The 70,013-nt window shown below is 37.3% G+C and overlaps 9 protein-coding genes and 2 long non-coding RNA genes across 12 annotated transcripts; 6 read left to right on the top strand and 5 right to left on the bottom strand.

The window, feature by feature from the left end:
* Positions 1-12,061: 12,061 nt before the first annotated feature.
* LOC110229265 lies at positions 12,062-14,636 on the bottom strand. The gene is made up of 4 exons (XM_021029022.1): positions 14,326-14,636; positions 14,153-14,237; positions 13,583-14,066; positions 12,062-12,096 (listed from the first exon to the last, which is right to left on the bottom strand). Exons 1-4 carry the CDS (start codon positions 14,502-14,504, stop codon positions 12,062-12,064), a joined length of 783 nt encoding a protein of 260 aa, XP_020884681.1. The 5' UTR covers positions 14,505-14,636.
* Positions 14,637-33,127: 18,491 nt separating this feature from the next.
* LOC9316995 lies at positions 33,128-33,940 on the top strand. Its single transcript, XM_002880882.2, has one exon. It carries the CDS (start codon positions 33,216-33,218, stop codon positions 33,561-33,563), a length of 348 nt encoding a protein of 115 aa, XP_002880928.1. The 5' UTR covers positions 33,128-33,215; the 3' UTR covers positions 33,564-33,940.
* A 5,788-nt stretch (positions 33,941-39,728) lies between these two features.
* On the top strand, positions 39,729-40,894 carry LOC9315164 (lactoylglutathione lyase). Its single transcript, XM_002880881.2, has one exon. The coding sequence runs from the start codon at positions 40,060-40,062 to the stop codon at positions 40,609-40,611; it is 552 nt and encodes a 183-aa protein (XP_002880927.1). The 5' UTR covers positions 39,729-40,059; the 3' UTR covers positions 40,612-40,894.
* Positions 40,895-41,654: 760 nt separating this feature from the next.
* Positions 41,655-42,585, bottom strand: LOC9315163. Its single transcript, XM_002879050.2, has 3 exons — positions 42,475-42,585; positions 42,271-42,390; positions 41,655-42,002 (listed from the first exon to the last, which is right to left on the bottom strand). The coding sequence occupies exons 1-3, from the start codon at positions 42,493-42,495 to the stop codon at positions 41,886-41,888; spliced, it is 258 nt and encodes an 85-aa protein (XP_002879096.1). The 5' UTR covers positions 42,496-42,585; the 3' UTR covers positions 41,655-41,885.
* Positions 42,586-45,542: 2,957 nt separating this feature from the next.
* On the top strand, positions 45,543-46,753 carry LOC110229225 (vegetative cell wall protein gp1). Its single transcript, XM_021028937.1, has 2 exons — positions 45,543-45,858; positions 45,891-46,753. Exon 2 carries the CDS (start codon positions 45,906-45,908, stop codon positions 46,602-46,604), a length of 699 nt encoding a protein of 232 aa, XP_020884596.1. The 5' UTR covers positions 45,543-45,858; positions 45,891-45,905; the 3' UTR covers positions 46,605-46,753.
* LOC9316994 (zinc finger CCCH domain-containing protein 24) lies at positions 46,669-50,548 on the bottom strand. The gene is made up of 13 exons (XM_021028936.1): positions 49,807-50,548; positions 49,641-49,733; positions 49,358-49,549; positions 49,191-49,263; positions 48,913-49,045; positions 48,685-48,838; positions 48,505-48,588; positions 48,293-48,415; positions 48,024-48,200; positions 47,808-47,942; positions 47,544-47,639; positions 47,110-47,456; positions 46,669-47,010 (listed from the first exon to the last, which is right to left on the bottom strand). The coding sequence occupies exons 1-13, from the start codon at positions 50,380-50,382 to the stop codon at positions 46,764-46,766; spliced, it is 2,430 nt and encodes an 809-aa protein (XP_020884595.1). The 5' UTR covers positions 50,383-50,548; the 3' UTR covers positions 46,669-46,763.
* A 1,896-nt stretch (positions 50,549-52,444) lies between these two features.
* On the top strand, positions 52,445-54,707 carry LOC9315162. Its single transcript, XM_021029253.1, has one exon. The coding sequence runs from the start codon at positions 52,474-52,476 to the stop codon at positions 54,643-54,645; it is 2,172 nt and encodes a 723-aa protein (XP_020884912.1). The 5' UTR covers positions 52,445-52,473; the 3' UTR covers positions 54,646-54,707.
* Positions 54,708-55,539: 832 nt separating this feature from the next.
* Positions 55,540-60,500, bottom strand: LOC9316993 (beta-galactosidase 8). Its single transcript, XM_021028314.1, has 19 exons — positions 59,678-60,500; positions 59,491-59,586; positions 59,307-59,419; positions 59,148-59,214; positions 58,971-59,063; positions 58,736-58,879; positions 58,524-58,612; positions 58,332-58,437; positions 58,143-58,230; positions 57,939-58,057; positions 57,680-57,844; positions 57,401-57,603; positions 57,183-57,292; positions 56,974-57,074; positions 56,746-56,859; positions 56,575-56,676; positions 56,255-56,466; positions 55,832-56,177; positions 55,540-55,754 (listed from the first exon to the last, which is right to left on the bottom strand). The coding sequence occupies exons 1-19, from the start codon at positions 59,840-59,842 to the stop codon at positions 55,647-55,649; spliced, it is 2,541 nt and encodes an 846-aa protein (XP_020883973.1). The 5' UTR covers positions 59,843-60,500; the 3' UTR covers positions 55,540-55,646.
* A 2,520-nt stretch (positions 60,501-63,020) lies between these two features.
* On the top strand, positions 63,021-64,084 carry LOC110229136. The gene is made up of 3 exons (XR_002332583.1): positions 63,021-63,481; positions 63,771-63,943; positions 64,021-64,084. It is a non-coding gene; the product is annotated as an uncharacterized LOC110229136 (long non-coding RNA).
* Positions 64,074-64,616, top strand: LOC9315161. The gene is made up of 3 exons (XR_002332584.1): positions 64,074-64,130; positions 64,238-64,291; positions 64,372-64,616. It is a non-coding gene; the product is annotated as an uncharacterized LOC9315161 (long non-coding RNA).
* Positions 64,617-65,152: 536 nt separating this feature from the next.
* LOC9316992 (uncharacterized CRM domain-containing protein At3g25440, chloroplastic) lies at positions 65,153-67,319 on the bottom strand. Of its 2 annotated transcripts, none has more exons than XM_002879047.2 (5): positions 67,080-67,319; positions 66,749-66,871; positions 66,348-66,660; positions 65,860-66,261; positions 65,153-65,611 (listed from the first exon to the last, which is right to left on the bottom strand). In XM_002879047.2, the coding sequence occupies exons 2-5, from the start codon at positions 66,826-66,828 to the stop codon at positions 65,369-65,371; spliced, it is 1,038 nt and encodes a 345-aa protein (XP_002879093.1). In that variant the 5' UTR covers positions 66,829-66,871; positions 67,080-67,319; the 3' UTR covers positions 65,153-65,368. The 2 variants fall into 2 exon arrangements, with proteins under 2 accessions (XP_002879093.1, XP_020883974.1); XM_021028315.1 differs by having other exon boundaries at positions 66,749-66,874; positions 67,080-67,314.
* Positions 67,320-70,013: the final 2,694 nt, after the last annotated feature.

Here is a 70,013-nt window from a genome sequence, read left to right as displayed (position 1 = left end):
TAAATCATCTCAAAGCATTTCATATTCAACTCAATTAGAGTTTGGGTTTTTCTGTGAACTTTTTCATTTACAAATTTGGAATTGTAATAGCTTTAAAACTAATTAAAAAATCTTTAACAAAAAAAAAAACTAATTAAAAAAATATAATAATTGATTCAATAAGTTTGAGTAACAAATTGTTTGAAGGGATTGATTCAATACAATCTCTTATCTTGACAATAAAATGACACGTAATCTTGATTTTAGTTTTACGAACACACGTCAATTATCTTTAAAGTAAAAGGGTGAAACTGTAATTTCTCATAAATAAAACCAAGAGATAGGAGTTATAGGACAATGTATTGTACGATGAGATGGGGAGGTGTGTTCATCAGGTTCACTTATCCGAAACCTGACAAACTTTCGTCCTAACGCCACAAAAAAGACAAAACAAGATAATTCTAAATCTGGTCCCAAAAAGACACGTGGCGATACCATCATCGTGATCCACGTGGAGAGAAGAGCTTTCGTGTACGACTCGTGGCGTGATGGCACGTGATTGCTTCCACCTAATTGGTGGAGAGCGACGTCGTTTTCAGGTTTTGCGAATTACAAAAAACTTTCTCATCCTTCGATAACTTGGTACATATGACAAAATAGTTCGTCGGTGAAAGCAACATTAATGATCTGGAAAACGGGACAGTGTGCGTGTCTCTACGAAAGAAACGTCAGAGCAATTAATAAGCAAACGCGTAGGCCTAATAGCCCAATGCTTTAAGCCCATTTAGGGTCGGCTCGTTTGAGTATTAGCCCGTTAACGTTTTCTTTAGCAACAATCACTCGTAAATTTATAAGGAATAGATACTACAAGTCGATTACACAGAGGTAATCAAACACTTCACCTCAAATATATTCTTCAACCATTTTGGAAAACCTGTAACGAAATAGGTTTGTCGAAGCTCTTCCCCCAAAACACTTGGAACGATTTGATAAGCTCATTTGTTCGCCTCCGCAACAACACATATCATTGACCGCGAATTATCGTATTTTGTCAATCATCACAAACGTTGTGTAGATTCAGCGAATTCTCGTACTGTGTCAATCGTGTTTTATTTGTATTGTGAATTAGTATATTCCTAGTTTAAGGATATTTCATTGATGATCAGAAAGTTAAATCTATAAGATAGTGAAAACAGTTTTCAATATAGGGCATGTTCGTTTCATCACCTAACATTTCTATCCAGATGGTCCATCTAAATGTTCCATCCAAATGCTTCATCTGAATGTTGTTCGTTTCAATTTTTGGATATTCATTTGGATGGAGCATCTAAATGAATTTTTGTTTGTTTGCTTAATTTTTATAAATCTTCATTTGCATCTAGATGACTTTAACAAAAAAGGACTAAAATACCCATACTTTGAATCTAATTATATTTTAATTTTAACCTTAGCTATATTAATTTAATTATTGCTCTAAAATATATTTACAAATAAATAATTTCAAAATATGATTTTAACATATAAAAATTAATTTTACGGTTTTGGCGGGAAAATATGATTTCACGGTTTTGTCAGGAAAATATGATTTGCCGTAAAATATGATTTTACGGTTTTGGCGGAAAAATTTGATTTAGCGAGAAAATATGATTTTATAGGAAAATTAAGTTTTGTACTTTGGCGGGAAAATATGATTTCAAGGTTTTTGTGGAAAACACAATTCTTCAATTTTTTCGGTTTTGGCGGAAAAACAGAATTCCATAATTTTTCCGCCAAAATTGTGATTTTATAGTTTTGACGGGAAAACATGATTTCATGATTTTGGTGGAAAACACAATTCTTCAGTTTTTTTCGGTTTTGGCGGGAAAACAGAATTCTGTAAATTTTCCGCCAAAATCGTGATTTTATAGTTTTGGCGGGAAATATGATTTCACGGTTTTTGTGGAAAACACAATTCTTCAGTTTTTTCGGTTTTGGCGGGAAAACCGAATTCCGTAATTTTCCTGCCAAAATTGTGATTTTCTAGTTTTGACGGGAAAACATGATTTCATGATTTTGGTGGAAAACAAAATTCTTCAGTTTTTTTCGGTTTTGGCGGGAAAACATAATTCTGTAATTTTTTCGCCAAAATCGTGATTTTATAGTTTTGGCGGGAAAATATGATTTCACGGTTTTTGTGGAAAACACAATTCTTCAGTTTTTTCGGTTTTGACGGGAAAACCGAATTCCGTAATTTTCCCGCCAAAATTGTGATTTTCTAGTTTTGACGGGAAAACATGATTTCATGATTTTGGTGGAAAACACAATTCTTCAGTTTTTTCGGTTTTGGCGGGAAAACAGAATTCCGTAATTTTCTCGCCAAAATCGTGATTTTATAGTTTTGGCGGGAAAATATGATTTTACGATTTTGGTGGGAAAATTTTTCAATTCCGTTATTCTTCAATTTTTTCGGTTTTGGCGGGAAAACTATGATTTTGCGGTTTTGGCGGAAAAACATGATTTTGCGGTTTTGGCGGGAAAATATGATTTTATGGTTTTGGCGGAAAAACATGATTTGGCGAAAAATATGATTTTGCGGTTTTGGCGAAAAAACATGATTTTGCGGTTTTGACGAATTCCACAATTTTCTATCAAAAATCATAATTTCACTTTTTGGTGGGAAAAAACACAATTCCGCGATTTATGATTTTGACGGAAAATGAAATCTTTGATTTCACAATTTTTAGAGATTTTTTTTGGTGCAAATATGTTATTGTTATAATATAAATGAGAAATCTATGGAAATAAACATTATTTGATATATGATTGTAAATGAGAGTATATTTGTCATTTGTTATTTTTGACTGAATCATCTCCATCCAAATGCTCCAATCATGTTCATCTAGATGAGTTTGAAAAATTTACCTAAAATTACAAACTCATTCAGATGATCCATCCAACTTATTCATCCAAATGCTTTGTTAAATTGTAAAAAACGAACATCATTCTTCATCTCCATCCAGATGATCCATAGAGAAAAAAAACAAAAAAACAAAAAATGGGATTCGAACTCATGTGTTTTAAGACTATTTTCCACTGCTTTTATCACTAGGACAAGTTACTTTTCTCAAAATAGAAGTCGATTAATTGACTACGTAATTTAAGGCCGCAAGCATATGCTTCATTAGCTTTCTATCCAGGGCCGATTCTTATTTCTTAGTATTAAAGTTATAACTATACGGAAACATTTACATCGAAAGTTACATACCTGAAAATTTATGGAAATGCATTTCAAAATAATGAACTATGCATCACAAAAAGAGCAGAATTGATGACGAGAAAAAGAAAATTTATGTTGTGTAAATATGGTTAAATAATTCATGTCATAATAATTCTCACTAATATGATTTTTTATTTTTTTTTGTCAAGACCACAGAACTTTATAAAGCATGAAATTTCAAAATAAATTAATTAGGGACCAGTGGGCTAGGTCTAGATATGGTATGCATTTGGCCTAAAAGAAGAGAAACTTTCTATTAGGTCTGGGCAAAATAACCAAACCGAAGGAATCGAACCGGAACCGAAGCAAAAAGAACCGAACCGGAACCGAACCAAATTTTATAATACTCAAATAGATTTTAAATTTTAGAACCAAAAGAACCGGAACCGGAACCGAAATATTTCGGGTACCCGAAAATAGGGGTGGGCATTTAAACCAAACCGAACCGAACCGACCCAACCCAACCGAACTCAAACCGACCGAAACCGAACCCAAGCTTATACTCAAACCATTCGGTTGGGTTTATTCTCAACCCAAATGGGTCGGTTCGGTTCGGTTTAAAACCGAACCGAACCGATAACCCAATGTGTTTATTTAATTAATTATTTAATTATATTAACAATATTGTAAATAACTAAATATGTGTTCATTTTTACTTTTATAATAATTTGAATAAATGTAAAATAGATTTAATTATCTCTAAAACTCTAACCCTAAAAAACTTAGGGTTCTCCTTCTAAAAAACTTACAACTTGAACTTGATATTTAATGACTTTACCAATTTCAATGTTCAAACTTCAAAAACAATGAATTTTTTTGTTTTGTTACATTAATTGATTTTTTGAACCGAATTCAAACCGAACCGAAGTAAAACCGAATCGAACCAAACCGAATCAAACTAACTTCGGTTGAGTTTGGTTAGAGTTTTACGAAACCCAAATAAACCGAACCGAACCGAACCCAAACCGAACCCGAAGTTAAACCGAAATGCCCACCCCTACCCGAAAATACCCGAAATATGAGTTTATATCTAAAAATATTAGTTATTTTTAGATCGAATAACCAAAAATACCCGAAATACCAACAAATATTTGGAAAGTATATCAAAAAATACTTAAAATATCAAAAAAACACTCGAAAATACCCAAAAATATCCAAAAGAAAATATCCGAATGGATCATAAACTTCAGAACTGAAAGAACCAGAATCGGAACCGGAACCGAACCGAAATTGTTTGGTTCATATATGGATCCTAAACTCTAGAACCGAAAGAAGCAGAACCGAACCGGAGCCGAATAAGAACCGAATGGGTACCCGAACGCCAAGCCTACTTTCTACTATGGAATTATATATCGAACAAAAATCAGATTTGACACATACATTCATAATTAAAGCATATGTGAATTGATATTTTGACAGAATGATGGTAACTAAAACTCTTTTGTTAGTCAACTAGATTATGACTAAATAGATTTCTGTAAAACGATTATATATATAATTTATTAAAAAATTTCTAAATGCAAAAACAAACCTAGCACAAGAATGCTGAATATAATCAGAATAGTGAACGAGAGTTGAATGTGTTTACTCATCCTAAATGATATAACCGAATGAATATATTTTTTTAATTGAAAAATAAGAACAAACTGTAGTTATATATAGGTTAGATGTCTCGAGCTACTATTTAAATATATCTAATTTAAGCTACCACCCACCTTAAATTCCGAATTAAAAGGATCTAGTTTGACCCAAGTTCCTGACCATTTGCTTATTTTATAGGGTAAATTGCATGTTATGGCAGTTGACCAAGTTTTAATTTCATGTTTTGGCAAAGTGAGAATGGGCTTTCAAGTTTTGACAATTTAGCCAAAATCTGACTATTTTACCCCTACCAACGGACCGATGTACTGTTCACTGTACGGTTCAGTTAAGCGGTTCAGTTACGTACACTGTTCCGGTTAAGCAATATATTTCGTTCTTAATTGATTTGTGCGGGAGTACACTGACAAGTTGGGATTAATAACATTAAAACACAATGAGACATCAGTATTTAATGCCCAAAAAGTTTAGACATGACTCATGTCACAATTAATGCAAAAGTCATCATTCCTTTTTCTAATATTAGTTTATATGTGTGAATAGTTGTAAGAGACAAACATGATCCATCAAACAAACAAATTTTTCTGAACGAATGTGATTCTGTATCGGTTTGATCTTCTTGATTTACAAAGTTTGGAGCCAAGACAAGCATTGAACGTGTAAGTAATGAAATTGGTTAAGAAGTTTTTTGTTTTAACACACTAGGGTCTTGATTGTGTGCTAAGATCAACATTGTTTTTATATAAAAACCCAGAATATTTTTATTTCCACTTTTTTTAGTTGAAATTGCTAAATGAGGATAGATTTATGTTTATAAGTGTGTAGTTGGGAATTCTTTTTGTTTTTTGTAGATATAATCATGCTTTCATTTGCATTTAATGGGGTTCTGCTGAATTTATGATGCAGGTTGGTAATGGATATTCTCGTATTTACTATGGTGGGTGAGTGGAAATGCAAAGAAGAAGAATGGAAATTTGAACCATGGGAAGGCTGGTTTGGTCGTTGTGTACGTGTTAGGCAAAACATGATGTACACGGCATTTGTACGTACATTATGCGAGGTTTTCAGTTTGAAGTGCACCGAATGCAATCCAATAATTAGTTACTGGATGCCGGGAAAGATGTCAGTGATGATAGAAAGTAAACGCCCTCCTGTATACATTGACAATCAAATGAGCCTGGATACATTCTTTTTGATTCGTGGTGGGGATCCTAGTGTCACCTTGTTTGTCTCTTTCATTACAACCGTCAAGGCACTCGGGAATACTGTCCCTAGGACCGATGGTGAGAGTTACCGTGTGTGTGGGAGTGTAACGACACCAAATCCCATCGTAGCGGCTTCAAATGTAGATGGAAATAATGAGGCTGTAGATGAGCAAGACGACGTTGAAGACGATAAAACAGATGAGGATGAAGAAGAGGAGGAGGACAACGAAGATGGTGCTGGGTATGATGATTATCAGGGTGATGATGGATCTATGGGGGGAAGTACCCTCGATCCTACTATAGACGGTAGTGAAGGCAGTGGCGAAGATTACGATTACAACAAGTGGAACGATTTAATTATTGAAGAATATGGAATAGGGAATGTTGAGGAGGACGTCATTCTCACTCAACAAACGGTTCAACATCCAGGGGAATTCAGTCGTCTATTGGCAGAGTGTACGTACACAAGTCATCGTGTACGTGGGGGAGATAACTCGGTTGACCGTACACCAACGGTGACTCCAAGACGTACGTGTCAACATGGTTTGTACCAATGTACGTACACAACAGAATGTGTACAAGATACAGGCTACGAAGGTAACACCGATACCAATATTAATGGTATAGACGATGTCTCTGGGGATGATGTTATCGACCGTGGTATTGGAGATTCCCCAAGTGGGACACTGAATAATAATCGGCTAGTTACTGCACCTGGCGGAGATAACATTTCTCATTCGGGTGACCGTACACCAACGGTGACTCCAAGACGTACGTGTCAACATGGTTTGTACCAATGTACGTACACTATAGAGTGTGTACAAGATACAGGCTGCGAAGGTAACACGGATACCAATATTAATAGTATATACGAAGTCACTATCGACCGTGGTATTGGAGCTTCCGCAAGTGGGACACTGAATGATAATCGGTTAGTTACCGCAGCTGAGGCTTACGAAGTGTATAATGACTTTTCTACATTACATGGTGGCGAGTTGGAGATTCTCGATAATGATGCTGCTCCGGTATTCGATGATTTAGCCAATTTACGAGATGATGAGACACAAGTCGAACTGAGTACGACAGGTGAGACTTTGTATGTCGGGAGTGTTTTTAAGAACAGAAAAGTCATACAACAAACAATGTCTTATCTCGCAATCAAACAATGCTTTTGCTACAAGCAACGTAGGTCATGTCCTACAAGATTGGAGATGGTCTGCGTTGATGATACTTGTCCATGGCATTTGACAGCTCAAGTTGTCAAGAATTCAGAATGTTTCAAAATCACATCGTATGATACCACCCATACGTGTGACATCGACACTCGTAAGAATTATAATAAACATGCTAGTTATAAGCTTCTCGGAGAGGTAGTGAAGAACAGATACAGTTCTACGCAAGGGGGTCCGAGAGCTGTCGATTTACCACAGTTGCTCCTAAATGATCTCAATGTTCGGATTTCATATTCTACCGCTTGGAGAGCTAAAGAGGTTGCAGTGGAAAATGTAAGGGGGGATGATATAAAAAGTTACAGGTTTTTGCCTACCTATTTGTATCTTCTTAAATTAGCTAATCCGGGTACGATAACTCACCTACACTCTACACCTGAAGCTGATGGTACGCAGCGCTTTAAGTATGTTTTTGTATCTCTCGGGGCTTCTATAAAAGGTCTGAAGTATATGAGGAAGGTAATTGTCGTAGATGGAACGCAGCTAGTAAGACGTTACAAGGGATGTCTCCTCATTGCATGTGCCCAAGACGGGAACTTCCAAATATTTCCAATAGCGTTTGGTGTTGTGGATGGTGAGACTGACGCTTCATGGGTGTGGTTCTTTGATAAATTAGCTGACATTGTTGCAGACAGTGAAGATTTAATGATTGTATCGGACATACATTCTTCAATATATAAAGGCCTCAGTGTGGTTTATCCGAAAGCTCATCATGGTGCATGTGCAGTACACCTTGAGCGAAATATCTCCACCCATTATGGTAAGTATGGTGTATCTGGATTATTCTTCAGCGCTGCTAAAGCTTACAGAGTGAGAGATTTTGAAAAATACTTCGAACAGTTAAGGGCTAAGAGTGCTGCATGCGCAAATTACTTAGAGGAAATTGGATTTGAGCATTGGACAAGAGCTCACTGTAAAGGGGAACGCTACAATATCATGTCTAGCAACAATTCGGAGTCTATGAATAATGTCTTAACAAGAGCCAAATCATATCCGATTGTGTACATGATAGAGTTCATTCGAGAGGTCCTAATGCGATGGTTCGCAGCAAGGAGGCAAAAAGTGGCTAGGTGTAAGTCTTTAGTGACGCCTGAGGTTGATGAGCGTTTTCTCCAAGATTTGCCTGCGTCAGGGAAATTCGCGGTTAAGATGTCTGGACCGTGGAGTTATCAAGTTACAAGCAAGTCAGGTGAGCATTTTCATGTCGTTCTGGACGAGTGTACGTGTACGTGTCTTAGGTACACAAAGTTGAGAATCCCATGTGAACACGGTCTAGCAGCTGCAATCGAGTTTGGAATAGATCCGAAGGTTGTTGTAGGATGGTGGTATGGACTTCAAACGTTTTCCGATTCTTTTCAAGAACCGATTCTACCTATCGCGGATCCGAAGGATGTTGTCATCCCACAACATATATCGGATTTGATACTAATTCCTCCATACTGTAGATGACCACCAGGAAGACCAACAACCAAAAGGATTCCATCTAGAGGTGTAAACCGGGTAAGTGCTATCATTCAAACGTGTACAGATTTTTCAAACATTATGTTTTGAGTATAAGATACGTAGATTATTAACTTATTATTGTTGTCATTTCAGAAAAAGAGACAGAAAAGACTTATTCCGAATCAGTGCACACGATGTAGACAAGCAGGTCATAACAAGAAGACTTGCAAAAATCCTATTTAGTTCTCCTCATAAGTTTTATGTCTCCGCGAAGACAGTGTACGTTTATGTGTGGACAGTGTACCAAAGTGTTGTGACGGTGTACGTACGTTTAATGTTTGCCATCGTATAACTATGTACGTTTTCTGAGTGTACGTTTTTTTTTAGTGTACGTGTTTGTTGTGTCTGTGTACGTATAATCTTCATGCAATAAACGGTTACAAACGGTTACACACATTTGTATCTCAACCGTTGGAACACTTTCGCACTACCCACCGCGTCCGTTACGGAATTTCCTTATTTAAGCCACATCTCTTCCTCAATTTTATCCACGTTCCTTCAAACAAAAACCCTTTCATATTCGCCAGTTACATCAATCAAACACAAAGTCTTTCGATTGTTCTTGCTAACCGTGTGATGAACGGGTATCACACCATCTCCGAATTGTGTCCTCAGATCACTGGGTGGATAATTTGTGTATTTGTCGTGAGAGTGTTTAAGAAGTTTGTTGCGCCCAACATCTTCGAACTCGGCCTTATCTTGGCAGATAATTCGGTAGTTTCCCTGTGCCGTGTTTGTGTTTTTTTATCATACGTTTTCAATTCTATATAAATCTGTTATATATCATATTCTGTAGGGATCCCGTTCCCGTATCGAGGCCACCATTGATCGTCACCTTGCTCCTTTTTACATAGACCGAATCAAAGAAAATGAATGGAAAATTGTGACCACTTTCTTGGTCCGTAACGTCGCTGACCCAGTGAGAGCAACATCTCATGACTACGGCATATGGTTTATGGATCGGACCGTCGTTACTAACGCCTTACGATTTCACTCAATTCGACTACATTTTGGAGAAAACAGTTGATAAGAAAGTTTTAGTCGGTGAGATGTTTTTTAAGTTACGTTTTATTTACACATTTTTGAAATTAGAAGTTTATTTCTATTTTTTGGCCTTTGATGTAGATGTCATTGGAGCGTTGTTGGAGGTTGGCCACTTGACCGGAGACTTCTACGGTCTCAAGCTTCCTTTCAAGATCAAAGATAGATAGTAAATGTTCTTTTCACATTTGATTCACTTACACTTTTTAATCTAAACGCTGACTTGATTCTTCTTTTAATCTAATGTAGCAACGAAGTTTTGGAATGCGAAGCACACAATGAACAGGCGTTGGAATTCCAAACCTTCTTTCGGAGTCTAGGTCAGCGCAATGTTGTTGTCGCACTCGTCTTCTGGCGTTTAACCGACAGAGCTAATCCTAAGATTGTGAGTCATGGTCCTGTGTCAAAGGTCTTTGCCGATCCGGACACACCGGAAGTGGAAGAGATCAAGCAGGTCGTTTTTTAGATAGGGGGATTTGTTTTCCCCAGTCTTCTTATTATTAAAGACCAGATTTATATTAAGTATTGTAAAACTACATAAACTTGTTGTCGTTTTCTAATTACTTGAATTTGTATAATAAACTATTGTGTAATTGTACGTACATTTTATACGTACAGTGTCTACAATTACAATTAATTTGCCAGTGTACGTTTTACTAGCTTTTTGGTTCTTCAATCAGCAAATTGTACAAAACCCGTGTTCGTACACGAAAACATACATATATCATAATTGTTGTCCTCAAACAACAAAAATTTCATTCATTCATAATTAAGTGCCCGAAGAAGGACATACATTCAAGAAAGACAAACTATATATTAGATGCGGAAGCAATAAACTAAAAAGTAGAGCCCGAAGCATACACATGAGCCGGAAAATTGTATGCCTCATCCGTCATTATCAAAGTCATATCTAATAGAAGACACACATCTCCCTCGCGTACCAGTAAAAGAAACACCCTCTGCAGCCGGAACTGTACGTGCAAAGGCCAACACATGCCGGTGTGTGCACATACCTCCATGAACGTTGCCAGAGCCGAGGACCTTCGGTGTGAAGCTGGCTTATGTGATACATCACCATCTCCCCCACTGCGTGAGCTGCCGCTAATGTGGGTGTCATCGCCCAGAACATATCGCTGACTGGAAGAAAGTCGACATGGTTGCCAGTACAAGTTAGGAATAAGCCGGTCGCGAAGCAGGCGAGAGGGTTGGATGGAGCGACGGAGTTGAGTAGTGTAATGCCGTGGGCCACCGTTAGGAAGCTGCTTGCCTGGCGGACACCTTCGAGGTATATAGCCGGGATCGCACCCCTTTCCAGCAAGAGGCTGAAGTAGGCCCTGAAGGGAGACTCCGGCTGCACGAAGTGAGGCCATGTGATGAAGTCGTCCATCACTATTGCGTTTACGTCACTTGCTTCGACCAAGTGGCGGAGGGTCTCGGTGGGAGTCTGGGATACGGGCAGGTAGTTGATAAGGACGGAAATCGGGTTTGGCAATTGTATTGCAAGGTACATCTCGGTTGGAGGGGTTGCGGGGAAAGCCATGTTGTTAACAAAGGAGGTTTAGAAATAATCTTGCAGTTGATGAAAGAAGGAAGTTTTAGAATAATGTGAGCAAATAAATTAGTGTGTGTGATATCGTTTATATAGGGCCTAAATATTGAGTTCATGTATATGGCTACATTTGGGGGGGAACGCATTAATAAAGTGTCATTATTTTAAAGTTCCTCTTGTCTGACAAATGCAAGTGTACATTAATTGCAAACCGTGTACGTAAAGTAAGGAGATTTATGCGAAAAGATAGAGGTCATTCTATGAATAGAGCTTGACAGTATGCATTAAATAACCACTCCAAAACTTGTAGATATGGGTTATTACAGGTCAAATCAACCAGCATTGCATCATCATTTACTACCATCTCGAAAGTCGCTTCTCATATTTCTAGTTTCAAACCAACTAAAATACGTGTACACAGTAACATATACCCGTGTACGTATGTCTACCCTTATTACGTTCTCTGACTAAAAGTTTGAGTTGATGCCTGTCGCCGAATTAGGGGAAAAGATTGAGTTCATGTATATGGCTAAATCTGGGGGAAACGCATTAAAAACCAAATCTCTTTCTTTTGCAATTTCGTTTTATCTGACAAAAGACAGTGTACATTAATTACAGGGATGTGTACGTATATATGTACATTAATTTGCGTTTCTTTTTTTTTTTTTTGAAAAGATAGAGGTCATTATCAATGGCTAAATCAGGTCAGTATGTATTTACTGATAATTCGTAAGCCTGTGTAGACAAGGCACCATTATCTAACATTAAGAAACTTGTTTCTCAATTTAATATAAAATATTACAATTATTTGTAACCATTCATAAGATTGAGTAGTATATGAGAAACAAGCAAGGATGTAGATAAAAAGATATTCATTACTGATAAGCCTATGTACAATTGTAAAGGCCACATATTATAACATAAAAACTTAGAAATTCAGATAATATTACGTAAGAAATCCCTAGAGAATTTGACTAATTCTTCTCGCACACCACCAGAAGTAACATACGTTGCACACATTCTTGAAGGGTCCAGATCTGATGTAACACAGCATCGCGCAAGGAGGCGTTTGAATACCACATTCCTCAGGGTACGAAAAGGTTGCGCCGTATGTGTTGTTTAACCTAATTCCATAATTTTTTATTTCTTCTAGGAGTTCCTCACACATGTCACGTGTTTCTTCTGATTCCAAAGCGTAATGGTTGTTTGCGAACAGGCGTAGGTACACACCACCCATGTGAGCATTCCCTTCGCATACGCACAGAATAGCGCAGGCCAGGGTTGCATCGGCGTGCCTTGGTACATTCCGCTGTAAAAGTACAATGGCGCCCTTAATGTCAGACTCATGGGTAACTAGACGCAGTCCTTCATGGTAAATAGCAATCGGGTTACCAGCCTCTAGACACCTTTTGAAAAAGGGTCTATATCGACCTTCAGCGTTGATGTCATTCGGATCATGGCCTGCCGCATGGAAGTCATCGGGATCACTGCACATGCTATAAATATTAGCATCTTTCAAGACATCCGGCCTGTAGACAATGTTTCTTCCACCACGCCCTGATCTTAACAGAGGTCCGAGGTACCACCAACATTTGTCAGCCATTTTTTTGGCTATCTTGGCTAGCAAATCTTCAGGTAGATTTGGTGTAGACATTTCTTGGAATTTGGTGTTTCAAAACAATGCAATTCCTACTCTTAAATAAAGAACAATGAAGTTAGTTGGTTAAGTTATGGTTGTAGTTAATGCAATCTTACGTAAGTGATGATGCAGTGAGGGAGGGTTGTCAAATCAATGTAAGTAAAGAAATAGATATCTTATTATGAGAAAAATCGACTTTGTGTAAAAGACGTACGTTATATAAGATGTACGTACACATGTTGGTTTTTGAATAAGTGTACGATGTGCAGATTATTTAGAGAAGATAGTTATAACGATTACATAAATATTTTGAGGATCTCCATAATTAATTACGTTGTTCTAATTAGGTTGTTGAAATAAGGAAATAAGTACTAGGAAATAAAAATAATTCAACATCCAGGGATGATTACAATAAACGCCGATTACCACACTCGCGCTTGCCGTGCTCGTAGATTTCTGTTGCGTACACCTGACGGTAGGTGGCCATATCTGCTTCTTGAATATTCACCAAGTCTGACATTGGGTTACCAAACGCCAGCAACTCCAAGAACTTCATTGCGTAAGGCCCGTAATCTCCTGTACTTGGGTTTTGAGCGACCATAACATTTCTCTCATAGGCAAAAGGTTCAACTGAGTACTTCGCAGGCAATACATCCGCGCACATCGCTCTCACTAGGTACGGCATCATCTCGCAGACAGGCTGCATCTTTGACCATGCAACAGACTCCCGCGTGTGTTCTATGAGAGCGTCATAGACAACTATATTCCGGGCTCTGAGGTGGATTGCCAACCCAACCCAATGATCACCTTTCCAGTTCATCGGAGCATATACCACGTTGACATCCTTGAACCACCTAAGACTAGGTTCACGGTGTATGTGTATTCCATTGGCCATGTCGTATAGCCGGTCGCCCCATTTGAACCCAAGCTTATTTATACAATTCCTGAAGCTGACAGCACGCTTAGTAAGCTCATAAAGCAGGAAGGAGTCCAAAACAACGCATCGGTTTGCTATCATTTGTTGACCGTTCTTGTGCCACATCAAGATTGCGAGCATTTCCAAGACCTGAATGATAATAGCATAGGCAGTCAGTGTACGTACAATTCAGGCATATTTAAAAAAATGTACACAAATGTACTATTTCAACTTACCATATTATCCACCCACTGTCCTTGTGCTATAAGCATGGAGAAAAACTCGTTGTCCACTTTGCGATACCCGAAAAGAGTGTGCTTCCTGTATATCCAATATTATAGTATGACTGGTTGTTATAGAAAATCAATGTATCAATTAAGAGATAATTTTGATAATGCACGATACTTACACATTCGGACCGCGGAGGACATTGGTTAAGAGCTCTAATTTGGAAGCATCAACCTTCTCCAAGGGGTTGTAAGGGACATTTCCAGCCGCTATAACCACCTCTGAATCTTCAGCTCGTCCAGGAACATCCTCCACGAGGACTGTTGTTTCCTTAAAACCTTCCGGAAGGGCTTCATCCATCTCAACAATTATTTGCTTCTTCACTTTTTTGGGTACAACCGGCGTAGGAATTTTAACTGCTATTGCTTCGACTGCAGCATCGTTGTTTGGTTCATCCTGTAAAGAAGTATTATTGTAAACAACATGATTAAACAATTTCAAAATGTAATGATAATATTTACTGGGAAGATACTCACAATATTTTCTAGTGTACCAACTGTCGTGTCTGCTTCATCTAACCCTGGGTTTGAATCCTCTTGTTCTTCCACCCCGTCGACAATCCCCTGCTGCTCCAACACTCCCTTTTCAAATTAACGTGCAGAATTATTTAAATGTACGCATACAATCCTATGTACGTATGTTAATAACTGTGTATAATTTTAAACCAAACACGAGATTTTTACTTCTTTTACATTAGCTGCATCCACATCCATGGAGGCTATCGTTGCCAACTCCTGTAACACCTGCATAATAGAAGATTATAAATTTAAACAAGCCTACACTATTTTATTTAAAAATATAGTTAGCTTACATTCTTAACTACTGCAAATGGTGAAGGGGGATCCCCTAGGGTGCCCTCAAGTACTGAGTCATCCACTTTACTCTCTGCAACTACATTGGGTACATCTCCCGCATCAACCTGTGGCAGTAGTTATCAACTTCATCAGCTATATGCTCTATTTTGTGATGTCTGAAACAATCATTACTTATACGTACACGGGAAATAAGAAAGACAAATGTACGTACACTTACACTGGGTTCCTCGGTGTGTTCAGCCTGATAAGATGTATCTCTATCATTATCCTCAGAAATTTTTGGTTGCTTCCCAACATTTGCTTCACTCTCAAGACCGGCACCATGTTCTTCTCCCTGAAACAAATATACCATACACGTCTTAAGCTTTATGTGAGTACACATATGGAAAACTACATTTGACTATTAGCAGACCATATACCTGTCCAGATGTTGCAGGTAAACCTGATGGATTTTCTACCATCTCTGTGTCAACAGTTGGTTTTTCATCTGTCCCTCGCTGTGTACCAACTACGACAGGCTCACCACCATCAATTGGTTCTTTATCCTAAAACATAGTATACCATACACTTCTTAAGCTATATGTACGTGGAGAACTGAAAATAATTGATACGCGTACACTTATAGAAAACAGTATGTGACTATTAGCACAAGACATACCTGTACAGAGGTTGAAGGTACAGGAGATGGAATTTCTTCCATCTCTGTGTCAGCACTACCTTTTTCCTCGGTCCCTGACTGTGTACCAACAAGGACAGACTCACCACCATCACGTGCTCCTTCATCCTGAAACATAGTATACCATACACTTCTGAAGCCTATGTGTACGTACACAACTGGAAATAATTGAAAAAAAATTTGTACACGACATACCTGATGGGAAGGTGTAGGTCCACCAACTGAAATGTTAGCTACTCCAGTGTCAACCATACCTTCGTCTCTGTTCGAAAAATCTCCTCCATCATTTACAGAAAAACCACCTTCATTGTTGGCTTCATCCTGTACCATAGCAGACAAGTTACAGTTATTAATCTTCATGTACGTACATTTAAAATACTATATATAAATGTACGTACATGCCATACCTGGTCATCTTCCTCAGAGGAAGAGTTACCATCAGAAAGCTGAGTAATCTCCGCAACTAACGTCATTATATTCTTCAGCCTTGAAGACTTTCTTGTTCCAGACTTGAAGACTTTCTTTGTAGACATCTTTTTAGATGCCTTCGTCACACTCATCGGTGCCTTAACCACCGATTTATTTGGGCCCTGTGAAGCATGGGAAGTTTTGGTTGGTTCTGTCTTTTTGACCTTTGGATCTAAGGCAGCACGAATCTCCTTACGGACAAATTTCTTCAAGTCTTCTTGCATTTGTTTATTTTGTGCTTCCTGCCTCTTGAAACACCTCCTAAGTTGAACTACAAACTTCTCAAACTGGGGATCTTCAGAACAATCCTCAGCAGTGTCCTCATTTTCTTCTTCCACAACAGATTTTTGTTTTTTCAAAGAAGGTGCATTCGGGGCTGGTACATTTCTTTTCCTCTTCTTCACACCTACGATAGACCAGTTTAATCATTGATTGGTCTTCAAGGGACAATAATCAGAAAGTATAAAAACAACATTTACACTCACGTATCTCTCCAAGTTGTGGTGGGCGCTCCTGCTTTGTGTTGGTGTCGGATCCCGCACCAGAGGTCCAGGACCAACCAAAGATTGCCACGTAGTCAGGGTAGCGGCCCATAAAGGATAAAGCCCATCAGACCCACGAAGTCAAAAGAACGATCGAAATGGTAACCACCAAAAGGAGAATTCGAAGTGACTGCACCTCGACACGAGTCCGGAGACGAGGTCATAGTTAAGTCGGTCCAAGGACATTTGGGCCGAAAGGCGAGGCCCATAAAGATCAGAGTCAACTCAAATTCAAACGTTGAGCATTAAAGTCAAGGAATCAAAACGGACACATTTAAGAGAGAATAATTGTACTTAATTAGCCATTTTAAATGTCATTTTTCGATGTATAAGTATGGAGGCCAATGGCCATGTAAAGGACCTTCCTCTAAGAAACAAAGAAATAATATATAGCAATTTTTGTAGCAATTTAGAAGTTTTTACATATTCATTTTTGTCCCTCAAGAATAATCTTTCCAACTTAATAAAATACTTGAGTGTGTGAATCCGACATCCACATTTTGGCGCCGTTTCCGGGGAGATAGGATTCTTGAGTGGTCAGATTTTCTTTACTACATTTCCGAGATAAGCAACAATGTCCAGAGGAGACACCGTTGAGACATCATTGGCCGAAACCCTCAAAGCTATGCAGCAAACCATGTCGGACATATTACAAAAGTTCTCCGATGTGGAAAAGGCCGTCGATACGTTGCAAACATCCCAGGTATCTCTTAGTCAAAAGGTCAATACTATACAAACTCGTGTTCGCTCTTTAAGTGCAAGAAACCTTGTGGGAATCCGAAGAGGGATATTCAACTCGCCAAGTTCCGCTGCACGAAATGAAACCAGCGGACAAACAACTCCCGGTGCTACTAATAATGTAGTTCAGACGTTGGAGGAAGAGACACAGCTCGGGGATGAAGAACAACTTGCAGCTCAGTACGAGCAGGAGAACCTCGACCAGTTCGAGACCATGAGGAAGGTTAGCCAGGAATTAAAAGAAATGAAATCAAAATTTCATCAAGCTACAAGTTCGGAGCCAGACATCAATCGAGTCATTGAAAAAGCTAGGCGAACACCTTTCATCTCGCGAATTGCAAGTTTGAGGATCAAAGATTCCCGGAAACTCAAGTTGGACCTTTACAGCGGATTGGAGGATCCAAAAAGCTATCTCGCAGCTTTTCTGATCGCTGCTGGAAGAGTCGAATTGGATGAAGCTGATGAGGACGCAGGCTACTGCAAGCTTTTTTCGGAGAATCTATGTGGCCAAGCTCTAATGTGGTTCACCCAATTAGAGCCGGGTTCGATCAGCAATTTCGACGAACTATCAGCCGTATTTTTAAAGCAATACTCCATCCTTATGGATAAAAGCGTTTCGGATGCCGATCTTTGGAACTTATCACAAGGATCTAATGAGTCGCTTCGAGTTTTCATCACCAAATTCAAAGGAGTGCTGTCAAAGCTCCCAAGAATCTCGCAGCAATCAGCTTTATCTGCCCTACGAAAAGGCTTGCGACATGATTCAAGGTTTAAAGAAGACTTAATACTTCATAAACCAGACACAATTCAGGATGCACTCTTCCGCGCGAACAACTGGATGAAGGTAGAGGACGAAAAAGAAAGTTTCGCTAAAAGGAATAAACAAGAAAAGCCGGCAATCACCGTCCCTACCAAGAAGTTCGAGCCTAGGGAGAGCAAAGGACCAAGGAAATTTGGGTCGCAACCCTTCAACAGTACCGTCGGAAAGCAATTCCAAGGGAAAGGAAGATCAAACACTTGGGTCCGTGATGAAAGTCTATATTGCGATATTCATAAAGTAACCGGACATTTAACCAAGGATTGCAGCGTTCTTAAAAGGCACCTCGCAGAACTTTGGGCCACTGGAGATCTTTCCAAATTCGATATAAAAGATTTTGTGAAGGAATACCACGAAGCAAAGGAAAACTCCAAAGATCAAGATTCCAAAAGACCAAGGTTATCCAACGAAGAAGAACCAAGGAGTTCGAAGGGTAAGATCAATGTGATTCTAGGAGGTTCCAAATTTTGCGGAGATTCGATAAGTTCCATCAAGAAACACAGACGAAATATCCTACTCAAAGCAAGCTTAAGCGAAGAAGTCGATTTTCAAGGTGCATCAATATCATGTAATGAAGAAGAAACGCGGTACCTCGAAAGACCGCATGATGATGCTCTAGTCATTACCCTTGACGTTGCCAACTTCGAAGTATCAAGGATCCTTATAGATACAGGCAGTTCGGTCGATTTGATCTTTTTAAGTACTCTAGAAAGAATGGGAATCAGCCGAGGAGACATAGTAGGACCCCCATCTCCGTTAGTTGCGTTCACAAGCGAGTCAGCTATGTCTCTCTGAACAATCAAGCTACCGGTCCTTGCCAAGAAGGTATCGAAGATCGTGGACTTTGTTGTCTTCGATAAGCCCACAGCTTACAACATCATCCTCGGGACTCCATGGATTTATCGAATGAAAGCAGTCCCCTCTACATACCATCAATGTATCAAATTTCCAACATCAAATGGGGTGGAAACAATTCGGGGAGATCAAGAAGCTTCACGGACGTGTTACCTAGCTAGCCACCGTATGAAGATTCAATAGCAATTAACGAAGCCCGCAAAAGAGGGACTAAGAACAAAATTTCCTAACGGGCAGAAGAAAGATGATGTAGTAATCGAAGTGGTATTGGAAGAAGACAAGCCGGACCGGAAAATTCGAATTGGAGCAACTCTGACTGGCCAAATAAAGGAAGCTTTGGTCGAACTTTTAAAGAGAAACAAAACATCGTTTGCATGGTCAGCAGCAGACATGCCTGGTATAGATCCAAGTATAATTTGTCACGAGCTAAACGTAGATCCGAACTTCAAGCCGGTGAAACAGAAAAGAAGAAAGCTCGGAGTGGAGCGAGCCAAAATAGTAAATGACGAAGTAGATAAACTTTTGAAGATAGGGTCCATAAGAGAAGTGCAATACCCGGAATGGATAGCAAACACTGTCGTTGTCAAAAAGAAGAATGGGAAAGATAGGGTTTGCATCGATTTTACAGACCTAAATAAAGCATGCCCCAAAGATAGTTTCCCGCTCCCACATATAGATCGACTTGTAGAGTCCACCGCTGGGAACGAGTTGTTAACATTCATGGACGCCTTCTTGGGTTATAATCAAATAATGATGAACCCCGAAGATCAAGAAAAGACGTCATTTATCACATATAGAGGTATCTATTGTTATAAGGTGATGCCTTTTGGTTTGAAAAATGCAGGAGCAACTTATCAACGGTTGGTTAACAAGATGTTCCATAATCATCTCGGGAAAACAATGGAAGTCTACATAGATGATATGTTGGTTAAGTCGTTAAGGAAAGAGGATCACGTTAAGCATTAAGAGGAATGTTTTGATATTCTCAATAAATATCAAATGAAGCTGAACCCGGCGAAGTGCACATTTGGAGTCCCATCCAGAGAATTTCTCGGTTATATCGTGACAGAAAGAGGGATTGAAGCCAATCCAAATCAAATTGACGCCTTTCTAAACATGCCCTCTCCAAGAAACTTCAAAGAAGTACAACGGTTGACTGGGCGGATTGCGGCTTTGAATCGTTTTATCTCAAGATCAACAGATAAGTCGTTGCCCTTCTACCAAATTCTAAAAGGGAACAAAGGATTCTTTTGGGATGAGAAGTGTGAAGAAGCTTTTGGGCAGCTTAAGGCATACTTAACCACTCCGCCTATATTGTCCAAACCGGAAGTGGATGAAAAACTTTATTTATACGTGTCGGTTTCAAACCTCGCGGTTAGTGGAGTCTTGGTTCGGGAAGACCGTGGGGAGCAGAAACCAATTTACTACGTGAGCACGTCAATGACGGATCCGGAAACCAGATATACAATGATGGAAAAACTCGCACTCGCGGTGGTGATATCGGCTCGGAAGCTGCGCCCATACTTTCAATCCCATCCGATTGAGGTATTAACCAACCAGCCACTCCGAACAGTACTTCATAGTCCAAGCCAGTCCGGACGATTGGCGAAATGGGCGGTGGAATTAAGCGAGTACGACATAGAGTTCAAAAGCCGGATCAGTATGAAGGCTCAGGTCTTAGCAGATTTCCTGACCGAACTACCAATACCTGGAACGATAGAACAACCGGAGAACCAAACTTGGAAATTACACGTAGATGGGTCTTCAACAAAACAAGGATCCGGAGTGGGAATCAAGTTGGAGTCTCCGACATCAGAAATTCTAGAGCAGTCATTCTGGTTGTTATTCAGTGCCTCCAACAACGAGGCAGAATACGAAGCCCTGATTGCCGGACTTCGATTAGCACAAGGAGTTGGAGCTAAGGAAATATTGGCTTATTGCGATTCGCAATTAGTAGTTAACCAATTTAATGGAGACTATGAAGCCAAAGATTCAAGAATGGAAGCGTACCTCGAAGTGGTGAAGGATTTATCTAAAAATTTCTCGAAATTCGAATTAATCCGCATACCTCGGGGAGAGAATACAACTGCGGACGCACTTGCCGCATTGGTTTCAACATCAGATCCTGAGTTAAAAAGAGTTATTCCAGTGGAATGCATTTCGGAGCGAAGCATTCAAGACAGCAAAGAAACCCTCGTCGTTACAAGATCTCGAGCAGCGGTACGCGACCGTGGCGAACCAGATATCGAACCACCACCCAACAAACGAAAGAAGTCAAAGGGATCGAATACATCTAACAAGGAACCCGTTGTCTTAGCTGAAGAAGTAATTACAGAAACGATGTTAGAAACCGAGCCATTAATCGAGGAGGATATTCTTGAACCAAACGAGCATCCCGAGCCAGAGCCACGAGTATTTCACAAGGTTGACCAAATTCCGGCTAAAGACTGGGGGGCTGACTGGAGGGAGCCAATAAAGCACTACATCATGACAGGTGAGCTCCCAAAGAATAAATGGCAGGCCAGGAAAATGAAAATCGTTAGCGCGAAATTTTGTTTGTCAAAGGATGCGTTATATAAACGAGGTGTCAGTGACCCTTACCTATTATGCATTTTTGGGCCCGAAGTCGAAATCGTCATGAGCGAAGTGCATGAAGGATTATGTGGGAGTCATGCATCAGGAAGAGCTATGGCTTTTAAAGTTAAAAGAATGGGGTATTATTGGCCCACTATGATCTCAGATTGTGTTAAGTTCGCCCAAAGATGCAAGCGCTGCCAACTCCATGCACCATTGATCCATCAACCGTCGGAATTATTCTCTTCCATTTCTGCCCCATACCCGTTTATGAGGTGGTCAATGGACATCATTGGACCATTGCACAAATCAACTCGAGGTGTACAGTACCTTTTAGTCCTTACGGACTACTTTTCAAAGTGGATCGAAGCTGAGGCGTATGTTGGTATCAAGGATTCGGCGGTGAAGACCTTTATTTGGAAAAACATTATATGTCGACATGGAGTTCCATACGAAATAGTTACTTATAATGGACCGCAATTCATTTCACATGAGTTTGATGCCTTTTGTGCGGACTGGGGAATCAAAGTTAGTTATTCTACTCCACGATATCCGCAAGGAAACGGTCAAGCTGAAGCCGCGAACAAGACAATATTAAGCAACCTCAAGAAACGCTTAAGTCATCTAAAGGGAGGATGGTATGAAGAACTCCAACCCGTCCTGTGGGCCTATCGTACAACCCCTAGGCGACCTACAGGAGAAACTCCATTCTCTTTGGTTTACGGCATGGAGGCGGTAGTACCAGCTGAACTCAATGTGCCCGGACTTCGCCGAACAGAAGCACCGTTAAATGAGGAAGAAAATTCAGCAATGCTTAATGATTCACTAGATACCATAAATGAAAGGCATGATCAAGCTCTAATTCGGATCCAGAATTACCAGCAGGCAGCAGCCCGGTATTACAATTCTAAGGTTAAAAGTAGGCCTTTCTTCTTGGGAGATTATATATTAAGGCGCGTCTTTGACAACAAAAAAGAAGAAGGTGCCGGTAAACTCGGTATTAATTGGGAAGGACCTTACATTATTACCGAAGTGGTTCGGAACGGTGTTTATAGGTTGAAAGACTTAGAAGGCAATCCGGTCAAGCGACCTTGGAATTTGATCAACCTAAAGAAGTTTTATGTTTAAAGCTACATGCATTGTTTATGTACATGAACTACAATGTGGCTTGATCCCGAAATGGGTACGTAGGCAGCTCGGAAACGAGTTCAGCTATTAATAAAAATTTGTTTTATTTCTTTATTAAAGGAAAAAGGTTCGACTGTGCGAACAAGTGAAGCAAATAGAAGGTTCGGCTAAACGAACATACAAGAAATTGGGAATAGAACGTTTATTCAAAAGACGGAATGTCCCTCATCGTACACTTCGGACTATGAAAGTCTTGTTGACGAACAGAACACTTTAACTCCTTGACCAGCAAGATCGAGGATTGGCATCATGCAGTCCGGAATTCGAGCAAAGTCAGAGATTCCAAGCTCAATCCACTCTCCGGGGTGAGATTCAAGGATGTGAAGATCTCTTGACACCGTAGTAAGCCTGCGTTGCATCCGGTTAATCCTCTTCTGGAGTCTCCTCTTTTCCAACATAAGCTTCCGATGTTGAAGCTCGAGTGCCTCTATGAACGCCGTCGCTGTTCCTCGGTCTCTGATTGGGAGATCCCTAATCAAAGCACATGGGGATCGGATCTGAGATCTCAAAAAGCCGCGAAGTGGAGGAGGCTGCCTGCTTGGCTCATTTGGAACATTTTCGTTTATCATTCCGATTCTGGAGAAGTCGGGCATAGATTCTGAACAGCGAAGATTGAACTCCATACCTACTGAAATAAAAAAATGGTGAGGAGTAAAGGGAAATTGAGACTATAATTTATAGGAACGTCACATCCCTAGCAAGCTACGGATTCTATCCTAAGAATGGAGTGATTCGCGGAGAGATTTATGCCCTCGAATAGATCCTGCATTAAAAGACGCATCTCCAAGAATATTTGAAAAGAAAGGAAAGTTGCAAATGTTTCCATAAATAAAAAAGGGGCTGAAGCCCATTACGAGTTTAAAGTAAGTGAAGAAGTTAGAGAACATTTATGGAAGAGGCTCAGGAACAGGCTCCTTCATTGCCGGTATAGTCTTCGAAGTGGACGCCTTGTTCTTGGCATCCACTTCGGGATGATCCCGAACGCGTTTCCGACAGGTGCTGGCCTCCTCTTCGTCTTCTTCTTCGCTGTCAGATGGAACGGCGCAGACGGGGGCGTTCACGGGACCTGGGACTCCTTTAGCGCGGAGATACATCCGAAGCATCTTTGGGATCTCAGCGACGGAGTCGAAGTTCCGCCACTCCCATTGAAAGGGATCACTTTCCAAGGCCCGTATCTTCCTCTCCACCCGAGCAATGCGAGCCTCGAGTGTTTGCCTTTTGAGGCCCAGCCGCTGCCTCTCTTCACACAAGCGACGGTGCTTGTCGGCGACCTAGCATAAAGATGAGTGAATAAGATGAAACAAAAAGTGTTTGAATCAGAAAACTTTAAATATTTACCTTGTCAATAAAATCGCAAGCCTCTTTCTTCTCCTTTGAAGGAAAGTGAAAGACGGCGTGAGGGAAGAGAACGCCGGCCGGTTCAAAGCCGTCGCCTTTCCACTCTCGCAAAATTACTCAAGTAAGACTCTAAAAAAAAAAACGTAGTTAAATAAAGCTTGGAGGTAGGTAAGCCTTTATTTATAATGATTTAGGGTTTGTCTTGGAACCATAAATCCATTAATGGTAGAGTGTCCGAGTGGTTTAAACCATTTTTGGAAAATCGAGAAAAGGCAGTTATTGCATTAAAAGACGAGCCGTTTTCCTTACTTATAAGAAGGGAAAGAGCAACCGTCGCATTAACTACAAAAGTTTCTAAGGCCCAAGCCCAATAAATTTATCGAGTTGACTAAACCCGAAGTGGGGAACTCGCTTTAAGCCGAGCTCAGCTCTCGCATTCTAAAGAGAAAGGTCTGATCAGCCTAAAAATCTCGAAAGCATAACCACAAGGCCACAAAAGGTTAAAAGCGGACTTTGCAAACCCGCATATAATTTTAACCAAACCCCCTTGGGTCGTAACCTAGAAAGGTTTAAAAGCCTCCTCAGGCAAATATCTTGTTCAAAAGAAATGATAAAGCCTCCTTAGGCCAAAAACAAGTTCGAAATTAAGTTTAAACTACGTGGGACAATCCCCAGTTTAAAGTGGACACAGCCACTACGGATCGACCTCCATTTCGGACTCCGGCTCGGCTGCCAAAGTTTCACTCGCTTCTTTAATTGGCGCTTGATCAGATGAAGCTCCCTGACCACCCTCCGCGGTGCAACCATCCTCCGGAGTGACCTCCGGTACCATAGGAGCTATGGGTGGGACAACGTCTTCCGTCTCACTTGAGCCTAGGAGCCAAGCGTTACCTGCCCAGTCTAAACCCGATTCACTTATAGGAGGTGATTCAGTAAAGAATTCCTCGAAGTCAAGCGGGTTGAAGGTCGAAGTGGGAAGAGCTGCCAAGCGACTCCGTTTTTCAGAAAGATTAGTTGACAGTTCGGTCCTTTCTTGCTCCTCGGAGAAATCTGCTTCATGGATTTGATCCAACAGAATCAGGTTGCTCTCATGCTCCTTGATGTCTGACTCCAAGTCTGACCTAGCCTTCTCGGTTTGCATGAAGCGGATGGCCCCCTGGATCAACTCCATCCCGCGTCCCTTAACCTCCTTTCTGGCCTTCGATGCCGACCTTGCTAACTCGGAATCACGCAACTTGGCCAGCGCCTTGTACTTCGCGTCAAGCTCGATAAATTGGTTGTTCAGGGTATCGGCGGTTGATTCAGATTCATGAAGTCTACCCTGAACACCAGAAAGTTCATCCTGGAGTTTGTAATTCCGGTCATACTGGTCTTGCAGCTCCCCCTTTATCTGCGCAAGCTCGGACGTTAAATTGTCGACCTTGTCCTCCAGATCGTGCTTGGAGCCGACAGAAGAACTGAGTTCAGCCTCAAGAGCTGAGAATTTCTTCTTCCACATGTCAGTCTCCTTCTCCCGTCCAATGACCAACCCTTCGTAATGTTCGATCATATCGTTAAGTTCGCTGTGAGCCTGGCATTATAAACCCGGGGTGGCGAGTCAGTTTGAAGAATGGCAGTAAAAAAAAAAACAAAACGGAACTAACCCGAGATGAATGATGCGCGTGAAGCAAATAGCGTTCACGGATCGCAGGGCGCCACTTGTTAAAGTCTGGCAAGATCGAACCCGATCGGGTCTTGAAGCATCGGAAGACGCTGCCTTCTTTCTCCATAGCTGCGAAGAAGGAAGAGTTGTAAAAATTGAAATTTTAGTAGAGAAAAAAACGTTTAAGTATGTGTAAGTCACCAAACCTGAAAGCGATTTGACTTGAGGGACAAGAGCAGGCTTTGACCTCGAGGAAGCACCTCGAGATTCAAAATCTCCCTTTTTAGGGGATGCACTCCGAGCAGTCTTTTCGCTGACGGGCTGGGAAGAAGAAGACATGTCAATAGGTCGGGGAGGACCCATTGGTTCAGTAGGAGGGGATGATCGAGGTGAACGGTCAGTCCGGGCCCTTGATTTCTCCCTTCGCAGAGACGAGTCATCACGGGACGACTTGTCCCTCTTCTTACGAACCAAATTCTTAAGTGGTTCGTTGCTGAAATCGTCTCGGGGAGGACGAGGAGAATCACGACGAGGAGACCGCTCTCTCCGAGGAGAACGCTCGTCATGACGTTCGCGACGAGGCGTTAGCCTATAAGCAGCAACGGATCTGGCTCCCTCGGAGATGTTATCATCTACCAGCAGGGTCCTGCTGTAATCTTTTTTGTCAATGGCGGCCGCAAGGAACGCCTTGTTTTCATCACAAGCCTCTGCTATCGGCTTGGAGAGTTTCTTACGTTGGGCAGTAAGGGCCCGAGCTGACATGCTTTGAGTTGAGGGAGGAGGCGGAAGACGGTGAAGTAGATTGGGAGGACTCATCCTGAGTTTTCGGTTGGCTTCAATAAACCGATCGAGGGTGAAAGAATTCCAAAGGGTTTCCCCTTCAAGGATTGTTTTGAAGAACTTGATAAATTCTTCAGTCGGGAGAGTTGAAGCGATGGGAGCTGCGAAATGAAACAACGAGTTTGGTCAGTAAAAAATAATAATGAACAATAAAGGAATATACGACCTAGTCTCTACCAGGTTTCGCAGACCACTTTGATGGGAGTACATCGGAAAGATTCCCAATCGAAGCAGGAGTTTTCTTAATCAGAAACCAAGGATGGTGCCAGTTCTCATCCTTGTTCGGGAGGTGTGAGATGACGTTTCTATTGGCATTTGGATACGCCGAGAAGTACCCAGTTTTCTTTGACGAACTCCTTACGCTTAGGAGTTCATTCAGCTCGAGGACTCCAATGACGTAGCCAGCCTCCGCCGCAACGGTTATAATCCCGAGGATGGTTCGGAGGAGATTGGGGGTTAATTGAGGTAAGGCAATCTCGAGAGCCGCCAAGAATCGAACTAGGGCTTCGGGAAGGGGGAAGGTCAATCCGCAGCCCTTGAAGTAAATTTCGTAAACACAAAAGTAGCCGACACGGTGGTTCTCCGGGGATTCTGTAGGGTCGGCTATTTGCGCCTCCGCTATGATTCCAGGAGGAATTTGACAGAGCCCTTTTAGTCGCTCAAGGGACTGAAGAGTGCAGGTGGATTTGTAATGAGGACCGACAATATCGTTAGGACGAGTGCATTCATCATTACTAGAGCGCATCTCATCGTAAGAAGGAGATTCAGGTCTCTCGGAATCGGAAGTCATCGGAGAAAAATGAAAAATTCAAGATCCGGCGAAGAGAGGTTTTGTGAAGAAAGGTAGAGAGAGGTTTTGATTAAGCACAAAAGTAAAAGAAGAGAGTAATGGTGAAAAGAAGTTACCTCAAGCTAATGATGAAACCGCCTCGGAAGTTGTGTGGGAAGTGGGAAGGTTTTTTCCCGTTTTAATAGTAATTAATCAATATACGGTCATAATGGTGACAGATGTCACTCAGTTAAAAATGGCTAGTGCCGAAATTAAAGGAGTGATGAGATTTTCGGCGGGAAATCAGAAAGATTCTCGGGCGCAATCTTTGGTCATTTAAGCATTTAAAGTCCTCCAAATTGGAATTGCACTTCGAAGAACTTGGGGGGCTAATTGTTGGTGTCGGATCCTGCACCAGAGGTCCAGGACCAACCAAAGATTGCCACGTAGTCAGGGTAGCGGCCCATAAAGGATAAAGCCCATCAGACCCACGAAGTCAAAAGAACGATCGAAGTGGTAACCACCAAAAGGAGAATTCGAAGTGACTGCACCTCGACACGAGTCCGGAGACGAGGTCATGGTTAAGTCGGTCCAAGGACATTTGGGCCGAAAGGCGAGGCCCATAAAGATCAGAGTCAACTCAAATTCAAACGTTGAGCATTAAAGTCAAGGAATCAAAACGGACACATTTAAGAGAGAATAATTGTACTTGATTAGCCATTTTAAATGTCATTTTTCGATGTATAAGTATGGAGGCCAATGGCCATGTAAAGGACCTTCCTCTAAGAAACAAAGAAATAATATATAGCAATTTTCGTAGCAATTTAGAAGTTTTTACATATTCATTTTTGTCCCTCAAGAATAATCTTTCCAACTTAATAAAATACTTGAGTGTGTGAATCCGACATCCACACTTTGGAAATGCAGCATTACCTCCAACCCATTCTTCCTCCTTCCACTCATGACCAGCTAACAACAGTCGCTCAATGTAAGCAACTCTTGGATCCTCAACTTCATCATCCCATGACAGGGATGAAGGACAAATATTGTCCTCTGGTTTCACAAGATAGGTTACCTCAACCTACACCAATAAGTTTGTTGACCACTTAGAGAATGTACACTTACTTTTTAAATAATGTACGTACATAAACAATTGTACATACCTCTTCAGCAGCCTCACACTCCAAGATGCTGGATGTCCTGATTGCCCGCAATGAGGCAAGATGATGGATAGACCTCTGAGTAAATGTCCTGTTAGCTTCATCATCAGGTACTAGCTTAGCAAGGGATGGGATTGTTTCGAACGCAAACAGCTGGAGTGCTAATGGGAATCCATGTAGTGCATAAGACCCATCCTTTACACACCTTATCAGTTTTTGAGCATCTGAAGGGGTTTGGAATTTTGCTATCCTCTCCAAAGTACGGGTAAAAGACACCCTTCCCCAAGGGTATTTGCAGAAGAATTGCACGTCCTTCGTCATCTCAACAGTGAACTCAGAAGGCCTTATGGGGTTATTATGGCACCCTATCACACCATCTACCAAGATTATAAGAGATAAGGCCAGCTGCTTCCACCCATCCATGGTTTCCTCCTCCTTCAGCCAGACCACCAAATCATGCACTGTTGGATTCGGCTTCTCCCCAAACTTCTCCTCAAACAGAGTTTTCCAGACACTTTGACTACCAGCTTTAACCTTTAGCACATCCGTCACGTCTTTCTTGTTGGGATATGTCCCACATTCTAGACCAGTTACCAGACTAAATTCTCTTAATCCGAATTTTATTGGATGACCGCCGAAGACCATCCACATCTCATTCACTTTACTCGTCACTAACTGACGACATATTAGTCCAAGAACAAGTTTACCTGAGAAGGAAGACTTGTTAGCAGGTATCCTAAAAAGGTCCCCAAATGGAGACTCGAGAAGAAACTTCATCTCCCCTTTTCCCTTAAGAACTTGTGCTATGTCAGAAAGGTACTCCGGTTTGGAGTACGCGTTCATCTTTGTCTTGACAGGGTACCGGTCTAGGGAAAAGAGTCTAGGTGGTAACTCTTCAACTATAAGATCTTCAGTCGGAGCCACGGTTGTACTGCCTGCAATTACAAGTGATATACAATTAAGTACGGATGTATGAATTCGTGTACGTACACAGTAATTATCATCATTATATACTCAACATCTGAATTTTGGCGGAAACAGAGATTTCCAATTCAACTTCTCAAATTTTCAAACTACAGATATAGCAAAATCCGGCAACTTCTATCCCTTTAATCAAACAAGCTTTAAGATTCCGATACACCCAAAGAAACTACAAACGGAATAATATCGGAACTTACCCAATTCCTCCGGCGGATTTCTCGGAGGGAGTTTCCTCCTCGGGGATACTCTGAGTTCCACCTTGTCCTTCTCGGGGCCTTCCTGCGTATGCTTCTTCCTAGAGACTACGTCGTTTGGTTTATTCCCAGCCATCTCGAAGGTTGGTATCTCGCCGGATGTTTCTCAGGTCGCCTTCGCCGGAAAAACTGGAACTTTCTCTTCGCCGGTTTTTTGAGTTCAATGCAATGCCTCAAATCAAGTAGCAGACAATTCGAACGGAGATGTCGAAAACGAAGATGGGTGAATGAATTCCGAACTGATTTCTACTTCTCTCTCGAATCTCTCGGAGATGTCGAACGAAGATGATGAATGTTCTTCTTCGTTTTCTTGAATTTTTTTTTTTTTTTTTTTTCAAAACAAAAAGTAACTAAACCGCTAATAGAAACTAAACCGTAACGTAACTGTGCCGTTTGGTTTTTCGTCAAGGGCATTTTCGTCATAAAACGGAATAATTGCCAAAACATGAGAAATGAATCTCACTTTGCCAAAAGGTGAGATCAAATCTTTTTTTCATGTCAAACGTGAAAATTTCTTTATTTTATATGTAAATAGCTTTAGACTCGGTCATTTTTTCTCTCTTTACAATCTATGCATTGATAAATACATTTTATTTTAGTCACCAAACATCGATCACAAAAAAAAAAAACTAATTAAACCGAATATCAATAATAACTATGATTTAAGAAGATCAATTAAAGTTTGAAAACAAATTAGATGGAATTAACTTGATCAGAATGACCTAGCTACAAATTTAGACCTCGAGCATGGCTAAATTCAGTATGCACTGCACAATCGAGATAAACATTAACCAAATTGCAAGAAGAAACAATCCTAAGAGAAAAAAATAGCTTGATAAATAAAGCTTCCAAATGTGATTTAAGCTAATTAATTTCAAACTTAGAAAATATGGGTACTATCATATGTCATGTACATCTCCAAGCAGTAAATATCGATACAATCTTTTCCGCTTAACTACATTTCATGAAAAGATCATGTAAAGTATTGAGGTTTCGAATGAAATTTTGTATTTATCTATACATGGAAAAATACCATGGGCATCACATATTCACATATATCATATGTATTATATGTGACTGATTCCTTACCTTTCACTGTTCATACTTCACATGATTTCCTCTCCCCTCCGTTAAAAGACATATAAGATCGGATTTTAAAGTTTCTCATTTCTCACGTGGGATCCAAATTCCGTTTCAGTCCAAAACAATTTTTATAAGTAAGCATCGTTTCAATTAATGGATAATTGGAGGGTTTATTCTCTAGTTCTTGAGGGATACGGTTCATACTTATATGTGATAGTCAACAATATATTGATTAAAGTTTTTACGAAGGATGCAACATAAGGGAAAATCGAGTACTACCATTTTTGTCATGCAATTAAATTCAATTTTTATGGTTTGTTGATAATATAATGGCGTTCATGGATGATACTACACAATTCTCTTTTGGTAGCTTGAGGTTTTCACAAATTTGCAAGTATGTCTCTGTGTTAAATATTAGTGTGGCTAAGTATGCTTTATTTGCTGCTCGTAAAGGGAAAAAGAAACTTGGAAACAATGGATGCATCAGTTGCTCTTTACCAATCCGTTATCTAGACTTTGAGTCGACGACAAAATCAATAATTAGACTTAATTACGAGCCAATGTTACACAAGATTCACATTATATTTTTAAGTTGGACCAAGAAACACCTCTATAGCCTGATCAGAACATTTCTGGATTAAACCAACCCAAATTCACGGTATTGTTTCATTCTTTTTATCAGATTCGGTTCAAAATTCCATCTCAGATGACTTTTAACAGAGGGAAGAGCAAATCCTGTGAAGTAAAAGCTAAAGAAAGAGTCACGTTATAATACATGTGAAACCATTTAAAATCCTTACCAACCGTCAAATCTCTCTTTTCACACATGAAACAATTAATCAAGATTACAAGAGGTTATCAATAGTATAAAAACTATTGTAATTAATGAATTTAAAAACAACTTTTATAAGAAACAAATAATTGTTAACGTTTTTTTAGGAGCAAAAAAATATATATGAAATTGAAAGGCTAATGAAAAGGGAACCGAATTGTATTTTTGTTACAAATTAGTAAATTACTAAATGAAAAATTCTACTTCTTCTGGTAATGTATATTTGCCAAATGTCGTCGATATAGAAGGTGTTTGGGATAAATATTTTTAATTCTTTCTAGTTCTACATCGTTTGAATTCAAAAGCTTGTTATTTTGTTCGTTCAACAACGATTAAATTAGCGTTTTCGATTTTTTTTTACTATTATAAACGTTCTCTTAGTTTTTTTTTTTTTTTTTAACATTATTTACTAGAATTTTTCTAAACTCTTTGCTGATTTGGTTTCCAGATTTTTAGTTTGATTAATGAAGTTGACAGGAGGGAACAAAGAAGAATTTGATACCTTCTTTAGGTGATTATTTCATAAAAACGCAGTACTATATAAGACCAATATTCTTGAATTTGATACCTTCTTTAGGTGATTATTTCATAAAATCGCAGTACTAAAACCAATATTCTTATAACATAACATTAACATACCAAATGAAATAAAGAAAAAAAAAACGTAAGATACAAGATTAATTCAATCTCGGGCATCTTGTAGAAGGCGTGAAGGTAAGAGATGCATGCTTGACCCCTCTTGCCATTATAGATAAGAGATCGATGTTGTGTTTGTTCCAAGGCAGGTGTGTTATTATTACACTCACTCACATAACTTTGTTTATACGAATATTCAAGAAAACATATATTGTTGCTGATCCTTCAAGGGAAGAAGAACTTGAATTTAATAATAGGATGCTAAAGTTTAATGATGGTTCCTACTTCTGATTCTACTACTTCCTAATTATGCCTTAATTAAAAAAACCCTGGATACTAACAACTAAAGGTAGTGATAGGCACAAATTATCTTATGGGACAAAAACTCATATCTATCTCAAATACATTACAATATCGAATTGATGAATTTGGTTCGATTCAGTTTGGTATTTTTTGTCCACCCCTAGATTTTAGGGTCAAAAACCAAGATTGGTTTAGCAAAATCTGAAGACTATTTGGGTTTTCAGTGAACCAAAAGATTCCAGGACCATGGAAACAGAGAAAAAGTAAAATATGTTGGGAAAAGGTAAAGAAATCATGAGAAATCATATTGTTCCCATCTGTAAATGTCTTATCTTTTTCACCCACTCGATTATTATCAATCCCAAGCAACAACAACCACTTTATTTCACATCACCTTATAAATACAACCTTTCTTCATAGTCTCAACAAATACACTACACTTACTCAACTTATAGCCTTTCTACAATTTCAAGAAACCAAACACAAGCTGAGTGAGAGAAATGACTTCGAAAACATGCCTCATCTTCTTCTTCTCTTCTCTAATCTTTACGAACTTCGCCTTAGCGCAAGACCGAGCTCCTCACGGATTGGCTTATGAGACCCCAGTGGCATTTTCACCTTCTGCATTTGACTTCTTTCATGCAAAACCAGAAAACCCGGATCCTACTTTAAACCCTTGCGTAGAATCCGGCTGCTCGCCTCTCCCTGTGGCTGCAAAGGTCCAAGGAGCTTCGGCAAAAGCACAAGAAAGCGATATAGCATCAATGTCAACTGGTACTAGAAGCGGAATAGAAGCTAGTCGTGTGGTTGGGATCATCTTTGGACTTGCGTTTGCGGTGCTGATGTGAACCATTATAGAGCATTGAGCTTGACTTTGAGTTGGAATGTGTGCTTTTTCTTCACTTTTTCTTGAAGCAGAGTATTAGAGTCTTTACCGCCAAGGCTGTGTTTGAAGGGTTAAGTTTGAGGCTTTAGCCTTATAGTCCCAAACAATATAAAACTTTAGGAGATCCAATTTAGTTAAAGTCTATAGTTTTAGAGTCTATGTAGTAGATTGAATCTATAGAAAGAAAGTTTGGTTAGAAATCTCGAGAATAAGAGTTTGGTTGACAGTTTCTTGAAAACAAAAGGTATATATGTATGTCTTTAGACTTTCTAGTTACCATTTTCAATATTTTGTATCCTTTGAAATCAAGATAAACTTTTATTATTATAAGTTATAACCTTTAAATTGAAAAGGCCCTTTTTCTGTTAAATTCGTTTTAAGTCCATATGATCATAGCCAAAAACCATGTTTACTGCATTACCATATCAAATCTAAAACTCGTATGTGAGAGAGATCTATTGGTAACCATAAAAAGAAAAACAATAGAAATGAAAAAGAAAATGAATAAAATTGAGTAATCTATATATACATTTTTGGAGTAAACTTAGCAAACAAATCCTAGAGTTGCTAAGTATTTACAAAGAATGCCATTATCATAAATGTTTATCTATTAATTAAGATTACAAAATATTTTAGAAAAAATATTTTAGAAACTATGGCTTCCAAATATGGTAACAAATTGATTTTGTTTCTAAATTTTCCTAAAACATTTCTACCTAATTTAAACATTAATGTATGATTCTTCTTTCACTTTTATATGATCTTATAGTAATTTATTTTAAATTTATATAAAATACATATAATTAATAAAATAATAATTTTTTTCGCATATAATGTGATTAAATTTTTTAAAAACCAACATATATTACTCAATCGATGAAGAAAAAATATGTGTACAATGTCCCACATTGCTTAAAAAATTGGACAATGGTTTAGAGTCATACTATAAAAATGACCAAAATAATTCTGAATACAAAACGGGGCATACCACTGGTGAAACCTAGAATTAAAAATAAAAATATAATTATATAATCTTAAATACTAAACAAACCAAACAAATCTATATATACATTTTTGGAGTATCTTTAGCAAATAAATCCTGAAGTTCCACCTTATTTACGAGTCCATGCCATTGGCATTTATTATTTAGTTTATAATTCTGAATACAAAACGGGGTATACCACGGGTGAAACCTAGAATTAAAAATAAAGATATAATTATATAATCTTAAATACTAAACAAACCAAACAAATCTATATATACATTTTTGGAGTATCTTTAGCAAATAAATCCTGAAGTTTCACCTTATTTACGAGTCTATGCCATTGGCATTTATTATTTAGTTTTAGAAAATTTAAATAAAAGATATTAACCAAACGATATCTTGCCTAATTTATTTCTAAAAATCTCTACACAATCTTTCCATAATTTTCAAAAAAGAATTCCGTGAATTTTTCTCCACAAAATATGCATAAAACCGATTTATAGCAACTATTTATATTAATATTTTGCATAACAATAAAACTACTAATTTATTATAATCAAAATATTCACATAGAAAAATCATATAATTTATATGATAAATTTAAAATATATATTAGTAGTATAAATTTAAAATCATTCAAAGAACTGTATACCACAAGTGAGATCCTAAAATTATTGGATTTTATAACAATAATAATTTATTTTCTTGGATTTTATAACTCTAATAACTTAGCTAACGGGATAATATAGACGGGTTTATATGGGATGATGAGTTTGGGTCGATATTAATAAAGAATGATATATCACGGATGAAATCTTAAAATTAAAAATCAAAATACAATTATAGAACCTTAAACACAAAAAAAAACATAAAATATTAATAAAACAAATACAACTTAAAATTTTAAAAATTTAGCTATAAAAATATCGATCCACGGTATACCGTAGAGTAAAATATTCAAAATTTTTAAATTGACCATATATCGTTACTTAAAAAAATGTATGTTTTCGTATCTATACTTCAAAAATTGAAACCTAAACAATAGTAATCATACACTAAATAATACATAGATAGATATCTATATTTTAAAATATAAACTAATATGATATATTTTCAGTTATTCTTTTAAAAAATAACATTATTTTTTAAAAAAATATAGCCCCGCGGTGTACCGCGGTTTAAATTCTAGTAGCAATAACATATGTAAATGAGATTTGAACAAACAATTATAGTAAACTAGATAAAGCCCGCCTAAATAGGTGGATCTAAGAAATATATATAATTTTGTATCAATACTATTTGAATTTTAAATAGTAATCTATATTTTTATAGTATTTAATTTAGTAATTTTGTTTCAAACCAATTTCAACCTTACACATTCTATTTTGATATGTACTTGAACTATTTATTACATAATAATAAACTGCATTTTAATTCTACACACTCGATCTTATCGATGATATTTGAATTCAAAATAGTTAGTAGCACACTTTTTATATATTTAATTTAGTTTTTTTTTAATTATTTAAAACAAAATTCAAATCTTACGCATTCCATTTGCAATACAATTTAACTATGTATTTAACTATAATAAACTGGATTTTGATTCTACATACTTCATATTAATGAATAAATGCTAAAAAAGTTATATCAAAATAATATGTATATCATATCAAAATTTTGACGGCATTTTTTGGTGGGAAAATATTAGTGATGAATTTGTGATTTTTTTTGGTATTTATTCATGATTATTTATTAATTAAAAATAAAAAAGGTGTTATTTTTGTCCAATAAACTTTTGAGTGTTATTTTTGTCCCAAAAACTTGATTTGGGGCTATAGCCTATAAGAGACCATTCTCTAGAATTGAAAGCTTCAAATAAGAATTAGTAAATGATTTTTAAATTTCTATTTTTATTTAATAAGATACATATAGTTTTCTTATAATAATCTTATTTACAGTTTTTTAAAATTGTTTAGTTTCCTTATAATAATTTTTTCACATTTAAAAAAAAATTACATTATAATTTCTTACAATTTTATTTTTATAGTTTTAAAATTATTAAAAAGAACTTTATTTTTACAGGTGCCAAAATCTAAGATCGATAAAGTTGTCACGTGGCACAATCCTATAAGTTACTAACTTCGAAAATCATACTTTATATAATAAGATAGTAATAAAAAATTAGATAAATATTTTAAAATTATAGTTAACATAAATATTAATTAAAAAATCATTTAGCGAATTTAGTTAGTAAAATTTAATTCAGAAAACCATTTAGTGAATATAATATATAGTATAAATTTGTATACTTTATTAAAAAAACTCATATAAATTTCACTTGAAATTATATTTTATTTTTAGTTAAGTAATTAATTTAAAATAAAGTTAGAAAATTCATTTAAATTGAAAATTTTAAAAAATTTTCTTTATAGAAATATATAATAAATATGCAAAAAGTAATTATGTATAGAAATATAAATATAATCATAAAAGATATTATAGAATTATTTAATAATAAAAAACAAATTTTAAATTTGTCTCTCATTATTCTTTTATAATTTTAGAAAGAAACATTTTTGTTCCATCATTCTTTCTTTCATGAGAAATAAAGAGAAAAAGTGTAGAATGCACATGTCTAAAATTGGGAAAACAATTCTTGTAAATAGTAAAAAAGTTGATAAACAAAATGGAACAAGACAGTTGTGCTCATTCTTTTTCTCATAAGTAGTTGTTAACTAAAACCTATATAAAATATCTAATATTTAAAAGATATGTAAAATATGATATTTGAACAAAATAAAAACAATTTTTTGATATTCAGAATTTTCGAATATATATTTTGAAATTTTTGATAGGTAACACTTCGTGAAAATTTCAATGCATTTTCATACTTTTGATATCTATTTGCCCGGATAACATTTTTTAATTCAAAATTATTGCTTAAACATCTATCTTGTTGTGTATACGTAAATTATGCAAATTGGTAATGTACTAATGTAGTACGTAGAAATATAAGGCTATGTATGTATATTATAAAATTTAGGTGATATATAGACGTGTATATACAATATGTGATACGTATATTCTTTATGAATAAGAGATGACAACCTGAATAAATGGTTTTTGTTTGCTCTAACTATTATTTTCTTTTCAATAAATGGTTTTTGAACTCGAGCCAGATCCTACAGTTCTAACCTGAATCTCCGTTGTTATTGTTTTGCTCTAACTATTATTTTTATTTTTCACGTTGACAGATACTGGAAGTGTTTCCTACGCTCTTTTTGCTTCCAGTGCAGCTTCGTGATCATCTTCAACAGATGATTCATTGGTTGGATCAAGCTATTATTGGAGAAATGCTGCCTCGATATGAACTTCGTGATGACATGCGTCAGGTTTTGATATTCTTGAGAGTTCAAGCTTTAAAAATGGTATTCGAAGATGATGATAAACTTGAATCATTTTTTTGGATTTTTCTATTTTCACCTGCACCTTTGTCATGCTGTCATTGAGATGAAATTTCTTGTTGAACTACAACATTAGCTTAAACTTGTATACTACTTTCATCCTCAAGTAGAACAATCTTTCAGGCAATGCCGTTTCGTCAGCTGCGTAAAACTTGGAAGTTTTTGTGAGATTGTAGTTATAACAATTTCATGTGTTGGTACCATAGCTATGAGATAATAGATTAGTTTCTTAAAATTTATGTATTTTTTCTTTTTCCAAAATTTTTATGAGACTGCCTAATGTTGAACCGATTTTGCTCAGTGAAAATATTAAATCATAATATTCAATGGAAGAAAAAAAAACTTAACTGAAAAAATACATTATAAATAGAAAAAGTTTTTTTTGAACAAATAAGTAAAACAAAGAGATTTATAATCACCAATTATTCTCCAAAAGTGTTTTTATTCACAATATTCTATATGTTTTTCTTATCATAATTAGTATAATAAAATCAAAGTTTTAAAATCTCAAAACTACCGCTCTCTTAACCCACTAACAAAATTTAGCGAACGCCTTCCGAATTAAACTAACATACATCGTCATTATTAAGTGAAAGAAAAGTTGCAAATCTTACCATCATGCGCAAATACATATAGTAATTAGATGAGTCATTAGCTATTTCCGAAGCAGTACAAAAATTTTCATTACGTCAGCTAATAAATTACCTTTGTTTTGAGAATGTGGTAGCTTATCACTACAGAGGATCTGTCTCTAGTATATTCTGGCTGCCCCAGATTGACAGATGTGGTGATGCATCGTCTATGGTAAAGTTCATGTTATCTACAAACAAATAAGAAAATATAACTTTGTTTTGGACAGGATGGCAGAAGTGAAATTTGAGCTAGATGAACATAATCAGTTCTTATTAGGTCACCTTGATAATTAATGATAGAGAAGATGATGATAATGTTGTTCTAATGGGTCGTGGCGATCGTAGGAGATTGAGATTGATACAATAAGGGAAGAAGGTGATGAGTTGATTTCTCTATTACTCTTGTGCAAAAGTTGTTGAGTTGACTAATGACCGTAGAAGAGCTATTTATATATTTAGTTTTTTCTATTTTTTTACTATTAAAACCAACAAAAGGTATTTCAAAATGACTAAATATCAATACTAGACTTTTTCTTAGTAATGACTATATATGGTTATCGCTTGTGAGTCGACTTGTATGACTATATCGGATTGATTCCCTACATTGCATTCTATCTCTAACAATTAGGGTAAAGACAATATCTACGGAGAAATCCTTTAGTCATTTTGCATAAGGCGAGAACATACAATTTAGAGATTAGTAGACTATATATATCGTCATTAACTGATATTTAAGATTTATTGAAAGGGAATATCTATTATTTTCGAAAATACATATATTGAATCAAAAGTTGAGACTAGTAAAACATTATATGTAGAATTTGGTTACGGTCAGGTTTACTCGCTCACTAATTAAAGTTGTAGAATCTTTGTAGTAATAAAGTAATTGTGAGTAAGTGTAGTAATAAAGTAATTGTGAGTTAAGTCGTGTGCTGTGGTGAAAACTTGAATATGCATATGATGGACTCATGTGTTACTATATGAAGTTTCTTTTTTGAATTTCTCATTTTATTTGAATTTCTTAATTAATACTTTAACAATTTAAGTTATACTTGCTACTACTGAAAAAACTCGTCAATAGTTTTTCCAATTAAATGCTTTTAAGCACTATACTAGTCTTAATTAACTTCAACAAATAATGGATCCCAAATTCTACATATAAATTTTTACTTTTTCAACAAGGTAATACGGGCCCAATAGAAAATGATGCGGAGGTGTGTGAAGAATGACACGTGAACGATGTGTGCTCACACATGCAAGCTCCCTATTCAGCCGTCCGTCACGTGTCCTTCATTTAGTCCCCACCGCTCACGCTTTTTAAGGTTAACTCTTTGTTTCTTCTAGACGAAGTAAGCTTTGTCTCGTCGGAATCTGATGGAGGAGAAGAAGAAGAAAGGCGATGATGAATCGAACTCGAAAGCACCGTTAATGGCGTTGAACCATGTGTCAAGGCTTTGCAAAGACGTCAAAAAGTCTCTGGAGTTTTACACAAAGGTATTAGGATTCGTGGAGATAGAGCGTCCAGCGTCGTTTGACTTCAACGGCGCGTGGCTTTTTAACTACGGTGTTGGGATCCATTTGGTGCAAGCCAAGGACCAAGACAAGTTACCTTCCGACACGAACCATTTGGACCCAATGGATAACCACATCTCTTTCCAGTGTGAAGATATGGAAGCTTTGGAAAAGAGGATCAAGGAGGTGAAGGTTAAGTACATCAAGAGGACGGTGGGTGATGAGAAAGATGCAGCCATCGACCAGCTCTTCTTCAATGACCCTGACGGCTTTATGGTCGAGATCTGTAACTGCGAGAATCTCGAGCTTGTTCCGCGCCATTCAGCCGATGCCATACACCTCCCAGAAGACCGACACGCACCTCCTGTTACCCTCCCTGACTCCGACGATAGGATGCCCCAACCCAATTCTTAATACTATTAGACTCGTCTCGTCTCGTCTCTACTTAGTACTGTGTTGTGTGCTCAGCTACCACTCTATTAATTAATGTTTGTTTGGGACACCAATTCCTTCCAACCATGAGTCATTTTGGTTTTAGTTTAGATTCAGTTTGGTTCGGTTTTAATAAACCTCTGGCTGAACTCTTAACCAAAGTTATTTTGCTTTGGTTTGGTTTTACTTTGGTTCGGATTCTATTTGGTTAAGCTTGTTTGTGTTTGTTCCAAAAAAACGTGAACCAATTCTACCGTTTTTTTCACACCATTGCTTAAAGAGTCTTTACCATTTCAGGTTAGAGGACTTGGTAACGTAGAAAGAAAAAAAGTGAGGAGAAGTGATCACCTGACAAACTAAATGTAGTCAGAGGAAGTGACATTCAGTAAATGCTTATGCCAATTCTTCAAATTCAGTAGCCACTTTTGGCTTCATCAAAACCAGAAGAACAAACCTGTGTAGTTTCAGGAAAGAAAGAGAAATAAAACAAGAACTAGGCTGGAAAAGACAGACATTAACTACCATTCCAGTTAATTAACCAAGACAAACTTGAACAATAAGCATAACCTCTACAATTCTTGCATTACTATCCACATGAAACCATGAAAACAACAAGTTTTCAGAGAAGAAAGTAGAATTACCTAAAATTTCCACGCATTTGACTTCTTTTCACACACAACCAGAAAAGACGGATGCTACGCTAGTCGCTAGACCCTTGCGCCGAATCTCGCTGCAGCCTCTCCTTGTGTGGCAGCAAAGGTTCACGGAACTTGTGAACAAGCACATCAAAGCGAGCTAGCATCAACGTCAAGTGGTTCTAGAAGCGGAATAGAAGCTGGTGGTGCCGTTAGGATAACTTGTGTTTGCCATGCTGATGCGAATCATTCCAATTCCATTCAGCCTGGTGTTTTAGCTGATGCCATGAAAGAGCATATAGAAGAGTATTCAACTATTTACAGTATAATCAAATATTGACCACCTGCCAAATAACAAATAAAATCTAGCATAACATAACAAGTGGTACGTTACGTCACAGCATCTCAATCATTAAGCCAAACAATAATAAGCTTTTGTTCACATTTTCAGTAAACCACAACAATTCTCTTCTCAAGAAAATAGACAAAACCAGAATAGAGCTGTATTCAGATAACGTCTTCATACAACTGAGTGTCTACATCTCAAACTCGTAGTATCAAGAACACGAAAAACAATCGAATTCACGAGTCTCACATATTCAGCAAAGAACTTATCCATCTCTACCATTTACGAGAACTAAGATACTCAATTGCAGGTTCAAAAGTCTGATCCACAGCTTTGTTCCACAGAGACGCAAATTCCATACGATATTTCTTCCCGAAAATGCGATCTCTCACCTGGAAACAAAGAATCCCATACTTCAACTCAAAGCTACTACACCAATTATCTCAAGAACCCTAAAAATCCAATGAGTCTAATATCAAAGGCAAAACCTGATGCTTATTGCTCTATATCAATGTAGTGAATCAAAATCTCAAGAACATTCAGTCTTATGCATTTCAAAATCGAATAGCTAAAACGTAGGAAATAGATTCTCATCAATCCAGAAATTTCACAGAATTTTGGGGAAATTGAATGATATTTACTTATTTAGGGATTTGTAACCTGAGATTGATCAACAAATTGAGATTTAGGATCGGAAACAGATTCATGGATGAGTTTTCGCTGCTCAAAAACGACGAACCCAGTCAAAGCGGTACCAAGAGTGAAACCAAGAAGACGTTCCTGTAGAAGAATCGTTAATCAACGATTTAACAAATCAATTCTTAGAAGAAAACGAATCTGGAGAATGAAGATGAAGAGAAAAACCTGAGCGAGAATGCTGATCATGGTGGAAACTCTCTTATTGAAGTTTTGATTTTCCTGGGATTGGGAAAGGGTTCTTCTGTTTTTCTCGAGAAACAAAAAAAAATTGAGGAAGACGACGATGCGTGAGATTGAGACGGATAGGTATAATAGTGGGCCGATTCTGGGCCTTAGCCCATAACTATAACAAATTGTTGGAAAAATTAGAGACAAATAGATGTTTAAGCGGATGAAATTTTTTCTTATTTTTCTCTTCTTTGTTCATTTCATTAACGTTGAAAGAGATGAATAATAAGTCTTACACTTATAATCTAAATGGTTAAATTTGAGATGAATCTATTTTTCATCTAATTTTTTTCTCTAACAGTACAACTATTGGCACCAAATGTTTTGCTATAATATTTTCTTAATTATTGATTTTTACGTAAAGATTCACTAGTCACTACTACATAACCGCACCTGTTTTATTTGGGTTATGTAATAGTATAAATCTTTTAAATAAATAAGTGGATGATGAGGCGTTTTACATCGCCTCTTTTGTCATCGATATATTATATCTTATATATCAAATAATAAAATAAATGTTTTATTTTTATTTTTTGCATGTAAATATGAATTTTAACCATATAGAAGGAAATTTTTAAATACATTGATACAAATTTAAGAGCATATGGTAATTCCAAAATAGATAGTCAAACAAGTTTAATTGCTCATAATTGCATAGCATAGAAAAGCATGTTCCAAACTATTCTCCCTCCTACTCATCTAGTTACGGAGACCAAACTAATTATTCCTAACTCCGCTATTTCATCTGTAAGACTCTCCAAACAATAGCAAAACAATTAGAAAAATAGTCAGAGAAAACAAACCAAGAAAAATTAATTTGTACCTTGGCTCGCTTGAGAAAATGTGCTAACTCGCCCAACTCGCCCAAAAATTCCTCGAAGTTTTCATATGTTTTGATAGATTTTCTTAGCATTTTGAGGTATTCATGTTCATCTTTTATTTTATTTTTGTATCGTGCATCCAAAGAAGAAATCTCATGATTTGAATTTTTTTATTATCTATTGAAAATGACTTTTTAAATATAAACAATTACTTCAACTTTTAAGACAATCATAAAAAAAATATAGTGTGAGATACTTTCTTCATATATTAAACAGTTGTGAAAAATGTTCTAATTCTTCTGTTGTTGTGCAGCGATGTAGTGAAGGATGAGGTTGATCCTTGAAGTTCTGATGCTTCAAAGATGCGAAGGCCTACTAGAGGTACAAATATGCTATTTTTGGCTTTGTCTAATGACTGTTAAATTTCTCTTAACTAACTACTATAAATGTTAATGCAGGATCACCTTAGAACCTTTTTCCTGCAACTTCATGGAATAGCCTTATTCTGCAAGTTGAAGAAGATGATAACCAATTTCTTTTGATTGTTTTTTATTTGTTTTCGAATAAGCAATTCTTTGTGAATCTAAATTGTATGTTTTGTCTGTTTTCCTTGTTTTTCTTTTGGTTTTTCTAGATTGTAACAGGAGTTGAAGCTTACTCCAAGGTTTTGAAAGAAGGATCGCTCTTCAAGGTCTGGTGGATGCAAGACCTGCTATGGAGACCGACATAAGATTCGAAATATAATTATCTTTCCTTCATTCGTATATTTTTTCAAAGTACATTTGGAGAAAAACCCTTGGCCTTTGAACATATTTACAATGAAATGTCATTGGCTTTAATTCTTAAGATTTTAAAATTTTAATAAAAAAATATTAACAAAACGATTTTTATCCTAATTTGTCTCTTAAAACTTATCTTTCCATACTATATTCGCCCATTTGCTAATTACCATTTTAAAGATATGTGGTTTGCATTAATTATCTATATTACTATAAATATACATTTTTAAGTACACTTTAGAAGAAAAAAAAACCTTTGTTTTCTACACTATTTACAAAGAATGCCATTACTTATATCATGTATCCAAACAATTTTATCATTAATTCTCTTTTACCATATAACCAAACACTATTAAAAGATTTTAACATTAATCATAAAATAAAAAATGTATATATAGATAATAAATACAAACCAATTATCATTAATTCTCTTTGTTCATCTCATTGACGCTAAACATTTCATAAAACACAATTTATTTTTAACTAGGGCTACATTTTTGTCTATCGCTATTGCGTCTTATTGGTTTTGAAAGACTAGTGGGGTATATACTTATCTAATAATTCACAAGTCATTTCACTATTAACTGCAGCTCTCTCCATGTGACACTTGTCTTAAGTCCCAAATTCTTTACTTTTATTTTTTTAACTTCTTCTATTGGTTCCTTTTTGCCTAGTTAAAACTTTCATCTATTAAAAAATTAAAACTTACTATTAAACAAAAAATCCCTAGGATTTAGAAGACAGTTTCCTCAATTCCACTAATCACGATCTCTACATTTCTTCCACGATTTCTAAGATCCAACAAAGAGTCACTTATAAAAACCAGAAATTCTCACTTGATCAAAAACCAGAAATTCTCTATTTGCTTCATCCTACAATCAAAACCATGAAATTCAAAAGTCTAGAATTATGGAGAACAAATCAAATGAAAAGGATGAGATTGAAACCGAAGAATTCAAAAGAACATAAACTATTGGCAAAAAGGTATGATTTTTCACAATCAAAGAATTGAAATCCATGATTTTAATCATCTTAATCTTCAATTGAATAATAAATAGTGAATAAACAACAATTTTTTTATTATTAAAAAGTTGGTAACCAAGTCAATAACACTAGTTCAGAATAAATAAGTGATCCATTTTCTCCAATCTATTAAATTTTTAGTAATTACTAATTTGAGTTGAGATAAATGAGAACTTATTCCCCAAGTTCCATAGCTTTGAGTCCGCTATCGCTGTCGGCTGTCCAGAGTATTTTAACAACTAATTTTAAGAACAAAATCAATATACATTATAACTCCAAAAAAAAATTCTTACCAAAGTTACTTTTTTTTTTTTCTTACCAATGCATACGTTTAACAAAAACTATAGGAAAACCATTTGTTCGGATTGTATATCATGGCTTCTTGATACAAAAAAATGTATTAAGAAAAGTTGTATACCATGACTTTCTTGATTTAAACTACAAGTGTTATAAATAGAAAAGAAAAAAATGAGAGAGAGAGAGAGAGACATGCATCCAAGTTTGAAATGTGAAGCTGCTTAATGCGTTAGACATGGGTGGATCAAACACAATAAAATAACATTCTATATTTGTTAACTATAGAAACATGTATTGATTCTGCTTCTTCCATTTGCATTCTCTCCCTCCTTTGTTCTTCGTAACGAGAGAAGATATTTCCCAATTGGTGTCTTGATTTGATCCACATTGAGTCAAAGCTACATTATCGAATCGCAATGGCGAAAAAGCTCGGCATTATCGAATCGCAATGGCGAAAAAGCTCGGTTTCATTGTTATGTTATCAATTTGTCTCCTGATTTTTGTCTCGCCAGGACGTGAATCTTTAGCAGATTCTCCTTTGCCACCGTCTTCATCACCGGAAGAAGATTCCCCTTTGCCACCGTCTTCATCACCGGAAGAAGATTCCCCTCTGCCACCGTCTTCATCACCGGAAGAAGATTCTCCTCTGCCACCGTCTTCATCACCAGAAGTAGGTTCCCCTCAGCCACCGTCTTCTTCACCAGAAGCAGATTCCCCTAACCCACCGGCTTCATCACCGAAACCTGAATCCTTAGCAGATTCTCCTTCACCACCCCCACCTCCTCCTCAGCCGGAAGCTCCTTCGTATCCATCATCTCCTGAACCAGCACCTGTTCCTGCTCCATCTGACGATGATTCTGATGATGATTCCGAGCCAGAGACCGAGTATTTCCCTCCTCCGGCGCCAACTCCTGCGCCGGAATTGGGAATGGCACAAGACATCAAAGCAAGCGATGCTTCTGGCGAAGAACTCGATGACGAAAGAGGTGAAGATAATGGAATGAGTGGATTGAAGAAAGCCGGAATAGCCATTGGAGCGATATTGGGACTAGGAGCTATTGTAATCGGAGCTCTTGTTTACAAGAAACGAAGAGATAACATGACCAGAGCTCGTTACACTTACTTTACCGAAGGAGAGTTCCTTTAAAGAGCCTTTTTTTTTTTTGGATATAAAAAAACTTGTTTCTCTTCTCAAAAATGGAAAACATATATTTAATCCTTAATTTGTGTTTATGCTAAACAAAAATAGTTGTTACTTGTTTTTTTTGGTGCTACATCATTCTCTTAAAGAGTTTATTGCTTATTCTTACCTCTCAAGGAGCATTACCATTTCGCAGTGGTCAGTGTGGGGAAAAAGGTCAACGGCCATGGCTTTGACAGGTCTAAAAGCCTCAGAAGTTGGCATTGACTTGGCTCTATGTCGAGCCAAAGCGGCAATGCCTATTTTCTTGCGCCCTCTGTAATTTTTGTTTCCTCTATCCGCTTCATCAAAAGATGGCGTGCATAGCTCTATCGCGTTTGCCACTAGCGTTTCAGGGTTGCACGAAATGTACCTGCATCAAAGCAAAGATGGGCAACTCTGGTGTTAAACAGAGGAAACAGAGATGAAGTAACTAAGTTTGTGGTAGTGAGTGTTCAGAGAAGGGACTAACACAAGTCTCTTTAACCGGGGATGGGTTCTTAGAGCTTTGATTACAGCTGGATGAAGTCCAGAACGAGGTGGATCGACTATAGCAACCACATTTTTGAACTGTGGTTTTGTAGATTTTTCCGGCTCTACGGACGAGGAAATATCCTTCTGCTCATTGTTTTGAAGTTCTTCTACTCGAGAGTTTGTAGTAGGTAGGTTTTGATCAGCTACATGCTCTGAGTTTGACATTTCTTCTGTTGAGGAAATTTGTTTATCGAGATCATCGTTAGCATTACTTAGAGGCTTAGCTTCTTCCATTTCAGTCACATCTAGGTACTGTTTAAGTAGAGAGCTCATAACATTCTCTGCCTGTACAATAAAGCCAACAGAACTAGCATGAAGAAAGATTAAGATAATGGAACCGACTACGAGATATGTTATTGTCAAAATGCATGCCTTTGAGCAGATGAACTTGCAGTTGCTTATGCCATTGATCGTTGCATTCCGTTCAGCATCTGCTACAGCCGAAGCATTCATTTCTATGCCAATTACCTGTAAGAGCCTAAGAAGTTAGCACCAAAACCATCAAGACAGTACCAGTTCTACCCACTTCTATTTTGGTCACCAGATGTAGTAAAACGTAGTATAATTCCTTCCATCAAATCAACAGGTAATGATTGGTGCTATTCGGTTTTGCAAGTTCAAGTAGTAGAGTATTACCATGCCAACACGATGTGCCAGTGTAAGCCCGATTGTTCCAGTTCCACAGCATACATCGAAGAGTAAAGTGTCGGGACCAAGGTCAGCCCAGTCTCCAGCAATTGTGTATAACTTCTCTGCGGTGACGGTATTAACCTGGATCAATAATTTTCAAATCAATTAAACAATTTTCTAAGGAATTTTGAAATATATTGATTGTGAAGATTCAGTTTTTACCTGAAAAAATGCTGTTGGGGATATGCTGAACCGAAGGTTGTTAATATGATCATGAATCCGAGCTTCGGTCAATGCATTGGTGGTTTGCTCTTGATTTGTCCCATTATCTAACATTGGAATAGGCAGCACTTGTAGTGGAGAATCGGGTGGTGCAACATTTGATATTCCTGAGTGATTCTGCGCAAGAAGCGATTGAGACGGTTAATAATAAAATTGGACTATAGAGCTAGGAAATTTGATTACAAGAAAAAGTGAGGAAAAGTAATCACCTGGACAACTAATACAGTCAGGGGAAGAGTTGGAGAGCTTGCTCTAGCTCCTTCAGCAAACGCTTTCGCCATTTCTTCAAACTCAGTGGCCACTTCTGTCTCATCAGAATCAGTTAAACAAACCTGAATAGTTTGACACGAGATAGAGAAATTAAAACAAGAAATAATAGTAGGCTGGATGAAAAACATTGACTACCATTCAAGACACAAACCTGAACAATAAGCATAACCTCCGCAATTCTTGTAATAGCATCTTCATCATTTGAAAACACGCCGGGTTTTCTCCCTTCTCGAACCTAATATAATTATTTTGAGCAAGGGGAAAGAAAAATATAATTAGGTAGAGTCATTATTGAGCTATAACATAACAGCATGTCCTGCAATACACATACCGTCAACTGTCGCCAGAACCCACTATGTTGAAACCTATTCCAAACTTGGAGCTTGGACTTTTCTATAAACTTCTGAAAGATTGAAGCATATTGAACAGCAATTTTGGAGACGTTGGGGCAATCCACAGGCTCCTCGACTGCTGTCACACCCGCGCTGGAAAGATCTTGCATTAGTTTTTCCCGTAACAATGTGAAAAACGCAAGTTTCAGGGAAGAAAGTAGATATACCAAAAACTTCCTAGACTGAATCCAACAGTTGGCTTCCCCTGAAGGGACAACCCAACCGAGAACTCACACTTGTTCCTGTATCCATTTGTAATCGGTGATTCTATAATGCCCTCGAGGTTGCATGCAAGACCACCTAGGGATTAAACATATGAATTAAAACTCCCACCAAATCAAAATGGATTCACTTTGCAAGGATGTATTTAAAGCTTCAAAGATGATATACCAACCAACAGCTAAGAAGTGTAATCCTATCATTCAACAATGTAGAGTTTTCTTACCTCTGTCTCTAGATGTAAGGACCCATTGTGGAAGTGAATTCCCATTTGGACAAGCTTTACGCGCATTCCTCGCCTGCCAAAAATTAATATTTCCAAGAAAAATCAGTCTGTTGAAGCCGAAATAAATAAATAAACACAAATTCAAACAAGCAAAAAAGGTTCCTCACAAGTTTTTTCAACATTTGCCCAATAGAAGTCTTTTTTTGTTCAAGCTGGTCAGCATAAGACAGGTCAGCCAAAGGAGTCACAGCGCCACGAGCACTTTTAACCGATTTTCTTGCATCATTCTTGTCAAACGTACGGGGAAGAACATCAGCAATCTTCAAATTACTGCTATTAACAGTTTTCCCATCCAAAATCTGCAATACATTCAACAGATTACGAAACAACATTCTCCGATATATCTCGAAATAAATAACCTCAACACAAACAAACAGACAAGAAAATCACCTCTACGCCACTCTGCATTTGTTCTGCATTCTCAAATGTAACAAACCCAACTATCATCCCTCTTCTTTTCTTTGCAGACTTATATTGAACTCCCTGCAAAATTGACTGAATCAGGAACTAAATTCACAAGCTTTATCTACACTAACCTAAAAGATCAAAACTTTACCTGCTCTCCAAAAAATTTCTTCAGTTCATCAGATTGCCATTTATTAGGTAAATGCACTAAACATTTACTTAGTGACAAATCAACAACACTAACACTACCACCACCTCCTTCATCACCATCAATTGATTCCATCATCTGCTCAGTGAACAAAACCTCGTCGTCTTCTTTCTCTTCTTGCTCAGACAACTTCATAGCCTTCACCTTCTTTCCACGCTCAGAAGTCGGATCCCAAGTATTATCCGGTTTCATCCGGAGCTCCGCCTCACCGTGAGCGTATTTACACTCGCTTCCATGACTACACGAAGCCTCGCGCCTAAAGTAAGAGCAGAGACTCGTTTTCCACCACGGTGAAGGAGTAATCTTCGTCTCCAACGATTCGAGATTGGGTTTCTCGTCTTCATCGGTGCGTTTACGTTTCTCACCAACGGCTTCATTGTTATCCGTTAGATTTGAATCGGACGATGGAAGCTCGTCGATTGATGATGTATCCATTGGAATTGGCTCGGCGGAAGCAGGAGGTGTTAGGGTTTTGGTGGGTAATGGAAGCTCGTTGATTTCAACTGATGATGTTTCCATTGGAAGTGGCTGGGAATTTAGGGTTTCGACGGCGGCGGAGGGAAGCTCGTCGCTATCGGAAGTGGCGGTAGATGGTCGAGAAGCGTTATTGGAAGTGAAGGAGATTCAAATCAAACTGTATCAGATTCATACCTTAAACCCTACCCGGTTAGATGATTTTATTTCGGTCCAATGTAGTCTGCTTACTTTATTAGTTTCGGTTTAGTTTTAAATATCTACACCAATTTTAATTCCCGGTTTATTTATAAAGTGGTTATGAGTTTTCGGTTTAGTCTCCAATCCTAAGTCCTCCTACACTTTAGTAGAAAGTTACCGACAAGTAGATTTAAAACAACAGTTTAATACCAGCCAAATTTATTTGGTGCAAGAATCAACAAGTATTGGATTCATAGACCATAAAAGATAAAAACTATATTATTATCATTTTCATTTGATTTATTTTCAACAATTACATATTTGATACCGTATCAGATATGAGGAGATAATGGAACCAAGGTACTATGTACTCATGGACAAGAAGCTTCAACAGCTAATTAAGCTCTTGACGACGCCACGACAAGGTTCTCCAAAGACTCTAGTCAAGACTTCAACATTGCAACTCCTCGATCCAATACATGCCTGGCAAAAAAAAAAAAGATCAGTCTAAATTCCTACAACCGAATTAGGACAACCATGGCTATGGTTGCATTTTGCATATTACTCCCTCAATTTTAAATTAACTGTCGTTTTATATTTTTAATACATATTTTTTTACAGATTTTTCTATTTTATTCCTGTTATTTTAACTTATTAATTTATGATATCAAATAAATAATACATTAATTAGAGGTAAAACAAAAAAATTAAATATTTTTTAATTTGTGTGAAAAAGCCTTAAACGACAATTAATTCAAAACAGAGAAATATGACTTAGAGCTTCATAAGATGAATAATATGGATATTTTTGGTTTGAAGTTGTTTTGGGACAATAATCCTTTATTTATATCGGGACTAAATGTCTAGATTAATTCCTAGTTCAGCTCTCATCAAATTAGAAATTATTAAATATATCTGCAGATAATGTTTTTATAACATTTATGTTTTATATTATATAGTTTATACCAAAATGACTACAGAGATTTTTACTAAGAATTTTGACCAACCACAAAAAAATACAAATGGACTAATTAAATAATAATCTTGATTAATACATACATGTGTGACCTCGAATAATTCTTACATTTATTCCATGCAAAACATTTGTACAAGAGTTTATTACTTGAGAATACTGTATAAGATTTATTTTTGTTTTTTGATAAAGTCCAAACTAAAGAAAAACACTGGAAATGCTATTTGCGAGAAAGTGCTTCTTTGAGAAAAATCAATGGAGAGCGAAATAGAGTAATGTACCGCACAATCTGACTATGAGTTTAGGCTACGAGTTCCGGCTATGAGAACTAAGAAGAACAAAATCTTGATTTCTCTTTTCTTTTCTTTGTTTTTTTTTTGTTTTATTTTTTCTTTAATTTTTAGAATAAGGAAGATTCCTAAAATTTAGAATAAGGAAGATTCCTAATATGATCTCGTTGACTTTAAATTTCGACAGCCAGTAAGCTTGAGATTGTCTAACGATTGTTTGTATTAATTGTATTTTTTTTTTTTTTTTACATCTTTGGATCGACAAGGCCCGATCCATAGTCAATCTCTACTACGCGGGGTAACACGATTTGTGGAGTCGAATTCCGGTGGGTAGGCGGAGTCAAATGGACTTAACCACTTGACTAAAGGCACATCTCATTTGTATTAATTGTATACTATTAGTATATTAGAGACATTAATTAGTGGTGTTTTAAATAATGAGAGCACTAAGTTTACGTTAATTAGTGCTTTTTTAAACAATGAGAGCACTAAGTCTTACATTAATTAGTGCATTAAATTTGGACAGTCTGTAAGCTTGTCTAACGATTGTCTGTATTAATTCTATATATTAGCGATATCGATATACATTACACGCTTTCTTAATACTATAGGAAGCACTAAGTTTACATTCATATTCAAAAAGTCAAAATCTCTCATCTACTCGTTACTCCGATCATCTTTCTCGGCAACTCTATGGATTCGAAGACAGAGTCGAAGCTCATATCACTCGCATCTCAAATAATGTCTCCCGCGAAATCTATGAGATTTGATCTTGATTGGGTTGATGAAAAGAGGATGAATTCTTTCATTACTAAAGTAATGTCTCTCGTCAGCTTAATGGATTTGGATTTGCAGCCGAAGCCGGAGTCGGAGTTCATGTCACTCACTACTCAAGTAATTTCTCTACTCCACTCTATCGATTTAGATTCCATGCCGAAGCCGCTGTCAAATCTCATCTCACTTCTTTCTCAAGGAAACTTTGACCATAATACCGACTTCAGGTTATTCTTTCGTCAAACAATAGCACTCGAGCCGGAGCCAATCTTTGTGTCACTCATCTATCAAATATTCTCCCTCGTAATATCTATGAATTTTAAGAGGGAGAAGCTTATTTCCTTATGTCCTCAAGCATGCGTAGTATTGGGTAATAATGGAATATTTGATGTGATCGTACGTAAACAAGAAGAAGGGCAGTTTCATCGGGGTAAAGCAATCCCGTGGAGTAGAGATAGCAAGTGGGAATGTCTCCCATTTAACTGGAAGACATACTGGTCTACTGGAGAAGATGTTACTCATTTTCGATGTAGAAATTGCGATGGCGACAACCATAAAGAATATAACAAGGCTCCGGTTGAGATCAAACACTCTCTTCATCGGAAACATTCTCTTCAGCTTGTCTTGTTGGATGAGAGTAGTTATACGAGGGTATGCTATTGTTGTGATGAAGATCTCAAAAAGATGTTCTATTATTGCCACGCTTGCGATTTTGGTCTTAATTTCGTTTGTGCGAAGAAAGAAGCAATCTTATATATAGACCAACCGAAGTGGCATGAGCATACACTTGCTCTGTTTCTAAGAAAGACTTCCTTAACTTGCAACGCATGTGGCTTATCACATTCAAGTTGTCCTCTCTACATGTGTCCTCCTTGTGACTTTGTGATCCATAAGAGTTGTATCAGCTTACCACGTCTCATAAGGATATCACGTCATTTCCATCGTATCGCTTTTACCACTTCTTTTGATCAAGGAGATTGGTCTTGTGGTGTTTGTCGCAAGAAGATCGACAATGATTACGGAGGCTATGCTTGCGTCAAAGGTTGTTCGTATGCGGCTCATTCGAAATGTGCCACTCAGAGCAATGTGTGGGATGGTCAAGAACTTGAGGGAGAGCCAGAAGATATTGAAGAAGAAGTGCTTCCTCCGTTTTTGAAGATAAGTGATGGAATCATACATCATTTTAGTCATCAGCAGCATCATATGAAACTTGATGAGAACACGAGCAGAGATTACGACGAGAATAAGCATTGTGAAGCATGCATCAGGCCAATCTACTTCGGTAATTTCTACTCTTGTTTGCAATGTGATTTTATTCTTCACGAAGAGTGTGCAAACCTTTCTCGCAAAATACATCACCCGATACATCCACATCTGCTCAATCTAATTGGAGGATATGATGGTATTATAAACTATTATAACGATAAATGCTCAGCTTGTATTGGATTGTGCAAAGGTGGTTTCTTCTATGAGTGTGGTAAAGAAGGATGTAAGTTTATGCTACATGTGCAGTGCGCCACAACTTCTGAGCCATTAGTCCATGAGAGTCATATCCATCCTCTATTTCTAACATCCAAACCAGGAGAGAAGATACGTTGTTCAGTTTGCAAGGATTCATCAGAAACATTCAATTGCATTGAGTGCGACTTTGCTTTGTGTTTCTATTGTGCTATTTTACCTCAAAAGGTAAGGTATAAGCATGATAAGCACACGCTCACTCTTTCTTATGGGAAGGAGACAAGTACCATGACGTCTTGGTGTGAAGATTGTGAGGCTAAAATAAATCTGAAAGGACGGTTTTATACATGTAATGAGTATTGTTGTGTCACCCTACACATTAAATGTACGCTAGGGGACTTACACATGAGGCCCGGTTCAACGTGGATCACCTTTGGTAACAAGGTAGATGTTCTACCCAACAATAATCGTATGTCTCGATCTATTTGCTCCTTTTGTGCGAAGCACTGTCCACATAAAATAGTTTACATGTGTTCTGGATTGATATTATGTTCCCAAAGTTGTGTAGTGCGTAGCATATTGCATAAACGCTGGCGTTACAGAGAGTTAGCTTTTTTGAGTAGGTATAATTAGTGTCTAATATTGTTATGATGTATTCCTATGGAAATATTACGCAAAGGAGTATCTTGCTTTTGTATCAGCGGTGATTCTTCAATGAACTTATTCTTTTCTTTTCCAAAACCATCTCTTCTGAATTCCATATTTTAGATATGAAACCTTTTTCTGATTGTAAGTTCCTCAAATGCTCCAAATGTTCACCATAATTAACTCAATACGGTTAATCTGGTTTAATCGGTTTAGCTTAGTACAAAAAATGTTGAGTCAACTATAGTTGGTGGCAACTGGCAAGTTAACGTTGTCCAGAACAACTGCGTATAGTGAGAAAGAGTGAAGTGAAGTATATAACACAAAAAATTGGTGTATAGATTGGGAGCAAGAAAAGACTTGTTGTAAGACCATGGGCAGTGGTAAAAGTGGGGATGTGTGTGTTAGTGTTGTTTTATTAATAAAATAATGAGAGTTGAAGTAATAAAATAATGTAAAATTTTTTGTCTCACAATTAAATTCTACACCCGGTTGTAAACATACACGCGGGTTTCGTTACTGACACAACTTTTGCAATAAAATCGGTTATTTTAATACTAAAACCCATGGTGCGATTGCACCGTTGCTGGTGCTCTAAGAGTGATTCAGTACATTTATCTTTAAGTACCACACTGTCTCAGAAGTAACAAAAGTTTATTTTCTTCTTCCTTGTGGAATTTTCAAAATCAAACTGTATCAGATTCAGACCTTCAACCCTACCCGGTTAGATGAACTTACTTCGGTCCAATAGTCTGATTACTTTATTAGTTTCGGTTTAGTGTTTTACTTTATACACCAATTTTAATTCCCGGTTTATTAAAAGAGTGGTTACCGAGATTTATTTGGTTTGGTGTAAAAGAATCTACAAATATTGGATTCATAGACCATAAAATAAAATAAAACTATTTTATTAGTTATTCCATTTGCTTTACTTTCAACAATTACATTAAATATCATATCAAATTTGTAGTGGTAAAAGAACCGGTCACTCATGAACAAGAAGCTTCAACAGCTAAGCTCTTGATGACACCACGACAAGGTTCCCCGAAGACTCTAGTCGAGACTTCAACGTTGCAACTCCTCGATCCAATACATGCCTGGCAAGAGTCACACTCCAAGTGTAAACAAATTTGAGGAAATGAATGTTAGAAGGAAGAAAAAAATGAGTCAAGACCTTTTGGACGACCGAGAGAGATCGAGAGCTGTTGCAATGGCCGTGTGTGAAACTACCGCAAGTACCTTGGGGTGTACCAAAGCTTGCAAATTTTATAGAAGATATCACTTGAGTGGAGACAGGACATTTTAAGGAAAGAACCGGTCTGGTTCTGTTTCTGTTAGAGATTTTTGAGTCGGAAGTCCATGTGTCCACGGGCGGTGGATGAGACTGTGACACCATTAGACAAAGATTGCTTCCTGTTTGTTTTGTACCGAATGATATTTGTGTTGGATCTCCTCCCATCTCCTCAAACAGAACAAGTGTGTTCCCACTCGGTTTTAGCCACGAGCGAGGCACGTGATACCTACAAAAGACAACTTAGGCTTAAGGAAGCGTTTAACCATCATTCTACTGAATGATGTAAGCTGGTTTAGTACTTACAATGTTTGTGAAGGTTTTCCGCAGTTCTTGAGGCATTTGTTTGCGCGGTAAGATCCTCTATAGTCGCATGAATCTGTGCAACCGCCGTTTCCAGCAATACTGGTTGGCCAGTACCTACCTATGCTCTGTCCATTTACCCATGCAATGCCCTTTCCTGTGCCCGTGAAGTCTATCGCTACTGGCTCGCTCCCAGAAGGAGCATCAAATGTTGTCTAAGAAACATAAGCGATTGTTAGAGGGTGACAAAAAAAGAAAGAGTTTTCTCAAAATATATGTTTTGGAAAACCTATCTAATGTTTTTGTTGGTGTATAATCATCACCTTGTACCAAATCAGTGGCTGTTTAGTGGGCAGAGGAGACTTTGAAACCCATTCAGAAGAATCTACAGTTGCCAAACCTGTGTCTTCCCCTTTGAGTCCAACCTATAAAAATCACAACCGTTAAGACTTGAAAGCCAGAGGTAGGAGCAGTAATATGGCAAAGTAACGCACCTGATAAGTCCATTGCTGTGAAGCCAAATCAATTGAGCTACCACCTTTAGCGCTTTTAAGTGTCACAGGACCGGTTATTCCTGCTCCCACTAAGTCAAAGAAAGCTCCATAATTCTGTGGAATAAGTTAAGATAAATTGGTTAAGTTAATCCTGCCTAGTAACATTTTGTGCCATTATTCTTAGCCAAACAAACAATGCTTTGCAGATGAGAAATGAATAGAACATACCGCAAGCCCTACGGTCACACTAAGGAGATCAACTGTGTTCTTCCCGGCAGCAAGATTAATCGGGATATCCAAAGAAATCTTCTGTTTGCCATGTCCGCTTCCTGTAACCGCAAAATTGTGTAATGCAATAAAAATCATTGATACAGTTAGAAAACTTTGCGCCAAACTAAATTTCAACTGCTTGTGAGAACTCAGAGTAAAATTTATACCTGCAAGTTTTCCATTTATAAAAGCATAGACCACTTGACCAAGAGATTCAATGTGAAGGACGGCTTTAGATCCTTCGTCAAGGAAAGTCTCATCGCCTTTAATATCCATCCTGTTTTAGATTTAAACACATTAAAAAAGCTCTGTAGGTATAAGAACAAAACATAGCATCTTTTGCATGAAGAGAAGTTACTAAGAAAATGGGTCAGGTCTACTCTACCTTAGCGAGTACCACAAGTAATCACTTTTATCAGCTGTTGTGTTTATCTGCTCTAGCAATCCAGGTTTCAAGAATGCATCAGCCTTGGAAATTCCAATAGGTTCTTTAATGTAACTCCATTCTGAACCTAACTCCGCAGATGAACCACCATCAGGCTTCAATGATTGACGAGCAAATGCGGTAGGCTCAGTTGCAGAGTTTATCTACATATGCAGATTACATATCCAAATTAGTCAGTTGTTAATGAGCTTGACAGTTTTAAGAGGCTATTGAACATACCTTTGCGGTGTTGAAGGCTACATTTTTGCAATCCGGCAAGATGCTTACGGACCATGCAGGCAAGTGATATGATTCTCCATTGAAACTCACAGTTGCATCAGATTTCGTGCCAACATTTGCAAGAAAAGCAGCACATGATCCAGATGCTGTCTTATATACAGCAGCCTGTGAAGACAAATGAGTACATATATAGAATTCCCACTTTCTGGTTAAAATCAAAGCATTTTCAAGCAGAGGACTGACATGAAGTTATAGTTACCTCCAAATTTGAACCCAAAGAAGAAATTGTTGGATCTGTGGCAATCAATGCATCTTCACAAAGCTTGATAGCCTTGTGTAGATCTCGCAAGTGTCCCCATTTTGGTTGTCTAAGAAGTCCTGCAACAAAAAGAATCACATCTCTTCAGTAATCCACACACCTTTTAAAGAGTAAAACAAAGACATCCAGTGGTAGAATCCGTACCATACTCATCAATTGGAGCATCATAATCATAACTAGTAGAGATTAAAGGTCCTCCACTTGTTCTATCAAAGTTTGTTCCACCGTGATACTAAACAAGACAAGGCCAATAAAAACTTATCTAACCAGCCTTGAAGGGAATTCTAGCAGAGTAATCAACAGCGAAAACAATTCGCTTATTCTGTTTATTACCATGTAATAGTTCTGGAAAGTTCCACCTCGTTGGTAAAACCGTGCGACTGCAAATGCAAGATCTTCAACTGGCCTGTAAGGAGAAGGATCTCCAAAACCAAGGAACCTGTTCATCCAGATATACAAGAAAGTAAGTCAAATGCCATCTTTGGAAACAAACAAATTAGTATGGTAATAAAGCAATAGACTCACCATCCACTCCAGTTCTCTGTCCACATCTTTGGTTTACTGTTTGAGTTAGGAGTAAACTGGTCACAGTAGAAACCATTGCATGTGTTGATCTACCAAGAGCAAGAATGTCTCAATCAGAAAACCTAACCACCACAAATTTGACACACTACCTATCCAAGAATTTGCAACTACATTCATTTAATACTGAAGCAGTTAAAATCTTAGAAACTCACCATGGGATCAGGAGCATCTGCTTGTTGACACATATTCCATGGTACTCCAGTATCTAACGAAAGAGCCATAGAAGCAGACCACTTGATATAAATTTTAGCCGCGGCGCCATAAGCTGAATCAATATTTCCATATTCATTCTCAATCTGACATCCAAAAACATAATAACTTGTTACAACAACAGTACATAAACAAGTTTTGCAACACTGTTCTCAGAAAAATATTCGACCGGACAACCTGTGAGAGAATAATTGGACCTCCTTGTGATGCATAAAGCTTTTCTTGCTTCATCAAATCAACAATCTTTGTGGTAAATCTCTGCATTTCCTCCTGCAACACACAACAAACCAAACACATCTTAAATTATAAATTTACAACACAAACAAAAATAAATGACACATCACCAAACCATACCTTAAACGGTTCATTATCAGTTCGAAACTTAATTCCTGGAACAAAATGCAACCACACTGGGAAACCACTGTTCCACACAAAAAAAAAAACAATCACTCAAGATTTTAATTAAAAACCGCTAAATTAATCACACGAAAACCGGATTCAACCCGATTTTACCCGTAATTCCATTCAGCACAAACATAAGGACCAATTCTTAGATGAACATAAAGACCAGCCTCCTCCACAAGCTTCACAAATTTCACTAAATCATATCTTCCTTCAAAATTATACTGCAAAAATTCCCAAAAATTCAGAAAAACTCCAAGAATTCCAAAAAAAAAACACAAAAAACCGAACCGACCTTATTCTTCTCCGGTTCGTGACCACTCCAAAACACATACGTCTCTATAACATCTAAACCACCGTCTTTAGATTTCTTTATAAGCTCTGGCCACATCTACCCAAAAAAAAAAAAAAATTTGTTATCCAACTTTAATAATACGTGTTACCAGTCGGAGCCATAGACATGCGGAAACAGTGTAGTTTACCTCAGGAGTACTCCGAGGATAATGAATAGAGCCTGAAATCAGAACTTTCCGTTTCCCGTCGATTACTAAAGCACGGTGGTCGTACGTCACATTCACCGCCGTCGCCGCCATCATTATCTGAAGTATAAGTAACAATATCATCTCCATCTTCCTTCCTTTAACCATTTTTTGCTTCGAGATTCGATCGATGTGATTGATTTTATTGTTGATGTTCTTGAAATCTATATATAATAATAAACACGAATTTTCTTGAAGACAGAGTTAAGCCTTGTTGCTTCACGGCTTTGTGTTACTGCATTTTCTTACACATACACAGATTTCGCAAATGGATTGCTTTCGCTTTTGCTTTTGCTATGATTTTGCGATTGCTTCAGTGGTTGGATTTGATTACCACATTTTTTTGGTTATGCGTATACGCATTGCAATTGCATCATCGTCGTCGTCGTCGTCTTGTTCTTGGATTTACGAATAATGGCGGGGAAGAAGAAGATTAAGAAGAAGGATTAGTGTTAATGGTTTGATTAAGATTTCGTAGAGTGACGAAGACGCGGGTATAGTAGTAGCCGAGAGAAGAAGCAAGTTAATAAAGGAGAGTAGAAGAAGGTGGGTGGAGTTATCAAGTGTTTCTCAGAGCTATTTGTTATGGTGGACCTAATGATTTTATTGGTAGGACAGAAGGAGACACGTGGTGGTTTAATGGTGTAGAAAGCTATGGGTATTGATGAGATGGAGACAATGGTAACTACGACTTAAGTTTTGACTTTTGACAGTAATTTTGGAGTTACACTATTGTTTCGAAACAAAAATAGGCTAATGTGACTCGACTATATCGACCACAGGACCACTCAACTTCGTTGAAATTTAAAAGAGAAAACTAGGATCGGACCCGCGATCCACCGCGGGAGAATATTGATTTACATACGTTGATTTTAATATTGTGCGTGTTTTTAGTATAACGAATCGTTTAGTGTACTTATAAATATTCCTAATAACAAATTGTAAAGAAAATATTAAATTGTTTATAATTAAACCAATCATATTAATTATGATTTACAAAATGGAATTTTGTGTTTTATAATTCAAAAATTAGACGAATCATGGGAATTAAAGCAGTCAAAATAGGTCAAAAACCGCGGGTCGAGTCCAAATCATCTCACTATTGGGCAGATTTGGGAAAATATATTAAACCCGCAAATAAGCGGGCCACATGGATTGATTCGCAGTGGGTCATCGGTTTTCATCTGCGGGTTGGCGGATCAACCCGCATGATAGTATTTATTGATAAAAATATAATTTATTCAACATGTGGTAGTTTAAAAAACTTTTAATAAATGAAATTATAATATTTATAAATATAATGATATAAAAGATTATTATCTCTAAATTTTTTCTAATTTATTTATTTTAGTAGAATTTAAAATTTTGGTTACTCTAAAATTATTTAAACAAAATCCACGGATAACCCCGCAAATCAGCATACATTCGCTCGATGGGTTTGTGTTTCATATATGCTACCCGCGGGTCGTGCGGACAGACTAACTACATACCAAAATATATTTTGCCTATTGCAAAACAGGCTTAACGGGATGAATCAACTCGTTTTGACAGCTCTAATGGAAATATTATTTAGTCATACAATACAATGGAGTTTGGACATAGGAATAATAGAATATGTATCTTATTTGTTAGATGAGAGATTGAAAGGTGAAATATAATGATTAAAAATTAATTAATATTTTTTATGATTCACAAAATTTAATAAATATTTATCATCTTGTTGAATAATTCTAAAAATCATATTCAAGACATCTTTATAATTTGAAAATTAAAATTCTTTGGTAAGCTATAAGTATGAAAATACCATAATTTTGACAAAAATTATAAAGTAGACGGGATGATATTGTGACAAGGAAGCCAGTCCCATGAAATTAAAGACTTATAACGCATATCTATGTGAATGGATAAACACCTGCCTTCACATAAATTTGTCTATTCTTCAATGTTGGTTATAAACTTATAATTAGATCAAATACAAAAAAAACTAACAAAAATTATGCGCTTATATAGTGGTTAGTGCGTGTGTGTGTGGGCGTTACGGGTGACGATGTCACATTACCATCACATAAATGTTTGTTCCAACGACTTAAAATAGAATTTGGTACACTGCGTCATAGCTTCGACATAAGACATTACCCACTGTGACCTGCTTTCTCCTTAAACAAGTAAATTATTTAATCAACAATAGAAAAAAATATATTTATTAAGCAATTAAATAGAGGATGTGTCTTTGGTCAAGTGGTTGAGTCTATTTGACTCCACCTTCTCTACCGGAGTTCGCCTTTACTAAGTCGCGTTACCCCGCCTAGTAGGGATTGACAATGAATCGGGTCTTATCGATCCCAAGATGTAAGAAAAAAAAAACAATTAAATATTTCTCAGATGTTTTTTTTAAGATAATAAGCATTATAGACTTCGTTGCTTTGTGGTGAAAAAAAAAAAAAAAGACTTCGTTGCTTTGTCTTTCCAATAATTTTCGGACAACAAAATCCGATAATTCTAAGGTCGATCATTTCTTCTAATCAATTTTTTTTGATGATCGGATTTTGGGTTGCGCTTGACCCGTTTTCTCAAATTTTAACTGACTGGCGAAACTATCCATCTTTACTTTGATACAGGCTAAAGCTAAAGAAAAACTGGTTTGGGATAAATCTGAAATGCTTTAAAATACTTGTTTTGTTTTGGAGACGGATACAAAGTAAGTAACGGATTACGGGTTGCATAGCAAATATTTTTGCCTAGCTCTAATAGAAGTCTTATTTAATAAACAAAATAATTAGGATTACAAAAATAAAGGAATTGTTATTGTAAGAGAATGATATAAAGGAGGTTATAATTATAAATGGAGAGTGTTGGGGATAGTTGTCGTTGTCCCAACTAATAAACCAACAACATGTGACGCGAGTTTCCATGAATCGTCCGTGTTTGGTACTATTATGCTTAGCGACCTCTTTTCTCTCATCATTTTACACTAGTCGCTCACCTATTTTTCATTATTTTACTCTTTTTTAGTTTCCTATTTATTATTTTTCTTACACCATGTCAATCGTATGCAAATTATTTACCTAACCAGGATCACATAAATTCTGTGAGGTTTTAATTCATATAGCAAAAAATTGATTTCAAAAAGATTAATTTCTTTCTATTCTTTTACATTTCAGATTTTTTACTAAGAAAAATTTCGACTCATGTCTTTTTATTAGTATAAGGGATAAATACTGAGAAATGTTATACCTTTTGCATGTATTTTTTAGTCTCTTGGAGCAATTTACACAACATAAGAGCAACAGCAATGGTGATCCTTAGAGGGCTCTAAGCCTAAGTTTTTTAAAATTAAAAGCCCAAATTTAAATCAAAACTGATCTAAAACGCAAGAAACGATTCTTGTTTTAGAGTTTTTTGGGCTGATAAGAGGCGCTGACGTGGCACCGAGATTGGTTCGTAAATGTGAGAAAACAAAAAAAAAATTCCTTTTCCGATTCATTTTATTCTCGAGACTCTCTCTCTTCTCCTTGTTTTCTAATTTCTCCGATGGCGAAATTGAGAGCAAATCGTGTTGTTCTTCATAATCCGGCGTCTAGGTCATCAAATTGGAAGAGAAAAGTGAAACAAAGTCTTAACCAATCATCCGTGATGATCAGCTCTACTGTCGGTGGTCACCAACATAAGTTCGGTGGACCAAATCAGTGCGTTCGGCAAATCAAATCGGATAGTTAGGCGATTCCATGCTCCAATCGCTTAATCACGGTATGAATCTAACTGTTTTATTTGTTACGGTATGATTAGATTAGTGTTATTAGATGTTATCGAAATTATGGTTTTTGAATTGAGATTTGATTCTGGGTTTATCGAAACTAGATGTTCTATGAGTTCTGTGACTACGGTTAAAACATTTGTTGGGTTTTCCAGAAAACTGAATACCTTATTCAACTTTGTTCAGTGTTAGTGATTGTTTATCTTAGAGTTATTGTCTTTCCATGATTTGGTTGCTTTGTTCTTGTATGTTGCTTTGCTTAATTAGCTATCACTTTTGTAGGTTTTCAGAGAAAATTTGCTATCCAAGGATTTTGTTAATATCCACACACCGAAACTCTTGGCCGGTAGTAGTGAAGGAGGTTCTGCTGTATTTAGGTTGGAATACCAAGGACACCCTGCTTGTCTAGCTCAGTCTCCTCAGCTTCACAAGCAAATGACAATATGTGACTTGCTGTTAATAATCTAAATTCTACTCAAGTGTTTTCTAGTCTGTGACAGTACTAGTGCTAATATTTCTCTTGTTTCTGCAGATAATGGACCTTGTGGACGAGTTATTTGTGTTTATATTCACTAGTTTAAATAATAAATGCAAAAAGGAACTTGAAGCTATTGGAAACAATACCCATTTAAACCTTTGAAGGTAAACCATATATATATCTGCAGTATCATGATGAGCAGCAAGGAGTAACAGAAACATAGTTTTCGTATCTTTTTGGATTCTGATAATTGGCGCTAATATGCATGCAGTTTCTTGAAAAGACATTGAGGTTAACGTTTGAAGAAGGGGTTCAAATTCTTAAGGTATGACTTGTATTTTCTTTGTATTCTATCGTTTTTCGAATGGACTATCAATAATAATTGTAATCTTGATGTGTTGACAGGAAGCTGGTGTGGAGATTGATCCTCTTGGCGATCTAAACACTGAATCTCAGAGAAAACTTGACCAACTTGTACTGGAAAAGTAATCCATCACTTATTTTAGTTTTCAAAATGATTTAGTTATTTATCTCAGAGTTACAAAGTTGTTAATTTAATTTTTTTTTTTTTTTTTAAGAAACCCACTTAAGGATTCTACCATTGGACAAAGAAAATTTTAAGGATTCATAAGAAACTCTTAATTTTAAAATTGTCATAATTTATGATTAAAAAATGTTTAAGAGTTCTTTTAAGGATTCATCCATTGGGCTTGCTCTAAGTAGTTTTGGGCTTATACATATTTATATTTTGAGGGGTAGTATCACATCACATGTCATGTTCAGTTGTTCACAAAGTCGTTATTGTTTACTTTTCTACATGAAAGCCTGATTTTTCTCCACATTATTTCTCAAATTGCTAAATTTTGGGTCAAACCATAGACTATCGAAGGATAATAATTTTGGAAAATATGAAGATTTCTATCATTCTATGCTATAAGAAGATAGTTTGTAATCTAGTTATTTGTGTTAGTGTTCTCGCTATATTACCACTCGAATTTAAATTTGCACATTGCATGTTGTTTGACAAAAGAAAAATAGTTAGTAGTCATGTGTAAATGCATTCTCTCTAATACAATGAGTTGAGTTACTAAATTCGCAATTGTGTTGTTGACAAAATAAAAACATATCACAATATGTAAATGCATTCTCTCTTACACAATGGGGTTTACTGTTTAGTATACACTTAAACTTAAAAAAAACTCTATTCTTTTTAAAGTTTTTGAGAAGTTTGTACATATATAGATTGGATTTAATTTTGCACCTACTACACAAGAAATCATTTAATTTCTGCGTTTAATTATTACCAAACCTACAAACCAAAGTTTCTAAACATCCAATTCGCTATCAGTTTTCACTTTTAGACAACTCTTCCTTTGCAGAAGAAGAAGAACCATTATCTAATTCAGAGCTCTTCACCTTCATCTTCGGAATTAGCGTCGGTATCCAAACAACTCAGATAAAGCTCATTGTCATGGTGTTGACGTGATTCCGATGGAGAATCATCCAATATCGAAAGAGGGTTTCTGTTATTCGGGTCATCGTAAAGAGCAACATGCCTGTAATATAGTTCAAGTTCCTTCTCTGCAATTGCTATAGAATGTCTCACAGATTCAAGAGATTGTTCGTACTTCGATTTTTCATATGCCTGCAATAGAAACAAGACTGTTAGGAACTAGCAAACAAGACATATATAGCCCCAACCAAATGAGTAGACTGCAGAATGATAAACTAATCTCTAATAGCCAAAACCAAATTGAAACAAAAGATAAGCCTCTAACAATAGTAAGGTTTCTAGTTTCGGAATTCAAAATGCAAACCGTAAGCAGGTAAGGTTATACCTCCCATTCATCTACAGTAAGATGATTCAAAACGAATAACACGTTGAGGACTTACCCTTTTCTTCGATAATGTATCGATTGGAGACATAACTTGTGGCTGCACATAACCCTTCCCTCTATAAAATATGATTGTATCATCGCCGATTATGTTAACAGGCACACCACCACTCAGTTTAGCAAGCTCCTCCGCGTATTGTTGCACTTGGCCTGGTTTACTATTATTGCAAATAACCTTAACAGTTTCATGCTTTTTCCAATGCAGATGCATGTTTAGAATAACACCGCCAAACACTCCTCTTCTCCCAATCGGTACGTAATTAGATCTTTTCTGACCCATTTTCTTCAGATAGAAACGTTCTTCCCCGGTAATCTCATGAGGTCGAACCTCAGGTCCCTGCACTTTCGCAACTTCATACCGTTTTAGTTTCTCAATCAGCAACGCTTCTTTGATCTTCGCCTGATACACAGAGCAACACCAAACACACACTTCAATACATTAAATTCATAGACTTTGCTATTGAATTAGACTAGACTCTCACAGACCTTTTCAAGCTTGTACTTGATTCTTTCCTCTGCATTAACAAACTTTTTCTTCTTTCCTTTAACAGTAAGTCGCCGCGGGTCTTTCCTATTAGCTGCATTCCTTTCCTCTCTTTCTTTCTTTCTTTTCAACTTCAACCGCTTTTTCGTCAACCACTTATACTTCTTGGGAGGATCAAGTTCCCGAGTTTCAAACTTCGGTTTCCCTTCTGATATCACAAGATTCACCGTACCATGACTGAAATTCCTAAATATCGGTCTTGAGATTGATAACATCGATGTTGAATCATAAAACTCGTGGCATTGAGGAAGCAACCTAGTGGGGGAAATTTGACAAGAATATAATCACATTTAGGGCATTCCCATACTAAACTAATGTGTTGTATAGTCTTGGATAAACGAACCTGGAAGAAATGAGAACTGGATATGAAGATCTAAGAAAAGATGAAGCTTTTCGAAATCCACGAGCAAAAGCAATTGCCATAATTTGGGCTAAATCATCTGAAGACTCAAGCTTTTCATATAGTCTGCTACAAAATCCAACATTTAGCCACAAGTATCCAATTTAAGAATGACATTTTAGCCAAAGTTCTCTAAGAGGCATTTCGTCGAACAAGTGGTGAGCAAAAATACGAAATAACAAAATACTTTGAGAATTGCATACTCGAAGACCTTTAAATACATTGTAGTCCATATCGGAGATAAAGGATGCGTAATTGAATATCAAACCTTTACCTGAGAAAGCTCAATGGAGCTGGGTTGAGAAAGTGTTTGCTTTGAAGGATTCGATGTTGGCTTCCTCAACTCGGAATGATAGAAGATTGGAGAGAGATGAAGTACACTGATTTCTTCACGGCGCCGTGTTTTAGAGAATCAGCAGCCTGCTTCGCCGGAGGTGGTGACGAAGCTCGGCGAGAGAGAGAGAACCAAAAAAGAGAGAGATGAGTTTTTGTTATTGGGCCTGGGAAACTAACAAGCCCATTATATGGATCAGATTCTTGATTACTAAAATAAATTATGGGCTTTAGAGAAGGTAGGCCTGGGCATACGGATAACCCGTTCGGGTTCGAGTAAAACCCGTTCGGATTCGGGTTAAATAGGTAATGAATTTACGATCCATTCGGGTATTTCTAAACATGCGGTTCCGGTCCGGTTCGGGTATCGTCGGGTGCGGGTCGGTTTGGGTAAAACATTTTAGACCCTATAAATACCCGAAAAATATGGGTACCCGTTCGGTTCGGATATTTTATATGTAAAATGTCGGGTTTTATACGTAAAATATCGGGTACCCGAAAAAAATCTTAAAAATTTGTTAAATTTTAATAAATTTAGTTATATTTGAATACATTTTGCTAAATTTTGACAAACATAACAAATAATTTTTGGATAATTTGGTTGTTTTGGGTATTTAAGTCTAAAGTTAATTGACATATTTAGATTTATAATTGTAATTCTAGATAATTTAATTATATTAAAATTATATATAATTAATATTTTTGATATTTAATCATATGTTCGGGTATCCGGGTACCCTGTTTGGGTAACGGGTATTACCCGGATCGATCCGATACCCATGGGTTTTCAAAAACTGTACCCAATGAGGTAATTTCCTCTTATCCGTACCCGCCCCGAACCGGTTTTTTCAGTCCGGGTGATACTAGGATTTTACTATCAATTACCCTAATATACTTTCATGTCATTGCAGTATAAGAGGTTATCAATCCAATCAGGTGCTCTTACTATCAATCAAGATGCGATCAGAGAATACTAAGTCAAGCCAAGCAGAATAGAGGTTTGTTTATCTAACAATCCTAAGCGATCATGCATAAACGATAAACCTACAGAACAGGAGTGATCATGCATAAAGAGAAAGAACTATCAATACTAAGCAGCGATAAGTAACAGGTAAGCAGCAGGTAAAGAGATAAGCAATCAAATGAGATAAAAGGTCCTGAGGATAGGGTAATCGATTATAGCAGTCTCTTTAATCTACTTAGGTGGTTAACAATCCAAACAGGCTATCCCTAGACAATAGATTCAACTACAGACCAATTCACTCTCATGACAGAGATCCTCAAGCAATACCAGTTCCAGACCTAATCATCATTAGCGAAATCTAGCAAAGCAGGCAATAAGATTCAATCTAATATAGTCAATAAACATTCTAAACATCCAATCTCTTGGGCTAGAGTATGTAAATCTCTGGAGTAGTTGGTTCAGACATTTCATCGAACACCTGGTGGGTGTGGAAATGTCTGGGTTCAAATCCCAGTTGATCAGAAAGGAATAAGCACTAAGTACTACTAATCCAGAAGGGATTCAAGCAATTCTACACTTAACCACCTAAATATACTAAGGATTCCACACCTAATCTAACCCATCCTCAAGAACCCTAATCCACTACTCAAGAACACTGAAGAACATCATGCATAAAAACCCAGAAAACGTTTCAAACCCAGAAATCATTGAAAAGCAAGTATGTTATAGATAAGAGACAGATCTACAACTTTGATGAAGAAAAGAAATGCAAAAACTCAAAGGATCAACAGGAAAAACGATTACAAAAACTAGGGTTTATGAGAGAACAAAGGAATATCTGCTGGGTAAAAGGAATATCCGCTGGACAATAGCATGTACCCCTATTTATAGGAAATACTAGGTTGCCCTAATTGGCTACAGGACAAAATAGAGAGTCGGTGGAGGCCAACTCGACGTGTCGTCCAGCCTGCCACGTCGAGACCATGTGATTCTCAAAGGTGGCGCCTTGATGTCCATCTCGACGTGACGTCGAGCCTGCGTGGTCGAGTCTGCTCCCAGGCGGCTTCCTGGCGTCCTACTCGACGTGTCATCGAATCCATATGGTCGAGTCTGCTCCCAGGCGGCTTCCTGGCGTCCTACTCGACGTGTCGTCGAGTCCATGTGGTCGAGGGGGAGTGATTCTTCAAAGGGTGCTCCTTGATGGTGTCCTACTCGACCTCACGTCGAGTTGGTGTGGTCGAGTCCAACCCTTGGTGGTTTCTGAGCGTCTGCTCGACCTCCTGTCGAGTCCAACCAGTTTTCTGCATATGTCTCCATTAAAACCACCATAACTCTTGCATCAAAGCTCTGATTCGCTTGAAATCACCTCCGTTGGAAAGGTAACTCAATTTCCTATAACTTGTATGAAGAGCTCTGAAGCTAAATCGCAATGCAAGACTTCCATCTGAGTCGATCTTTGAGGGACTTCAGACTGGTTCTGAATCATCAATTCTCTTCTTTGCATCCATTAAGTCCCAAATAAGCTCCAAATACCTGAAACACATCCAATTTGCGATATGCTATGCCATGCAATGCAAATCGTACTAAGTGATGAAAATGATAAGAAAAGGACTATGGATGCAATGAAAAAGAGATGAAACTTAGCTAAATGTACGAGAAAAGTGTGCTTAAAAGCGGTAAAATACAGAGATATCAACTCCCCCAAACTTAGCTCTTGCTTGCCCTCAAGCAAACAGATAGAACCAAGCTGGAGAAGAGGTTTGAAGGTGGAGACTCAGAACCAAAACATGCATATAGAGTAAGTGAATTCAATGTCCAGGTTGCTAATTCTAGAGTTCATGGTTGACTGATCTCTACTTAAAAACATTAGTCATCTTCTTCACATCTCAACCTAACCTCTTCCTTAATCAA

This window comes from Arabidopsis lyrata (genome assembly GCF_000004255.2).
Source record: "Arabidopsis lyrata subsp. lyrata unplaced genomic scaffold ARALYscaffold_4, whole genome shotgun sequence".
NCBI classification, from domain to species: Eukaryota; Viridiplantae; Streptophyta; class Magnoliopsida; order Brassicales; family Brassicaceae; genus Arabidopsis; species Arabidopsis lyrata.
Note: the sequence above shows the minus strand (reverse complement) of the source record. Positions and strands in the feature narration are given on the sequence as shown.

Bases quoted from the DNA above. Each gene is read 5' to 3' on its own strand.
- LOC110229265 (XM_021029022.1), bottom strand. From the start codon at position 14,504: ATGGATGAAGCCCTTCCGGAAGGTTTTAAGGAAACAACAGTCCTCGTG. The intron at 14,238-14,325 runs GTAAGTATCGTG...TTGGATATACAG, and splicing joins GTCCTCCGCGGTCCGAATGT to GAAGCACACTCTTTTCGGGT. The intron at 14,067-14,152 runs GTAAGTTGAAAT...ATTATCATTCAG, and splicing joins GACAGTGGGTGGATAATATG to GTCTTGGAAATGCTCGCAAT.
- LOC9316995 (XM_002880882.2), top strand. From the start codon at position 33,216: ATGACTTCGAAAACATGCCTCATCTTCTTCTTCTCTTCTCTAATCTTT.
- LOC9315164 (XM_002880881.2), top strand. From the start codon at position 40,060: ATGGAGGAGAAGAAGAAGAAAGGCGATGATGAATCGAACTCGAAAGCA.
- LOC9315163 (XM_002879050.2), bottom strand. From the start codon at position 42,495: ATGATCAGCATTCTCGCTCAG. The intron at 42,391-42,474 runs GTTTTTCTCTTC...ATTCTTCTACAG, and splicing joins TGATCAGCATTCTCGCTCAG to GAACGTCTTCTTGGTTTCAC. The intron at 42,003-42,270 runs GTTACAAATCCC...CTTTGTTTCCAG, and splicing joins AATTTGTTGATCAATCTCAG to GTGAGAGATCGCATTTTCGG.
- LOC110229225 (XM_021028937.1), top strand. From the start codon at position 45,906: ATGGCGAAAAAGCTCGGTTTCATTGTTATGTTATCAATTTGTCTCCTG.
- LOC9316994 (XM_021028936.1), bottom strand. From the start codon at position 50,382: ATGGAAACATCATCAGTTGAAATCAACGAGCTTCCATTACCCACCAAA. The intron at 49,046-49,190 runs GTAAGAAAACTC...TTTAATCCCTAG, and splicing joins CCTTACATCTAGAGACAGAG to GTGGTCTTGCATGCAACCTC. The intron at 47,011-47,109 runs GTTAGTCCCTTC...GCTTTGATGCAG, and splicing joins CCCCGGTTAAAGAGACTTGT to GTACATTTCGTGCAACCCTG.
- LOC9315162 (XM_021029253.1), top strand. From the start codon at position 52,474: ATGGATTCGAAGACAGAGTCGAAGCTCATATCACTCGCATCTCAAATA.
- LOC9316993 (XM_021028314.1), bottom strand. From the start codon at position 59,842: ATGGTTAAAGGAAGGAAGATGGAGATGATATTGTTACTTATACTTCAG. The intron at 59,420-59,490 runs GTCGGTTCGGTT...GAATTTTTGCAG, and splicing joins ACGAACCGGAGAAGAATAAG to TATAATTTTGAAGGAAGATA. The intron at 57,075-57,182 runs GTATAAATTTTA...TTGCGGTTACAG, and splicing joins TATAAATGGAAAACTTGCAG to GAAGCGGACATGGCAAACAG.
- LOC9316992 (XM_002879047.2), bottom strand. From the start codon at position 66,828: ATGGCAATTGCTTTTGCTCGTGGATTTCGAAAAGCTTCATCTTTTCTT. The intron at 66,661-66,748 runs GTTCGTTTATCC...TTCCCCCACTAG, and splicing joins CCAGTTCTCATTTCTTCCAG to GTTGCTTCCTCAATGCCACG. The intron at 66,262-66,347 runs GTCTGTGAGAGT...TCTGTGTATCAG, and splicing joins TCAAGTACAAGCTTGAAAAG to GCGAAGATCAAAGAAGCGTT.